The following is a 68934-nucleotide window of genomic DNA, read 5'->3' as shown; positions in this document are numbered from 1 at the left end:
ACATTGGTGAGGCGTCATCTGGAGTACTGTGTCCAGCTTTGGGCCCCACACTACAAGGAGGATGTGGAAAAATTCAAAAGAGTCCAGCAGAGGGCAACAAAAATGATTAGGGGGCTGGAGAACATGACTTATGAGGAGAGGCTGAGAGAACTGGGATTGTTTAGCCTGCAGAAGAAAAGAATGAGGGGGGATTTAATAGCTACTTTCAACTACCTGAAAAGGGGTTCCAAAGAGGATGGATCTAGACTGTTCTCAGTGGTAGCAGATGACAGAACAAGGAGTCTCAAGTTGCAGTGGGGGAGGTTTAGGTTGGATTTTAGGAAAAACTTTTTCAATAGGAGGGTGGTGAAGCACTGGAATGGGTTACCTAGGGAGGTGGTGGAATCTCCTTCCTTAGAGGTTTTTAAGGTCAGGTTTGACAAAGCCCTGGCTGGGATGATTTAATTGGGAATTGGTCCTGCTTTGAGCAGGGGGTTGGACTAGATGACCTCCTGAGGTCCTTTCCAACCCCGATATTCTATGATTCTGTGCATGGCTGAGGCTCCCTAACAATTCCCCCCTCCCCCCCAAAAAGTCCATTCCATATTTCTCCCACCCAATAACCCTCCAGGTTCATTCCTAGGCTCCTTCCCTCTCCCTCAGCTCCTCCATTATCCCTGACTCCCCAAGCCTTTGCACTGCTTCTGAGGCAGGTGTGAAATACAACTCTGTATTGTAGTTTAAATGAATTGCTCAAAGTTCTGTATTTATATATCTAGTAAGGAATCAATTTGTCTGAAAACATCTCCTGAATCTTTTTCATTGTCATTATTACAATTGTTGCTGATGGGTACTTGGAAATAAATTACCAAAATAATTGAAACTGGTGTGATTATATTGTGATACTTTGACAAATAAAAATTTGCAGAATTCTAAAATATTTTGTGCAGAATTTTTAATTTTTGGTGCAGAATTCCCCAAGGAGTACAGAAATGCATCCATAAACTGAATTTGGCAAGGCTGAAGGGGAAGTAAATCAGGCTTAAGACAAACCTTGAAGATGCTGGGCTATGCCAGCTGTGGGTAAGACTCACCTTCTACTAGGTCGCAGAGCATGTTTTGAGAAGAACCCTTGGTTCTTCTGAGGGCAATCCAAAGCCCAAAGGCACCCATTAAGCATAGTGTCAACATGAGGCAGGTCAGACACTGTATAAAGAGTCACACTTAGAAAAAAATTTGCATGGAAAGTATAATTAAGTGGGTGCAGTAACTCAAAAGATGCCCACGCATACAGCGTTGAGTATCACAGTGAATGTATATAATGCATTGGGTCGAAAGGTAAAAGCAACAGAAACAAATACTGATTTTATTACTCCGACTTGTGAGACTCATAAATCATCTAGTAGAGACTCTAATGGATGGGAAAGTGATGGCCATGGCCAATGCAGAAGTAGAGAGAAATATGTGCTTTGAATGAGGCTGCAGCAGAACAAATGCAGCAGGAAAGGTTTTTAAAGCACTTATTGAATCCATACTACAAACATAGTTTTTAGCAATCCTAGCCACAGAAATGAATCAGTGCACTTCCTTAAAAGCAGCACAAGATCTGGCTCTACCAAATGCAGAAGAAAGGGCTGACAGCAACAGTAACATGAAGATACTGTTTGCAGCTGCTAAATGTTTGTTTGTGTTTTTTTTTTAAACAGAAAAGCATTTTGCCCTGAAGTACATGGGAGTTTTAGGGCTGAGCCCAAACCTGAAAAAATAATGCCATGTGACCTGTACTTTTTCTTACAGGGTGCAGATTTCAGAGTGGTAGCTGTGTTAGTCTGTATCAGAAAAACAACAAGGAGTCCTTGTGGACCCTAGAGACTAACAAATTTATCTGGGCAGTGATTGCCCTGACTTCAGCACCAGCAAGTAGGCCAGTAAGCAAGCGGAGTACAAGGCTGCTGCTTTATCTCACAGCTGGTGTAGGAGTGCTTGAGTGAAAGGCTGGGTCAAAACCAGGCCCCCCCTAAGGGTGCTTCAGAGGGTGACGTCACTGAATTTATGATTCTGTAGGTTTTACCTTCCTTCTGTTTCCATTACTCACGTGACCGGGAATGAGATTTTACTGTCTTCCGCTCCCACAGTCCCCTCTCCTAGTCCCTGCTCCGGGATCCCCGCTGAGTGCCGCGCGCCTCCCGAAGGGGGCAGGGAGAACAGGTCTCTCCCTCCACCTTTACCCTCCCTGCACAGACACCGGCTCAGCCCCGAGGCAGCAGTGGGCAGCTACAAGGGGGGAGCTCAGGGGTGGGATAAAGCAGCCCCCCCTCCCTTGACTGACAGCGATCGCGGCCAGTCCCTGTCACGCAGAGGTGGGATGAGCCCTGCGCTGGATGGAGGCTGCAGTTTGCAAGCAGGAAGCACGTGTGCGCTGATTAGTAGGTGTGTTGTGGGAAACCGCTGCTGTGCTGCCGGGTACTGCAGGCGAACCCGTCTCAATATCTTTGGGACATGTGGGTGAGTGAGTTGGGGTGGCTGGGGTTACAGGTGGAGGTGGGGAAATGTGCCAGGGAGAGGCCTGTCTATTGGGGAGTTTATGGGGACGGGATTACAGGTTGGGGGTGCAGGGAGGGATCTGTCGGGAGGGGGGGTTAGGGATGTGGTGGATGTGCAGGGAGGGAGCTGTCTGTGGGGGGGGGCTTAGGGAGGTGGGGTTACAGCTGGGGGATGTGCAGGGAGGGATATTTCTGTTGGGGGGGCTTAGGGAGATGGGGGGATGTGCAGGGAGCGGCCTGTCTATTGGGGTATTTAGGGGGCTACACAGGTCGGTCGGGGGGATGTGCCCATGATCTCCCAGCAAACTCCCACATTTTCTCACAGGGCCATGTCCTCAGCTCACTGAAAATAATGAGAGAGGACACAAGATGGCCTCCCTCAAGCTGGCCATTTCCCTATAGCTTTTGCACATGGAAGTGAGGTTGCCCCTAGTGGACATGGAGACTGAAGCCAGACTGTTCTCAGGGAAGATGGCTGCCTCTGTTCGGAGGCTGAACTGGAAGCCATTAGGTGACAGGGGAATACAGGGAACAGAAGGGAGGCTGAAGATGTGCAAGTAGATATGAGGGACAGGAGGGATGAATGGGGGTACAGGGAGAGAGACAGGGATGTAGGGTATATGGGGTGCAGAAGGAGATGGAGGAAGGTGGGGCAGGAGAATGAGGTGCAGGAGGAAACTGAAGAGAGGCAAGGGAGGGCTTGGGAACATCTTTCAAGTGCAAGGGAAAATGTGAGGGGTAAGATGCTATAAAGTGATAGGGAGGGAAACTGGGGACAGGAGTGTTGGAGGCAGAGGGGGATAATGTGAGTGGGAAGAGGAGACTTGGTGGGGTTGATAAGGAGGTGTTGACGGGAGATAAATAGGTCAGGGATAAGGGAGGAGAGTGGAGAGGCATTGGCCAGCGGCTCCACCATTCTAGGGGTTAAGGGGTTAGGTGGAGTCCCCCTTGGAGCCCTCAGTGGTGAGGCTGCATTCTGATTGTGTGCTTCACTTTCAATTTTGACCCTGAAATGATCTCACACACAGTGGGGCCAGGCAGCTCCCGCTAAAGAATGCAAAACCAGAATGCAGTTCAGAACCTCACACGGGCTTACAGATCATTAGAGGTTTTTCTTTTTTTTTTTTTTAAACTTATGATTTTTGGGGGGGAGGTCAGACTCATGACCAAAGTGGGGATTTCCAGAAGAATTAATGTGCTGACCAAATGTACTGGTGGCAGGTGAGCGAAGTAGGGAACAAGTGGGGAGAGTGCACACGTGTGCCAGAAATGAGGGAGAGGGAGAGAGGTGAGGGGATTTCTGCATGAGAGAAGAGACAAAGGGACATGAGCCAAGAAAAGAAGGGAACTGGGAGGAAAGGAAGAGATTTCCGGCCTGACACAGTTGAGAGCCGAGCGGGAGCTGAACCCCTCACAGTTGTGAGAAAATTATGAAGACGGGAAGAAGGTGATCAGATTTTGGGGCTATGGATTGTGCCTCTCTGTAGCTCCTCTTGGTCTCCATTTTTTTCCTGGGTGAGTGTGGGGCTCTTTCTGGACGTATCTCCAGTTATCATGGATGTGAGCCTGCCAGGGCACATCCTCTGCTGGAAATGTGAGAGATTAAATCATCCCTGGATTCTCTTTCCACTCAGCAGGTGCCAGGATCCTGAGCAAAGCCGAGATACAGCTTCATGAGGAAGGGCCTGAAAACCTGGAGCCTCCTGACATGTTACAAGGGGGATCAGGAGAGACTGCTTGCCAGAGTCCTGAGCAGGAAGAAGCCTGCGAGAAGCAGAAGAGGAACCAAGTCAGGAATGGGTCAGACCCCTTAGGGGAGTGTGAGAACAGATTCAGACTTCCGCAACCACTTTCACAGGGCAGACCTGGGACCATGGGAGATCTTAATAGCCAAGAGAAACCCCATAAATGTATAGACTGTAAGGAAAGCTTCCATGAAAAGCAGGAACTCTTGGCCCATGGGAGAGTCCACAGGAGGGAAAGATCCCATCCCTGCGCTGAATGTGGGGAGAGGTTCAAGCATCGGTCAGAGCTTTCTAAACACCAAAGATCCCACACCGGGGAAAGCCCCCATTCCTGTGGGGAATGCGGGAAGAGCTTCCGGCATCTGGCCACACTTGCTGCGCATCGCCAAATCCACATGGGGGAGAGACACCATCCCTGTGGTGAGTGTGGGAAGAGGTTCAGCTGCCCCTCAGATCTCAGCGATCACCAGAGGTTGCATGCTGCCGAGAGGCGCTATTCCTGCCCTGAATGCAGGAAAGGATTCAATCACCCCTGCGAACTGAGCAGGCACCTGCGAATGCACACGGGTGAGCGCCCCTTCACCTGCCCTGAGTGTGGGAAGGGGTTCAGCCAGAGCTCAGATCTCAACAAACACCTGCGGGTACACACGGGCGAGCGGCCCTTTCCCTGTGCTGAGTGCGGGAAAAGGTTCAGCAATAGGTCGGATCTGAACAAGCACCTGCGGGTGCACACGGGCGAGCGGCCCTATCCCTGCACTGAGTGTGGGAGGAGCTTTAGCCAGGTCTCCGCACTCACCCTACACCAGAGAACCCACACTGGAGAAAGACCCTACGTCTGCGACGTGTGTGAAAAAGGGTACACGCACCCATCAAACCTCATTAAACACAAGAAAATCCACATGGGGGAGTGACCCTGGGGAAGGCTTTGGGGAGAGAGCGCCTCTGATGTGCTGCCAGAGAATCAGCAGCATCACGATGGCAGATCCCAAGGGACAGAGCCTCCTTGCAGATCAAGTGCCACCCAGACTGATTTCTAGCTAGAGCCTACCAGAGAATTCAGCTAGACAAGTGAGACCTTGCCAGATATGGACTTTGCTCCAGATGTATGTGTATAATAATGTGGAACTGAGGAACAGGAACCACTACTACAGAGTTTGAGAGACATCGACCCTTGCCCCTGACTCCCACCATCCCCTCCCAGAACCAGGGGTTTAAACCACCACTGGGAAATGAGGAAGGGCTTTCTCTGAAGAGTTGTCCAGTGCCAGAAATCCCCCAGCAGCAATTAGTCCCTTACTTGTGTTTTACCAGTCAGGGGTAGCTTGTCTCTTCTCTGCATCTGTGTGAACTCATTTTGTTCCCTGCTCTGGCTTCCTCTGTGGCTGGGATGGAGCCTACTTAGGGCTCTCTGCCTTTGGGTAAGGGAGGTTTCTTTAGGTGTTTGGGATTCCCCTGGGACTTGCTAGGGCTGTGAGCAGGAGGAGGTAGAGAAAGGGTTTGTCCCATGGGTTGAGGAGGCCCCAGCATCCACCTGAGAGATGGCTACAGAACCTTGCACAACAGAGTCAGTTAAAAATCTTTAGATTCCAGACCTGATTGTCCTCTTACAGCAGTTTTACACTGTCACTCTCTTGACTTCAGTGGACTTACTCCTGACTTACACCAGTGGGAGTCAGAGGAGGACCAGGACCAGCCTCCCCTGGAAGCTGAGAATAGATTTTATTCCTGTCGGGATTCTCAGAATCCCCTGCCTAAGTGATTTGAGGTATAGATGTGGCCTTTGGGTAGGATCAGACTGTTGGTGTCTGAGGACTGTTTGGAACTTCCCAGCAGATTTAGGATCTCTCCTTGGTGGAGTCGCTCCTCCCATAGACTCTTCTCATGGCAGCTATTTAGTAGTTCTGCGTGGTATTTTAATCCTACACTTCTAGGATTGTGGACCATATTTCTGCAAAGGAAGCAATGCTGTAACTTGCATGGGAGGTGCTTTCAGGATTCCTGCAGCTCATTGGCCCAGACAGAAAAGCTACCTCATTCCTTTGGCCTTTATTTTATTTTCAGAGCATATTTTTTGGCAATTCATGTTGTGCTGAACATGACCACAATCCCTTCTCTTACTGCACCCTCTCCCCAAATGCTTGATCCTGAACCAGTTACAGCCTGTGTTTTAATGTGGGTTTGATTATTTGGTATTAGGCCCAGTGCTTCCTTCCCGGATTCATTTAAAACTTTTACAAATTTTTCAGTTAACAGAAAAATTAATTACAATCTAAGATTAGGAGAGACCCTGAATTTTCCCACTTTCAGTGACTTGAAATGTTTGCAAACTCTGGCTTTATTGGAACCAGCCTAGGAAAAAGTTGTTCAGGATTCAAAATAAATGATGTTTCCTCAGCTCCAATCCTCTCCTTGTATGTTTTCATCTACTGATTTCTTGTGGTGTTGGCACTCAAATGCAGATCCCGTGGAAAAGGGTCTGTCTACACAGCGTCAGGAGCACTAAGTAACAAGATGATGGGTTACATGCCTCACAGTAGCTTTGGGCTATGTCTACACTACACACCTTTTGGTGATACAGCTGTGCTGCTCCAGCCATACTGTTAAAAGGTGCACAGTGTAGTCGCTCTCCCGCCAACAAAGCACTATTCATTTTCACTGGTAAAACTTTGGGGGGGGGGGGGGTGTTCCACTTCCCGAACAACAAAAGTTTTACTGATGAAAGTCCAGTCTAGACAAAGCCTTGGAGAAGAAGTTAGGAAAATAAGCAGCATCTATAGGGGCTTTGGTGGTTGCTTTTACTCCATAATGACCATTGAGAAGCAGAGGTCAAGCACGCCCTGCAGGTTAATGACTTACCCAGTCTCATAAATATTCCTGTATTCATCCATATAGCATGGGAATAGTGCAAGTCACAACACCCAGGCAAAGGAAGCTGCAACAGAGTGTGAATGACACAGTTCTTTAAGACCAGAAAGGACTTTTATGATCACCTAGTCTGACCTCTTCCATAACACAGGCTATAGCATTCACCCAGTGAATTCCTCCATCAAGCCTGGTTAAAATGTGTCTTTCAGAAAGACATCCAATCTTGATTTATCAGAGGGTAGCCATGTTAGTCTGTATCCTCAAAAACAACAAGGAGTCTGGTGGCACCTTAAAGACTAACAGATTTATTTGGGCATAAGCTTTTGGGGGTAAAACACCACTTCTTCAGATGCATGGAGTGAAAATTACAAATGCAGGCATTATATAATGACACATGAAGGGAAGGGAGTTACCTCACAAGTAGAGAACCAGTGCTGACAGGGCCAATTCGATCGGGGTGATCATAATGGTCCCTTCTGACCTTGAAGTCTATGATTAAGGGACAGTTCTGTAGGTAAGACAAGTGACTAGGGAAGGAGTTAAGTACACAGTGCTAATGACTGAACTGACACGGAGTGCTGTTAAATTCATAATCAGGTGAATAGGAAATCATAAATAAATCAGAACAGCAGCAAACGAGGTATGTCAGTGAGTTAAATACTGAGGGTCCATTCCGGCACTGAACTCCAAAGGAGCCTGTTCACATGGAGCTCTTTCTCAGGATCAGGGTGTATGTAGTGTGATCAAAACCTCCCATAAGTACAACTGAATTGGTAGTTGTGATCAAAGGCAGCTGAGCAACAAGACAGCTTCTGAAATGGGAGTAAATAGAAGTGATATCAGAGTAGTGATCAGGGCAGGAGCAGAAGACAAAGGTGGGAGATGAATAAATAGCTGGCTATTCAAGGAAGGTGCCCAATTAATTAAATAGTAAGCAGTAAATGCATCATCAGTGGTGTTAGTTGAGCCAAGGGAGCAGGAAGTCAGCCAGGTGAAGGGGATTTAATGCACCATGGCAGACGTTGGACATATTTACTGGGTGCAGCTGGAGAGGGACAAAAGGACTGGGATGCAGCTAGGGCCAGTGAGGCACAGCAGGGAAGACAGCAGTGACACAGCTGGTCAGTGGTGGGCGCAGAGGGGCTAGATTGCCTGTCACAGAGGCATGGTCCCTGGTGCCTCCTACTGAGGATATGTCTACACTACGGGATTATTCTGATTTTACATAAACCAGTTTTGTAAAACAGATTGTATAAAGTCGAGTGCACGCGGCCACACTAAGCACATTAATTTGGCGGTGTGCATCCATGTACCGAGGCTAACGTCGATTTCCGGAGTGTTGCACTGTGGGTAGCTTTCCCATAGTTCCCGCAGTCTCCCCTGCCCATTGGAATTCTGGGTTGAGATCCCAATGGAAAAACAGTGTCGCGGGTGATTCTGGGTAAATGTCATCACTCAATCCTTCCTCTGGGAAAGCAATAGCAGACAATCATTTCGTGGATTGCCTTTTTACCTGGATTGCCCTGGCAGACGCCATAGCATGGCAATCATGGAGCCCGTTTTGCCTTTTGTCACTGTATGTGTACTGGATGCTGCTGACAGACGCGGTACTGCACTGCTACACAGCAGCATTCATTTGCCTTTGCAAGGTAGCAGAGACAGTTACCAGTCATATTGCACCGTCTGCCGTGCCATTGTAAATTGGTGATGAGATGACGGTTATCAGTTGTTCTGTACCGTCTGCTGCTATCATGGGTGCTCCTGGCTGGCCTCGCTGAGATCGGCCGGGGGGCGCATAGGCAAAAATGGGAATGACTCCCCGGGTCATTCCCTTCCTATGTTTTGTCTAAAAACAGTCAGTCCTGCCTAGAATATGGGGCAAGTGTACTAGAGAACCAGAGAGCACAGCTGCTCCATGTCAGAGCCCCAGAGATCCCGCAGATATGATGAGCTGCATGCCATTCTAGGGGGTGCACCTGCAACAACCCCACCTGTTGCTTCCCTCCTCCCCCAACCGTCCTGGGCTACCGTGGCAGTGTCCCCCTATTTGTGTAATGAAGTAATAAAGAATGCAGGAATAAGAAACACTGAGTTTTTAGTGAGATAAAATGAGGGGGAGGCAGCCTCCAGCTGCTATGATAGTCCAGGCAGGACATTAAAGGTGGGGGTGGGGAGAGGAGCCCAGCCCCAGCTGCTATGATAGTCCAGGCAGTACAGAATCTTTTCTTTAGACATGAAAGGGGGGGCTGATGGAGCTCAGTTACCAGCCGTTCTATACCATCTGCTGGGAATGACCAGGAGTCATTCCTATTTTTACCCAGGCGCCCCCGGCCAACCTCACCGAGGCCAGCCAGGAGCACTCACAGGATGATGACGAGGACGGCTATCAGTCCTTCTGTACTGTACCATCTGCCACCAGGGAGGGGAGGGGAGAGGATGCTGCATTTTAGCGCTGCAGCACCCCGTCTACCAGCAGCATGCAATAGACATAGGGTGACATTGAAAAAAGGCGAGAAATGATTTTTTTCCCTTTTCGGGGGGCGGGGGGGAAGGGTGTAAATTGATGACATACACCCTGAAACACCCAGGAAAATGTTTTTGACACTTCAGGCATTTGGAGCCCAGCCAAGAATGCAAATGCTTTCCGGAGATTGCAGGGACTGTGGGATAGCTGGAGTCCTCAGTACCCCCTCCCTCCCTCCCTGAGCATCCATTTGATTCTTTGGCTTTCCATTACGCTTCTCACGCAGCACTGTGCTGAATCCCTGCTGTGGCCTCTGTCTATCATAGCCTGGAGATTTTTTCAAATGCTGTGTCATTTTGTCTTCTGTAACGGAGCTCTGATAGAACAGATTTGTCTCCCCATTCAGCGATCAGCTCCAGTATCTCCCGTACGGTCCATGCTGGAGCTCTTTTTGGATTTGGGACTGCATTGCCACCCGTGCTGATCAGAGCTCCACGCTGAGCAAACAGGAAATGAAATTCAAAACTTCGCGGGGCTTTTCCTGTCTACCTGGCCAGTGCATCCGAGTTTAGATTGCTTTCCAGAGCGGTTATAGTGGTGCACTGTGGGATACCGCCTGGAGGCCAATACTGTCGATTTGCAGCCACACTAACCCTAATCTGACATGGCAATACTGATTTCAACGCTACTCCCCTCGTCAGGGAGGAGTACCGAAATCGGTTTAAAGAGCCCTTTATATCGATATAAAGGGCCTCATTGTGTGGATGGGTGCAGGGTTAAATCAGTTTAACGCTGCTAAATTCGGTTTAAACGCATAGTGTAGACCAGGCCTGAGTTACAAATCAGGCATTGCAGGGGCCAGGCAGTGAGAGGTGCTGCTAGCAGAGTGCTGTTGGGAAGCAGGACCATTTCTCCTGTGGAGTTGATAGATCTCAGATGTTGGGTCCTTGGAAAACAAAAATCCTTTCTCCTCTGGCTGGCCTGCTTTGCTTATGGATACTACAAATACACACCTGCCCCAGAGCAGCAGAAAGGAAACCAGGGCTCTCCTATCACCTTACCGCCTTTCTGCAGCACTTCAACATATGGAGAGAGATATACAAGAGCTAGGTGCTATTAGTAAAAGCAGGTAAGAACAGAATATCTTCTGGAGGTTTCAGGCACTGGGACTCCACTTAAGCCTCCCTCATTCTCCTGTAGGATGTGAGGGGGTGATGGCATAAGGGAGGGTGGAGGGCTGACTTCCCTCAGGCTGTGTAGTAGTGGCTCATGTTCTGCTCCAATCACATATACAGGCTAACGGGAGGGGAGCTCTTGCTTAGTCTATAGTCTAAACATGGTCTCACTTGTTTCTGGCTGCGGCTCTGGCGTGGATTCTCTGGTGACGGGCCAGAGAGGATTTGTTACTGAAGCTCTTCCCGCACTCAGGGCATGGGAAGGGCCGCTCGCCCGTGTGGGAGCGCTCGTGCACAGTGAGATCAGCGAGGTATTTGAAGCTCTTCCCACACTCAGTGCATGGGTAAGGCCGCTCCTCGGTGTGGCTTCTTTGGTGTTTAGTCAGGTTGGAGAGCTGGCTGAAGCGCTTCCCGCACTCGGCGCAGGGGTAGGGCCGCTCACCTGTGTGGGAGCGCTGGTGCTTATTCAAGTCTGAGGGGTGAGTGAAGGTTTTCCCGCACTCAGCACAGGAGTAAGGTCTCTCCCCTGTGTGCAGTCTCTGGTGAGTGGTCAGTGTGGAGAGGTGGCCAAAGCGTTTCCCACACTCTGCACAGAAATAGGGTTTCTCTCCTGTGTGGGTTCTCTGGTGTGTTTTGAGATGAGCTAGGCGGTTGAAGCTCTTCCCACATTCAGCACAAGGATGGGGCCTCTCACTCCTGTGGACTTTTCCATGCTCTGTAAGCTTCTGCTTGTCCCCGAACCTTTCCCCACAGTCTCTACCTCTGTGGGGTTTCTCTGTCCTGAGAAAATTGCTTTGACAGTGATAGTCTCCTATGGTCCGTGGTCTCCCCGGTGCAGGGAGCTGGGTTAGTCTCCTAAATCTGCTCTCACGTTCCCCTGAGGGATCTGTCTCATGTGCTGGGCTCCTCTTCTGCCTCTTGCAGGCTTCTCCCTGCTCACATTTGTGGGTAACACTCTCCCCTGATCCCCTTTCTGGTACGCTGGGCAGCAGCAGGTTTTCAGGGCCTTCGTCACAAGGCTGCTCCTCAGTTCTGCTCAGGATCCCAGCACCTGGATGGAAAGAAGAATCCATTTCATGTGCTGCTGTTGTAAAGGAAAGTCACTCATCTCATGGCCATGACCGTGGCAACCTCACATCCTCCCCACTGGAGATACCCCAAGAGAATCCCAAGTCAGCCACACAGAAATAGGGCTGAAGGGAGCTGTGGAGGGGGAAAAGTCAGAAAGGCCCACATCCCATTCTTCATTCCCTTCCTTTTTCCCCTCAGACCCCACCAGAAGGTTTTTATAGCCTCCTCCTCCCCCCATTCAGCCCCCATCACCTTGCTAAGACCCATACCAGCCACTCAATACAGGCTTCTTTGCCAGCAGCCTCCCTTCTCTCACTCCTGCCCTCTCGGCTCACCTCCTTTACCTTCACTCTGTGCCTCTCCTGTGCTTGTCTCTTTACCTCTTCTCCTACCTGAATATCCCCTTAAATCTTTCTGTCCCCTTCCCTTTTAGCCGGCTCTCTGCTCCTGGCTTCTCTCACTCTCTTCAGCTCGCCTCAAGTAGTCTGTTTCTCTGCAGATCAGTCCCCACAGAAGCAGGACTAGCTAATCTATTTGGTACACCCCTCCATTCCAGGCAACTGCTTTTCCTGCTCTTCCTAAGGTGATCAGAGGGTGACAATCATGCTCGGCGTTTTACAGAAATCCACTTAAAGGATTAGCTATCCTGTGTACGTGCCCTTTTGCTAAACCGTGTCAGAATCCACTGCCAAACCTGCTGCTGCCCAGGACAGTTTCTTCCTCTCAGGATTTCTCAGCCTATTTGCACCATAATGCCCCGTGCTGGGGCTCATTCTCCAAGCTTTATTTTTACTATAGCATACACTACACCAGCACATGCAGATATTCTTGTCCCTGAGTTTGGCAGTGAATTCAGAGGGCTCCTGCATTCCCACTGCTACAGCTCCCAGAATGCCAGGAAGGACACAGAGGACAGTTCAACATCGTGGGAGCGGGTGGCAAGGACTAGGGTCTGCACAGGTGTTCCTTTCATGGCCAACCCCACCTCACTCACTGCTAAGGCACTGGAGCTTTCCTGGCCCAGGGATGATGAACTGTGACCCACAATACCTACCCCAAATTCCCTTAATGAGCACCTACTGCCACTATGCAGCCCCCTCTCTTTTTCAGGCATCACTCTTGCTTACCTGTAGATGGAAGGCTCTGTACATCATTACAGTTCTCCAAAGCCACTGAGTTACCCTCCACGGACCCTCTGACTTAGAGGTTCCCTTGTTACTATCATCTGTGCCCCCTTCCCTTGCCCCCCACCCCCCTTGGTGAGAAGAACACCCCTTATTCCCTGTACGTGGCTCATTACCAGTTTCCTGTAGTGCTTGATTCTTCTCGGCACAGGGCAACTTGGACTTGTCTTGTCCAACCTCCTCTGGGGAGACGCACTTGTGACTGGGCTGCAGTTGCTCCAGCTGGGAGTTCTGAGATTCCCATAATGCTTCAGGGGTCTCCATTTCCTCAACCTTTACGTGCACTGTGACCTAGGAATGAACCCCATACAGGCACATCACTTTGAAGCCAGGGCCTGAGAATCACGGGGAAGAGCTGTACTGTATCTAAAAGGCCATGCTGGCAAAGCAATGCCCAGAGGCTCCTAGCCCCTAACAGGGTCAAGGGGACTTGGAGGACCTGCCTCACTAAAGTACAGACTTATCCCTCTGATGAGCTGAAGGGGAAGCCACAGAGGTTAATTTATTGGAGCTATGTCCTGTCCCAGCCAGTCATGGCCAGCATTGCAACTGCAGCCTTGTAAAGGACTGAGCAGGACATTATAGGCATCAGGCACTCCACTGTCAATGTGCCTGGAGGGCTTCCAAAGCATTCAAATTGGCAGGGTCCCACCTTGCCCCCTTGACTGCTGTCTGAATCACCCATCCTGTGGATCTGGCCACCCTGCAGTAGGGGCTTGTAGATCCGCAAAAAGAACAGGAGTACTTGTGGCACCTTAGAGACTAACAAATTTATTTGAGCATAATTTGTTAGTCTCTAAGGTGCCACAAGTACTCCTGTTCTTTTTGAGGATACAGACTAACACGGCTGCTACTCTGAATCTTGTAGATCACATCTTGTTAGTCTTTAAGGTGCCAGTACTCCTGTTTTTTTTAATCTACATTTCAGGCTTTGTTACCAACTAGAACACCACAAGCTTTTCTTCTCAGCCTTGCATACCCACACATGTTTCCTGGGCATTCAGGCAGAGTCCTACCCTCACTTTGAAAATCCCAGGGCATCCAGCTCTCACTAGAGCTCCCAGGTGCACGTGGATGCATATTTATACCCACTCAGGCTTTTAATAATGTTGCTCTTATTGAGTAAAAATGGCTTCTTCCTTGCCCCCTTTCCACAGCTGCAACATCCAAAATAACCCACTGACCAGCATGTTCAAATACAGTAACCAATTCTCCCTCTCACCTTCCCCAATCTGACTGGGGCTTCACTACTGATCCAAGCCTTGGTGAGGCACTGAGTGCACTGTAACAGCAGCCACAGTTGCTCACAATGGGCCTGCTGAGAGGTACTGAGTGAAGGGGACAGGTGGGAGATGGCAACATTTACAAAGAGAGAACACCAGGATCTGCAGAGCAGAGCGTCACAGAGCAGGGAGCTCTGGAAATCTCTGCAACTGGGGACCCAGCTGAGTCCTGCGTCCTGGACAGCCCAGACCCCAGTGCTGAGAGCAGGATTACACAGAACAAGCCCAACTCACGTCCCGCCTTGAGAATTCCCTGTGTTCATTCAGCACCCAAACCTGCCCCGTCAAATTCCTTGCAGAGCCCAAAGGAGGCAGCCCCCTGGACATTCCCCTGAACCTGCTCTCACCTGCTGCTCCCACACTCCAGCCTCTCGCTGTCCCAGCTGGAAATCCTCTGCCAGGGAAACAGCCTGGGCGCAAGTTTCCGGGTGACGTACCCAGATCCAGCTCTGGATTTCCTCAGGCAGGATGGTCAGGAACTGCTCCAGGATCAGCAGCTCCATGATCTGCTCCTTGGTGCGGATCTCCGGCTTCAGCCATCGATGGGAGAGTTCCCGCAGGCGGCTGCAGACCTCCTGGGGCCCTTTGGCCTCCTGGTAGCGGAACTGCCTGAAGTGAAGGCGCTGCATCTCCGTGCTGATGTTGCAGCCTCGCAGGATGGCTGTCTTCACCTTCCTGTAGTCTTGGGCGTCTCTGGCATTCAGGCTGCTAATGGCCTGTTGGGCTTTTCCAGTGAGAGATGGCAGGAGTCGGGTCACCCACTCTCTTCTGGGCCAGTGGCAGGCTTCAGCCACTCGCTCGAAGGAAGCTAGATAGACCTCAATGTCATCCTCTGGTGTGAGCTCAGGCAGTTCTGGGTTTCCCCAGGCCCAGGCTGATGCCGGTACAGCCTCAGGAGAGGTCCAGGGGGCTCGCAGCATGTCCTGATTTTGATTTTCCCAATGCTGGGGGATCTTCTCCTGTTGCTCAGAGCTGGATTTTTGTCGTCCTGTCTGGGACAATGGGGGACATGCTGAGATGGGTGGCATCACAGCAGCGTCTTTCCCTTCTCTCTCCGATTCCTTCCCTGGTTTGGGCCCTGCTGGATTTTCTGTTTCCACTTTGACATGCGTTAGCAACACTTGTTGTAGTGGACCCTGGATCTGCAGCCCCAGGGGCTTCCGACCATGGTGCTTTGCAGCCATTTTGTGTCTTGTGAAAACAGCCTTATCCCAGCTGAGGTAAGTGCTTTAGTTTTCAAACCTGCATCTCTCCCTTGTTCCTGCTGGAATGGTCCAGGCTCCTGCAGCAAAACACTGACTAGGGATTTCACTGTGTAACAAGGACCCCAGTAAACAGAAGGGAAAAGAGACACCCAGGCCTGATTCACCCAAACAGCCTGGTCCCCTTCAGCACAGACTAGTCCCCTGCTGACCCCTAATCCGGTACTGATAACTAAGCACTCAAAATTCACAAGTTTAGCTTTATCACCATAAGATTTACAATGATAAATGTTGGGTTCTGTTTTGCACCCTGTAGGATTCAGGTTTCCAAGCTTTTCTCTGCAGCCTTGAGAGCTAGGAACTTACTACTTCATTTTAACCAATGCAGGGACTGAGCTGAAGCTCTAAGAACATCATCACATATCCAGGGTCTTGTGACAAGCTCCTGAGAACTGGCAATAATGGTCATTTCAGCTCCCTGCCCCGCTCCCAGCACAGGAAGGCCCCTCCCTGAGTCCCTAACCCCCATCCAGCCTGACCCATATCCCCAGCTCCCTGCCCCCCAGCACAGCCACACCCTCCCCCCCCGCCCATATCCCCAGGTCCCTGCCCCCCCCCAGCACAGCCAGACCCCTCCCCCAGTCCCTGCCCCTCAGCACAGCCAGATCCCATATCCCCAGGTCCCTGCCCCCTGCAGCTCCCTGCCCCCAGCACAGCCAGACACCTCCCCGCCCATATCCCCAGCTCCCTGCCCCCAGCGCAGACGGGCCCCTCCTCACCCCACTGCCCAGCCCCCACCCAGGAACCCCCGGTCCCGGCCGTCCCCCGCCTCACCTCGCCGCCCCGCCCGGACGCAGGGGGAGGCCGGGCCGGTTCCCCAGACAAAGAGCTTCCGCCCCGGCCAGCGCAGGGTTAATCCCCAGCGCGAGGATTGGCCGCGATCGCTGTCAGTCACTCACAGCCCGGCCCCGGCCCCTGCTCGGCGACTCGGGGGCTCAGTCCCTAGAGCCGGGCAGGGGGCAACGGGCCAGAGCTGCCCCCCCCATCCGGGGCTGCCCCTCTGCAGCGGGCTGGGGCTGGGGCTCCCGGGCAGGGGCTGCCCGCAGAGAGCGGAGACCCCCGCCCAGGGCCAGCTCCCTTCCAGGATCACCAGTCAAGGGATCCAGAGGGGCCACTTCCCCCCAGCATCTTCCTCGGGCTGCCCTCCCCCTGCCAGACACCCTGCCCCGCACACCCCTTAGTTCTCAGGAACCTGCCGGTGTGAACCCATCTCAGGCCCTCTAGCCTCTCGAGCCCCTTCCTCAGCTCCCCTGAGTCCTCACACGCTCCTCACTGGGATGAGACACACTGAACAAAAGCAACAGGGTAAAAATCCACCCCCATCGGGGAGGGTATGTGGGGCAGGGGGGGCAGAACAGGGCCTTGGTCTTCTGAGTAGCTGAAGTTATAGGCCAGGTGGGTGGGATGTATAGGAGGCTCATACAGGGCCTGGGGGTGGGGTTCTGTACTGTATGGGGCAGTAGAGGGGGTTACTGGTCTGGGAAATATGTAGGTGATTTGGGAGCTGAGTGTATCTTACGTTTATTGCAGTTCTTCCTTTCCCATTACCCAGCCTCCATCAAGCCAGGGCCTTTTCTTCTGCCTCCTTTCACAGAGTTGTTCCATTGTGTGTAGACCTGGCATAGCTAGGCTGAAATTCATCCTTTCTCTTTGCCGTTTAGATGTTGTTCTCCTCTGGTAGTTCTCAAGACCTGGGTCTGTGGCCATATTTGTTCCCAGTGTGGTTGAAGGGCAAGGAATTGACCTTAGAGGAGATAGCACCTCCTGGAGCATTATGGCAGTCTCAGAGCTCCCAGCCTCAGTGATTGCAGCCCAGTCCTGAGTATATGTCCCAAACTCCTGGGACCACATAGGGTGACCAGACAGGAAATGTGAAAAATCAGGACAGGGGGTGGGAGGTAATAGGAGCCTATATAAGAAAAAGACCCAAAAATAGGAAATATCCCTATAAAACTGGGACATCTGGTCACCCTAGAACCATAGTACTAACTGCCCAGTGTCCTTAAAAGGAGCTGTGAGCGCTCCAGGAAACTGATAATTCGTATCTATAGGGATCAGGGGCTGCTCCTCCAGTGTGTAAGGTATGGGGGGCACTGAGGGGATAGTGGGGAGGGAAGTCCCTCAGTGCCCCCCATACCTTACACACTGGAGGGGCAGCCCCTGATCCCTATAGATGCGAATTATCAGTTTCCTGGCTGAGAATATGGAGGGACAGGTTGGCTTAGGGAATTAAATTGAGGCATGGAATCCTTTATTGCTAAAGCATTGTGCACTTGATTGGATAACAGAGATTGCACAGTGGTAGTGGGGGCCTCACCAAGAAGATTGGGAGATAATAGAGGTCTCAGCTGACAGGTGTTTCAAGAGGGGAGCAGATGCTTGGGGCTCGAATGTAGAGAAAGCTCATGCTGGGTGTTGCATCTCATTGGAGACTTCTCAGGAAGAATCAGGTGTCTCACAGGGATGAGCCTTTGGGGCATATGGGGCAGGACCTGTGGGTCTGGGGTTGTGGTAGCTTGGCATCCCACAGTGAAACAGCCACCTCTTTTTGCCATCCCCAAGTGCCCTGTTCATATTCTATCCAGCAGGTGCTGTGTTTTCACAGCCCTGCAGGAGGGGCAGGCAGAGTTGCCAGGCAGTATTTGGTGGGGGATTTTTTGAGTTTCTCACCATCATGTAGTTCTTGGCATCAAGTCTGTGACTATTCCCCTATTCAAAATAGCCATCGTCTCCCATTATTTCCAGCTGATCTAAAGCCAAGTTGGCCTCAGTCAAGATAGCCCCCATTTTCCTGCAGCCTTTGTGTGCGGCAGTGAGGCTGCCCCTGGTATAGGTGACTGCCCGTGCCAACTCCCATTGTTTTCAAGGAGACTGAAGCCAAACTTCTCAGGAAAGATGGCTGTGGCTCAGTGGTCAGAGGGCTGAGCGGGAAACGAAGAAAAGGGAGGAAGAAGCGCTAAGGTGGTGGTTCGCAAACTTTTGCATTAGTGACCTCTTTCACACAGCAAGCCTGTGTGCAACTGCCCTTTATAAATTAAAAACACCTTTAAAATATTTAACACTATTATAAATGCTGGAGGCAAAGCAGGGTTTGGGAGTGGAGGCTGACAGCTGCGACCACCCACGTAATAACCTTGCAACCCCCTGAGGGGTCACAACCCCCCGTTTGAGAACCCCTAAACTAGGGGCAGAGCCTCTCTGAGCAGCCAGCAGGCAGGCTGCCACAGCGGTTTGGAAGGGGGATTTCTAGAGCTGAGGCTGAGGCCTGGGATCTCTGCTGTTCCCTGGACCCTCCTACTTCCTTCTGATATCTTCCCCAGTAGTGTAAGGCTCCAGGGCCTTTCCAGGGAGCGGTGAGCTCCCCGTGGCCAGCCCCATGTGCCCGTCCTTGCCACCTGCTTGCACTTTATGTCCATCTACGTTTTGAGCAGAGGGTGTAATTTCCCAGTCAAGGAGCCCTAGCCACATTAGCTCTGATTGAGCTGGTGTGCTAAAATAGAGTGTAGCCATGGCGGTGTGGGGGCTAGCTGTCCTGAAAACGTGCCAGGCATCTTGTTGGACCGGTATATGTGGGCAGCTAATCCCTCCTGCCACTCCAACTACACTCTATTTTTAGTATGCTGGCTCAGAGCATCTCCTCGAGCTGCGAGTTACATCCCAGGTGAAGTGTAGATATACCCTATGTCAGACAGGCCTCGGTGTCAGCTGTTCCCTGGGCAGTGGGAGTGTAGGACTTGGGATCCAGCCCATCTTGGCTCAGAGCCACACTGGGATTAGGAATATTTATGAGTTATTGGAGATGGCAAAAACTGACCTAGACCTGGCTCCTCTTCCTCCACTTTCACTGGAGTCTCTCTCACTCCTCCTATGAAGTCTACAAAGCAGGTCTTGTCCCCCTCCAGTCCTTATTCATGGCCCTTTTGCTCTTCTTTTGGCAACTCACAAAGTCCTTGGAAAAGGACAGTCTGCCATTCCATTTTGACATCTCAGGGCTGCTTTCCTGCAACATGCATGTTTCCAACACCGACTCCTCAGCAGCAGCTGTCAGAGTCCTTTCTGAGGATTTGGCCACTGGCTAGCCTGTTAGTCAGGGGTCGATGGCAGTGGCAATTCCTGAGTCTTGTCTCCATTACAGCTACCCCTGTTCCTTCCCAGAGAGCAGGTGCACCAGGAGTGAGTTATGACCTAACTTGCCAAGTCACACATTCATCCACACTGAGAACAGCTGGGCTGCAGGAAGCCAGGCATCCAGTCACAATGCACAAGACTCACTAACTACCTTGAAGTTCCAAGTCTGGTTTTACTTTGCTGGTTCAGGGAGCCCAACACTCCAGGACATGTGATGTCTGCATGGGAACAGCAAGATGCCTGCTCCAAAGGGTAACTATCTCTTCCAGGCACTCCGTGCAGATGCAAAGATGCTGGGCTAGCATCCATTCTGGCTACCCTGGTTCTTACACCGGTAACATTTTAAGGCAAGCAACACCAATTGCCTCCTTCTTACTGTAAATTCTCAAATACTGTAATGTCTTTTCTGGAGTGTTAGGTCCCTTTTCCCCACCGTGTAGTTCCACCTGGACTGCAGACAAAACGGTAGGAGATAGATGGCTGGGGGTGGAGAAGCTGTCCCTTTATCCCATGATATGGAAATCGTAGGAATATAGGACTTGCCAGACTGGATCAGACCCAAGGTCCATCTAGTCCTGTATCCTGTCTAACTGTGGCTAGCATCAAATGCTTCAGAGAACCCCCTGCAGTAAGAACCCCCTGCAGTAGCAAATATAGGACAATCCACTCCCACATAAAGTCTTATCCTGATTGCCTACAAATAGAGACTGGTTTAAACCCAGAAGCATGAGGTGTAATATCATCACCATAATTTTGTATGTAATAATTATTGTAACTGGATATAAGAATATCCACATACGTATCCAATCCTTTTTTAATCTTGCAAAGTTTTTGACCTCATGGACTTCCTGTGGCAATGAGTTCCTCCATCTAAATTACATGCTGTGTGAAAAAGTATTTCCTTTTATTATTTTTCAGTGTGAGAGTGTGCTAATAACAGTTGCAGATGACACAAAGTTGGGAGGTATTGCCGGTATGGAGGAAGAATATCATACATGAAGATCTGAATGACCTTGAACACTGGAGTAATAGAAATGGGATGAAATTTAATAGTGCAGTCATGCACTTAGATACTAATAAGAATTTTTGCTATGAAGTGGGCACCTTATCCATTGGAAGTGACAGAAGAAGAGAAAGACCTGAGTGTGTTGGTTGATCACAGAATGCCTATGAGCCATCAATGTGATAAAACTGTGAAAAAGGCTAATGCAATCCTAGGATGCATCAGATGAGGTATTTCCAATAGAGCTATGGAAGTGTTATTACTATTATACAAGGCACTGGTGAGACCTCAGCTGGAATACTGTGTGCAGTTCTGGTCTCCCACGTTTAAGATGAATTCAAACTGGAACAGGCTATTAGGATGATCAGAAGAAAGAAGAACCAACCTTAGGAGAGGAAACTTAATGATCTTAAGTATCAGGGCGTAGCTGTGTTAGCCTGTATCCACAAAAACAACAAGGCATCCAGTGGCACCTTAAAGACTAACAGATTTATTTGGGCAGAAGCTTTCATGGGTAAAAAACCTCATTTTTTCAGATGCATGAGTGAAAGTTACAGATGCAGGCATTATCTGTAACTTTCACTCCATGCATCTGAAGAAGTGAGGTTTTTTTACCCACGAAAGCTTATGCCCAAATAAATTTTAATCTTTAAGGTGCCACTGGATACCTTGTTGTTTTAATGATCTTAGCTTGTTTAGCCTAACCAGACAAAGGCTGAGGGGACATATGATTGCTCTCTATAAATGCATCAGAGGGATAAACACCAGTGAGGGAGAGGAGATATTTAAGTTAAGGGCCAATGCTGACACAAGAACAAATGGATGTATTGGCCCTCAGCAAGTTTAGGCTTCAAATTAGATGAAGGTTTCTAACCATCAGAGGAGTGAAGTTCTGGAACAGCCTTCCAAAGGGAGGAGTGGGGGTAAAAAACCTAACTGGTTTCAAGACTGAGCTTGTTAAGTTTTTGGAGGAGATGGTATTATGAGGTTGCCCATCTGAGACTGCTAGCAGCAAATATATCAAATGGCCAGAGATGGGAAACTAGATGGGGAGGGTTCTTTATTAGTACAGAGAATTCTTTCTCAGGTGTCCGGCTGGTGGGTCTCACCTACATTCACAGGATCCAACTGATCTCCATATCTGGGGTAGGGAAGGAATATTATCAGAGTCCCTGGTGGTTTTTCATCTTCCTCTACAGCATGGGTCACTTGGGGGTATAAACTAGAGTAAACGGTGGCTTCCCTGTAACTTGAAGTCTTTGAGTCAAGCTCTGAGGACTTCAGTAACTCAGCCAGAGGTTAGGGGCCTATTACAGGAGTGGTTGGGTGAGGTTCTGTGGCCTGTGATGGGCAGTAGGACAGACTCGATGATAGTCCCTATTAGCCTTAAAGTCTATTAGGCTAATTTGCCCCCCTTTAGTTTCATTCAGGATCCCCAGGTTTATGTGTTATGAGACAAGGAGAACAGAGAATGTCCTGATCTATCTTCTTTATTCCTGTTATTTTATATGCTATTATCTTGCCTCCTCTTATTCATCTCCTTGCTAAGGGAAACAACCCCCGTCTTATCCATCTCTCTTCATAGGAGAGTTCTTCCAGGCCTTGATTATTCCCTTCATTGTTCTCTGAACCTCCTCTAGTTCTGCAATATCTTGTTTGCAATAGGGTGACCCAGTTCAGCACATAGGATCCAGATCAGGCTGCACGCCTGATCCCCATGGTGCCCAGTGTCCCAATGCACATCTCAGTCTCCCCTATAAGTGTCTGAGTTCTCCCCTCCCCAGTCCTCCCAATTTCTGCCTCTCTCCCTTACCATTCGACAAACTGAAACCCCCCAGGGGTCTGATAAACCCCTCATTATAGTGATTGGGAAGTCAGGACTGCAGATAACAAGAAATAAAAATGACAAAAGGGCAAATGACACAGGATAGCTAATTAAGGGACATAATGCAGTTAGACCATGTCAAGTGACTAATAAGAATTAAGTATGTAAGAGCAATAACCGCTAATGAACACTATTCACTTAATTACAATGACTGTTCACACAATTCAACTAAAAAATACCAGCAATTCAGAAAAGCAGCAGACGAGGTAGGTCAGTCAATAAAAATAAAGGCCCTGATCTTGCTTGTGGAGAGCTCATTGCAGGATCAAGGCTACATGCTCAAACTCTCAGAAGAAACAGTGAAAGCAACAGTTGTACTGATGGGCAGCTGAACAGTCACACAGTATGGACCAAAAAAAAAAACCCCCACATTGCAGCGACAGAGCAGTAAATAAAGAGTTAACATGGCAGCGAGCAAGGCAGGAGCAGCAAACTAATGAGGCAATGAATAAACACACACAATTAATTACATAGCAAACATAAATGCTTAGTTTGGGACAGGAAATAGCAGGAAGCTCCTCTCAGGAGATGGGATGATGCGGCAGACTTTGGGCATAGTTACAGAGGGACACTGAAGGGCTTGGAAAGTCTGGAGTGTGAAGAGGGTGGTTGTGCAGGCCACAGCGGCAAAGCTGGTTGACACAGATGTGGCCAAACACCTCCCCCTGGATCCACAGTTCCCAGCAGTGCTGGGTCTGATGTCACCTCGTGAGTTTGACATAAGCAGCAGCCCTTGAGGAATTCTTTGGTTCTTTTTCCTCATGAAGCTGAGAGATCGTGGGCCTCCCAACCCCTGGGAGAAATCCCTTCCCTATCTCGAGTGACCTGCTCACAGCCTGGGCAAATCCCTAGGTATTGCAAACACCCACCCCAAAACAGCAGAAATACAGAGCCTGTAACAGGCCCCAGCCCAGCCCTTAGAGAAGCTACAGGGAAACCAGAGCAGATTAACTGATGTTCATGTGGACATGAGAGACAGGCTGCTCAATTGCTAAGTAGAGTAGGTAAGGGAGCAGTTCCTGCTCATTTCAGGGGCTGGGACTCCTCAGAGCCTAAGGTGAAGCCACCCTCTGTTCTCATGGTTCTTAATCCACCTCATGGGGTCTGTGAGGGAGGGATGGAATTGGTACTGGGAGAAGGGGGCTGATTTCTCCAAGTTCCTTCACTAACTGTTTCCATTCCTCTACTTCACGTTATTATACACACACAGCTGGAGTGGTGCTCTTGGCCAGCAGGTCTCACTTGTTTCTGGCTGCGGCTCTAGCGTGGATTCTCTGGTGACGAGCCAGAGAGGATTTGTTACTGAAGCTTTTCCCGCACTCAGGGCAGGGGAAGGGCCTCTCGCCCGTGTGGGAGCGCTCATGCACAGTGAGATCAGCAAGGTACTTGAAGCTCTTCCCGCACTCAGTGCAGGGGTACGGTCTGTCCTCGGTGTGGCTTCTTTGGTGCATTGTCAGATTGGATTGCTGGCTGAAGCGCTTTCCGCACTCGGCGCAGGGGTAGGGCCGCTCGCCCGTGTGAGAGCGCTGGTGCTTGTTGAGGTCCGAGGGGTTGGTGAAGGTTTTCCCGCACTCAGCACAGGAGTAGGGTCTCTCCCCTGTGTGCAGTCTCTGGTGCGTGGTCAGTGTGGAGAGGTGGCCGAAGCTTTTCCCACACTCCCCACAGGAGTAAGGTTTCACTCCCGTGTGGGTTCTCTGGTGGGTTCGGAGATGGGTCAGTCTGTTGAAGCTCTTCCCACATTCAGGACAGGGATAGGGTCTGTCCTTCTCATGGACTCTCCCATGGGCCATGAGGTCCTGCTTCTCCCAGAACCTTTCCCCACAATCTCGACATCTGTGGGGTTTCTCCATCATGTGAACGCTGCTCTCCTGGCTTTTAAAGTCTCTTATGGCCCCAGGTGTCCCTTGAGTAGGGAGCTGTGGGAACACCCTTGGCGGAATTCGCTCATTCCCAGCTGAGTTTCTCTTCTGCCTCTTGCAGGCTTCTTCCTGCTCAAGTCTGCGGGCAACACTCTCTCCTGATCCGCCTTGCGATGTTCGGGCCAGATCCAAGTTTTCTTGCTCTCCCAAATTGGGCCGCTCCTCCGCTCTGCTCAGGATCCTGGCACCTGCTGGTTGGAGAAGAGAATTTATTTCAGATCCTGCTGTTGTCAGGAGGAATCACTTTTATCCTGGCAGCAAGTGCCCAGGATGCCCCATCCCATCAGTACAGTAATGCTCTGTGCCATCCTGGATCACATGCTCCAGACAGTACTTCACTATTGTGTCGCTTACATCAGTGTCTCAAGAGACATTTCCAATGTAGCACTAAGCCCAGAGAGGGGGTGAATTGTGGTTCCTACACTCCCTGTGCCAAAACATCCCAAAATTCCAGGGAGGAGAGGACACTGGGTGAATGGATGGCAAGGACTCAGCACTGGCCATGAGGAACAGCCATGCAGCCTGGACTCAGCCCTCTCTGCTAAGGCCCTGGAACCTAGCACTACCAGAGGTGATGGACTGATTGCCTCTGAGGACACTAGTACAGCAGCCATCAGTCCCAGGAAGCTGTGTCCAAAGGAAACTACGTGCAGGGGCATGGGTCCCTGTTGACAGTCTGTGTGAGACAGATAATAGACAGACGTGGCTGTAGAGATACTGAATGCAGCCAGGTGAATGACACAAGGGAAAGGCTGGGGAGGCATCTGACTAGAACGATGGCTGCACATGCTGAGACCAGCAAAGGGAATCAGCCTCCCAGTAGACAAGAAGCAGTGAGGCTGGCAGAGAAGCATCAGATTGTTCCCCCAGCCCCTACGGGCCAGCCAGGGTGGGAATGGAAAAGCCTGGCACAGCAGGAATCAGTGGGACCATCTTCTCTGTTAGCCACTTGGCTGTTACCAGCCTTGCTGGATATGGCACTGCCCAAGCCATGATTAGAACAGCTCTGCAGATCAACCCTTACAACAGTTAGTGCATCACAGGAGTTTACGCTGGGTGCATGAGAGTGAGCAGGACAGTCCTAGAGCTGCCCGAGAACTGTCAGGGATAGCTGGGGGTGGGACCCCTCCTACTAATAGGGATCTCTTGGGTGGGACTTAACACCTTTGCTAGATTGTGGAGGAACAGCTGAACACATCTGCTGAAGAAAACCCGGAAGGAGCCCAGAAAACTGCCCTGTCATCTTGCCCAGAAGGAGTAACTGCTCCTCAAAGGATGCCTTGAGTGGGAGAGACACAGGTGGAGGGGAAGGTGAACAGAGAAGATACCACCACCAGAGGAGGGAAACCTACCACCTGACTTGATGCACAGGAGGCAAGTCAGCAGAAGAGGCTATAAGAAAGGCTGGGAAAGGGTCCACAACTGTTATAAGCCAAGCCAGGGAGCACCCACCTGCTGGACAGAACTTTTCTGTAGAGGTGAACAGTCCCACCCAAAAGTATCTGCACAGAGCCCCTAGGTCAAGTTAGACAGTGAGAAACATGCCTGAGCCCTCTCTGTACTACAGCCCCACCCTTGCTACCCCCAGAGAGGCTGCTCCAGGGATGGACACCAGGCTCCCTCTGGGATAACATCCCATGAACTCACTATCTCAGGCCCTTTCTGCTGAGGATTCTCCTCATTCTCATTTATCTGCTGGAAGAGTAAGAAAATAACCACGGTGCCTCTGTTGAGGAGACCATCAGGGATATGAATCCCCTTTACATTCTGGGGAGCAATTTAGGAGGTGCCAATTCTGCCCTCACTCCCCATATTAGCACCTAGAGGATGGATGGGAGGAAGAGGCTCCTTTTAGGAATCAGTCAGGATGCACGGGAAGGCCTAGGGATGTAGGTCAGGAGGAGAAGGCACTTCCTTGGTAGGATCCTGAACAGGAGACAACAGATGGCAGAAGGAGGCAGCCACTTGATTAGGGAGCAGTCAGAGTGCAATCCACATTGTAGCCATAACGCCATGTTACACGAGACATCAGCCTCCACATAGACTCTTCCTCTGAAACTCTGATCCCACCTGTGAACACCTCGCATAGTTCCCCACCTTCCAAGGTCTCTAAGGTTCCTGTTAGCTATGAAGCCCACAATTGCCACCAAGATTGACCTACCACCATTATCTGGCCTGTTCCGCAGACGCCAATCTTGCTGCGCATTAACCTACAGATTGATGGGTCCACACCTCACTATAAATTCTCTGAGACACTCGGTTCCCCCAAATCTCCCCTCCACGTCGTCCCCTCCACACACCCTTTCCTCAGAAAGGCACACCTAACCAGCCTACATGGCTTATTACCAGTTTCCTGTAGAGCTTCCGTCTCCTCTTCAGGGGCACGTGGCAACTTGTACTTGCTCCGTCCTACCTCCTCCTGGGATCCCCACGTGGTATTGGGCTGTGGTGGCTCCAGCTGGGAACTCTGAGATTCCCATAATGCTTCAGGGGTCTCCACCTCCTCTGGGGTCACTTCCTCGACCTTCACACGCACTGTGACCTGAGAAGGAACCACATGGGTCACTGTGGAACCAGGGCCTGAGAATTACGGGGGAGGGGGAGGAGTCATATCTAAAAGGCCCCATTAGCAAAGAGGTCCACCCCCAGGGTGAAGGCTCCCCCAACCCCTACCAGGGTCAATAGGACTTGGAGGGTCTTCCACACCAAAGTACAGGCATACACATGGGAAGGCTCACCCCCAAAGTGATGAGCCAATGAGGCTGACCAAGAGGATCCCTGCCAGTCAGGGTAGGTACTGAACGCTGCCCAGTACTGTACATCCCTGCCACTGGGGACGCGACAGACACGTAACGTTCCACGGCCTGCGAGCCTAGGGGGCTTCCAGTTGGGTGTGATCTGCAGGGTGACAGACCCACAACTATCCTGAGGGACACCATGGTGTGCAGGAATTCTCAGCAGTGGAGAATTTCCCTCAGTGCTGGGCCCTGCGGACACCACCAATGGCTTGGGGGAGGGCCCCAGAGGGAGGTACCACACCCCTTCCTCCGGGGGGTACAATGAGGGCAGAAGTTCTGGGGTCTGGTCCAAGTGAGAGTCCTGCACCCTCGACCTCGCCATCAGGGTCTGATTACAGCATGCTTGTATGCTGATTGAAAATTGGCATTTAGCTGTCATTAGTACATGGCAAGTGCATATGGTGATGTATACTTAGTGGCCAAGTCCACTCAGTCCTGAGCCCCCCCATTCAACGTTCCTGGGCATTTGGTCAACTTGGGCTCAGTCAAGACCAACTTTGAAAATTCCCTGGGCACAAAACGTCCACTGAACCTTTGTCTGGGCAAAGCTGGGTACCTGCCCTTAGGCTTCAGATGGGGTCATTTAGTGTGATTTGAAACTGCCCCTTCCCTGGCTCACATGCCAAGTGTGCAGCATCTAGCCCCAAGCAACAAATGCTTCTCTAATAGCACATTTCAAACCAGTGACCAACTCTGCTTGCAGTGTGCTGCTGAGGCATCTCTACCAGGCCAAGTGCTGAGGAGGTCGTCATCCTGTCACCATCATCCCCAAGAAGGGCTGCTGAAGGGTAATGAGGGACCTTGCATACTAAAGAAGCAGTGCCATTTACAAACCAGAGGACACCAGGACCTGCAGAGCAGAGCATACACAGCAGGGAGCTCTGGAAATCCCTGCAGCTGGGGACCCAGCTGAGCCCTAAGCCCCAGACAGCCCAGACCCCAGTGCTGAGAGCAGGATTACGCAGAATAAGCCCCACTCATGTCCCGCCTTGAGAATTTCTATGTTCACCCAGTGCCCAAACCTGCCCCGTCAAATTCCCTGCAGAGCCCAATGGACATTCCCCTGCACCTGCTCTCACCTGTTGCTCCCACACTCCAGCCTCTCGCTGTCCCAGCTGGAAATCCTCTGCCAGGGAAACAGCCTGGGCGCAAGTTTCCGGGTGACGTACCCAGACCCAGCTCTGGATTTCCTCAGGCAGGATGGTCAGGAACTGCTCCAGGATCAGCAGCTCCATGATCTGCTCCTTGGTGCGGATCTCCGGCTTCAGCCATCGATGGGAGAGTTCCCGCAGGCGGCTGCAGACCTCTCGGGGCCCTTTGGCCTCCTGGTAGCGGAACTGCCTGAAGTGAAGGCGCTGCATCTCTGTGCTGATGTTGCAGCCTCGCAGGATGGCTGCCTTCACCTTCCCGTAGTCTCGGGCCTCTCGGGCATCCAGGCTGCTAATGGCCTGTTGGGCTTTTCCAGTGAGGGATGGCAGGAGTCGGGTCACCCACTCTCTTCTGGGCCAGTGGCAGGCTTCAGCCACTCGCTCGAAGGAAGCCAGATAGACCTCAATGTCATCCTCTGGCTCGAGCTCCGGCAGCTGAGGGTTTCCCAAGGCAGGGTCTGGAGCTGACACAATTTCAGGAGAGGTCTGTCGCGCCTGCAGCACCTGCCGTCGCTGGGACATCCCTTCTTGTGGCTCCGTCCTGACCTGGTGTAGTCTAATCCGGGACCACCTGGGAGTTACTGTTATGGGGGGTGCCACAATGGGATCTTTTGCAGCCCGCTCGGATTCCTTCCCCGGTCCCGGTTCCACGGGATCTCGCTTTTCCATTTTCGCTTTCGTGGGCCCCACCTGCTGCAGCCGAGCCTGGACCTGGAGGTGCAGGGGCTGTTGGGCCGCCTGCTCTGCAGCCGCTCTCTGCTTTGGGGTTCGGCCTTTTCCCAGCTAGGGTCTACGCCCCGCTTCTCAAACCTGCTTCCCTCCTTCGGGCCCCTCTTGGAAACACCGGGGAACCTGCAACACAACAGTTCATGGGGATTCTCCTCTGTGACGGGAGCGGGACCCACAACACAAAAGGGAAAAGAGCCCCTGCCTCGACTTCCCCAAACACCCACTGGCCCCTTCCCCCCCGCGCTCCCCCCAGCCCCCACTGCCCCACCTCCCCTCCACTGCCCCTCGCCTACCCCCGGTTTCCGCAGGGGCTGGGAGCGCGGGGCGCCCGACACAAAGAAACGCAGCGGCTCCTTCCCCAGCAGGAACAGGCAGACAGGAACTCCCCCCGGCGAACGCAGGGTTAATCCCCCCTCCGCACGGCGCGGACTGGCCACCATCGCTGTCACTCAGCTGGAGAGGCGGCTTAACCCTTCCCTGCGCCCCCTCCGCTGCTTCCCGGCGGCCCCACGGCCGGAGCTGGCGTCTGCACCGCGCTGCGAGCGGGGAGGGCGGAGCCCGGCTGCGCAGCTCAGCCTGGGGGAATCTGGCCGGGAGAGCGGGGCGGTGCTTGGCCGGGGTCCGGTCCTCGGCGCCAGGTGCTGCCGGCTGCTCCCGGATGGGATTTGCAATCCCCGGCCCGCTGGAGGGCTCGTGTGAACGCTGCTGAAAGAGGCTGCGGGCAGGAAACCAGGCGCTGGTCTGGGACCTGTCGCTGCTGCCATTTGCCCGTCCTGTGCCCCTTGCAGCGGGTGTAACGGGAAAGGGGGAGTCATCCCAGGCTGCACGGGACCTCGAGAGGCCCTTTAGTCCAGCTCCCCTTCCTCCGCGGCAGGACCCAGTGTCCCGCCATGACCCGCTACAGGGCTTTGTCTAATGGAGCTGCTGAGGGCAGAATGAATGAAGGACTATTCAGAGAAGAAAGGCTTTCATTGCCTAGCCACTAGTGCTAGGTGCCTGGGCAACAAACAGGAATTGGAATGGCTCATGTGTGAGCCTACCTTGTCTAGTTGGTGTTCCTGACACCTGGGGTGGGAATGCTGAATCCATGGGTACAGCCTATCTGGGAAGTATGGAGTGGGCAGAGGGGGAGGGTTACTCTATGTCCAGAATGGGATTGTCTGTTTCTGAATCATTGATAACATGGAAGAAAATGATCTTCAACGCTTATGGATCAACGTCCTAGCAGGTAACACCCCAGATGTGTGTTAGCTGGTGTCTGCTACAGCCCCTCTAATCACACTAGGGTACTGGATGACTAGCTCCTCATGCTCTATAAGAGGGCAGATTGCCCCTTTGAGAGCCTGGAGGTGGGGACAGGGAGCAATCAGTGCTGTTATGGAGGGAAGCTGATCAGGCAGGTGCTGGGAAACAACTAACCGGCTGACCAGCACCTAGCACTTGGGTCTGATTCCTAGCTTGAGGCTATAAATGAGGACCTAGATACCTGAGGGAGGCAGGGCCCAGGAGAGAGCTGAGAGTGCACCCGACGAAGTGGGTATACACCCACAAAAGCTCATGCTCCAAAAACATCTCTTAGTCTATAAGATGCCACAAGACTCTTTGCTGCTCTCTTGGGTCTGTATGCGAAGACTTTGAGAGGGTGAACCCCCTGAATTAAAGGAGCAGGACCTCCCTCAGCTACAGGAGGCTATTGCTATTGTTATTACTCCACACTGCCCTTCTGTTTGTATGTTGGAGAATAAACAGAGCCTTGAGGAAAGGGCTACAAATGGAACTGAGTGGGGCTGACCTGCCCAGGCTGCTACTCAGAGCCACCAGCTGCCATGCACCAATCTGTAATGTGTAGTAGAGAGAAAAACTGTGTGATCGTGGGGGACTTTAATGTGAGAAACATACAGCTGGAAGTCTCATGCTGCCAGTACTAAAACATTCCTGGAAATTCTGACCATTACAGCTGACAATTTCCTAAGTCAAAAAGTGTTGAATCCAACATGGTAGAATTATATATTAGACCTCATCTTGACAGATAAAGAGGAACTGATCACAGAACTATTAGTTAATGGTAGCTTAGGTACAAGTGGTCATGGTATGATCACTTCTATAATGTGCAAATAGAATACAGTCCAGACCAGTAAATATATATAATGCTTTAAAAGAGCCAGTTTCACAAAGCTGCAAACAGTTATGAGCCAAATCAGCTGGGAGGAAGAATTTAATCGGAAAAACTGAATGATAATTGGGACTTGTTTAAAAACACTTTACTGGATGCATGAAAAGCCACAATCGAGGAAGAAGGCCATATTGTTTAAAAAACCAACATGGTTTACAGGGGAAGTGAAGGCACCTATAAATAACAAAAAATGATAGATCCCACATGGAAGAAAGAAGAAGTTGATACTATAAATCAGAAGCTAGGAACTGTAGAAAATTGATAAGGGAGAAATCTGTCACTAGCAGAGTTAAGGAAAATAAGGAGGAGGTTTTTTAAAATATAGTAGGAACAAAAAGAATCCTGACAGTGGTATCAGTCCCTTCCCAGATGGAAATGGTAGAAATATCAGTAACAATATAGAAAAGGCAAAAGTATTTAATAAATATTTCTGTTCTGTATTTGGAAAAAAACAGATGATATAGTCTCATCATAAGGTGATAACACTCTTTGGATTTGTACAAGATGGAACACTACCAACAGTGCTGCTTAGTGAGCAGGCAGGGGTGTGGCAGGTCACCTTTCAGTTGCAAATATCATCCTGTCCTTCAAGGGTTTTCAGTCCTTCCCTTTAGTCTGGGGACTTTGGGGGTTCTGCGTCCTCGAACGGTCAGGGTCTTCCCCAGCTGGGTTCTTCCCCAAGGTGAAGACTCCTATTGTTCTCATGTCTTCTTGGAATGGGTAGGGAAGCACGGCCCTCTCCACCTCTCTGTGATCCAGGGCCCAATGGTGGGCAGTTACGCTCTGCACCTTGGGGTGCTAATCAGCCCCCTCCCCCAGCCACTTCCGACACAAGTCTCCTTTTCCCCACAGCGTAAATCAAAAAGTCTCAGGTAAAGTCTCTGACCTGCACAATCAGTCCTCTGCCTCTTTTTTTGTAGGTTTGCTCAAGTCTCTGGCAATGAGCTCCTGGGCCGTACTTCTCCCAAGAATTTTGAGCAGCTATCTGCTCCCTTCCATTGCCTGCCTCCTTCTGAGCTGCTCTGCTTCCCCTTTCAAGCCCCTCCTCCAGGTTGTTCAGGCTTTGCAGGTGTGGTTATGGGAGGGCTGCCTGGGCCCGGAGCTTTTCCTTAACACCTTGCTCTTCAGTTTAGGGTTTGTATGTGTCATCATACCATTCCACTAGTATCTGACAAGGATGTTAAACAGCAGCTACTAAAGTTAGACATTTTAACATCAGCAGGTCCAGACGACTTGCATCAAAGAGTTATAAAAGAGCTGGCCGAGGAGCTCACTGGACCATTAATATTGATTTTCAGTAAATCTTGGAACACTGGGGAAGTTCCAGAAGACACAAAGAAAGCCAATGTTGTGCCAATATCTAAAAAGGGTAAATGGGATGACTCAGATAATTATAAGCCTGTCAGTCTGACATCAATCCCAGGCAAGATAATAGAATGGTTGATATGAGACTTGAGTAATAAACAGTTAAAATGAGTTAACATAATTACAGAAATACCAATCAACATGGGTTTATGGAAAATAGATCCTGTCAAACTAATTTGATTTTTTTTATGAGATTACAAGTTTGGTTGATAAAGATAATAATGTTGATGTAATATATGTAGACTCCTGTAAAATATTTGACTTGGTACCACACAACATTTTGATTAAAATTCTAGAACAATATAAAATTTAGCCCACATTAAATTGATTAAAAGCTGTCTGATAGATCTCAAAATGTAATTATAGACATGGAATCATTATTGAATGGTTGTGTTTCTAGTGGGATCCTGCAGGCATTGGTGCTTGGCCCTACACTATTTAACATTTTTATTAATGACTTGGAAAAAACAAAATCATCACTGATGAAGTTTGCAGATGACATAAAAATTGAGGGAGTGGTAAATAATGAAGAGGACAGGTCACTGGTATAGCACAAGCTTCATCGCTTGGTAACTTGGGCACAATCAAACATGTATTTTAATATGGCTACATGTAAATGTATCCATCTTGGAACAAAGAAGGCAGGCCAGACTTACGGGCAAGGGGAGGGGAACGGACTCTGTCCTGGGAAGCAGTGGTACTAAAAATACCTGGGGGTTGTGGGAGATAGTCAGTTGAACATGAGCTCCCAGTGTGACACTGTGGCAAAAAAGGCTAATGTGATCCTTGGACGCATAAACAAGGGAATCTTGAGTAGGATAGAGAGGTTATTTCACCTCTGTGTTTTGCTCTGATGCAGCTGCTGCTGGAATACTATGTCCAGTTCTGGTGTGCACAATTCGAGAAGGATGTACATAAATTGTAGACAATTCAGAAAAGATCCACAGGAATGATTAAAGGATTAGAAAACCTGCCTTAGAGTGATAGACTCAAGGGGCTTAATCTATTTAGCTGAATCAAGAGAAGGTTATGGGGGGACTTGCTCACAGGCTATAAGTACCTACATGGGGAGCACAGATTTGACAAAGGGCTCTTCAAGCTAGCAGAGAAAGGTAGAACACGCTCCAATGGCTGGAAGTTGAAGCTAGACAAATTCACACTGGAAATAAGATACACGTTTCTAACAGTGAGGGGAATTAACCTTTAGAACAATTTAACAAGAGTTGTGGTGAATTCTGCATCCCTGACACTTTTTAAATCATGATTGGCTGTTTTACTGCAATATCTGCTCCAGGAATTATTTTGGGAAAACTTCTCTGGCCTGTGCTATACAGGAGGTCATGCAGTCATAGGCCTCAAGGCCAGAACTGACCACCAGATCATCTAGTCTGACTTCCTCTATACCACAGGCCACCAGCACCACCCAGCACCCACACACTAAACTCATTACCTGAAATTAGGCCAAAGTGTGACAGCCCTTAGGAGACTCAACTATTACATTGCACAGGGAGATACTAGGAAGGACCAAGGTGCACCAGGGCCTGAGGCCCCCACAATGGCAGAGAAATGATTACATGAGATACATCCAAATAATCCTGGCATGTGACTCACTCAGAGGAAGCCAAAGGCCAAGGCAAAGGAAAAAAACAAAAGCCATTGGTCACTGCCAATCTGACCTGGAGAAAAATTCCTTCCTGATAGGGGGAGGGATAGCTCAGTGGTTTGAGCATTGGCCTGCTAAACCCAGGGTTGTGAGTTCAATCCTTGAGGGGGCCACTTAGGGATCTGGGGCAAAAATTGGTCCTGCTAGTGAAGGCAGGGGGCTGGACTCAATGACCTTTCAAGGTCCCTTCCAGTTCTAGGAGATTGGTATATCTCCAATTATTATTACATATGGCAAACAGTTAGACTCTGAGCATGTGGGCAAGAACCAGCCAGTCAAGCACCTGAGAGACAGAATACCCTAGTGTCCCATCTCCAGCCATGATGGAGGATGCTTCAGAGGAAGGGGATAGCAAAACCCTCCCATAATACATCGGGGGGATCCCTTCTCTACACCTACAAGTGAATTGCTTTATGAGCTGGATGCACAAATCAATATGTTTTTTAATATAGCCAGCTGTACATCTAGGAGCAAAGAATGCAGGCCACACATACAGAATAGGGGACTCTACCCTGGGGAGCAGTGACTCTGAAAAAGATTTGGGGCTCATGATGGATAAGCAGCTGAACATGAGCTTCCAGGGCAATGCTGTGGCCAAAAGGGCTTGATCCTTGGCTATCAAGTAGGTGTACAGTTTGTGTTACCTTTGTATTTGGCACTGGTATGACCACTGCTGGAATACTGTGTCCAGACCTCAATTCAAGAAAGATGCTGATAAACTGGAGAGGGTTCAGAGAAGAGCCATGAGAATGATTGAAGGGTTAGAAAACCTGCCTTACAGTCAAAGACTTCAGGAGCTCAATTTATTTAGCTTAACAAAGAGAAGGTTAAGGGGTGACTTGATCACAGTTAATAGACTGCTACATAGGGACAGTGCCTAAATCCTGTGGGCTGGCCTCTGTAGCTCCTGCACCAGCCATCACAAGGGCGTTAGCTGGCTTTGGAGTGAGCTGTAACTCTCTGCCTTGGGCCTCAGTGAAGAAGAGCTTCTGAGTCTCCTAGATTCTATTAGGGCAGTAATGGAGCCTTCTCCTCTGAGCCTCGGCCTTCTTCCTCCTTGCACTGATTTGTCCAAGTACCCCGCTGTGATAAGAGATGTTAGATAGAGTTTGCTCCTCTGCCTGCGGGTAGGTGGACTGCTTTGCCAGTGGTGCCTTGTAGATACACCTCTCCTCTGTAATTCTCAGGCTCTGGCTCCACAGTGACATAACTGGCTTATGCCCAGGTCACTTGGTGTGTGTGGTCGTGTAAGTGACTGTGCTGTATGGAGGGTGCTCACACTGAGATTGAGAAGAGGTGGGGGTGTATCTATCTGGGGAGCTCCCAGATTGAATCAGATGTCTCATGGGAGGCCAGTGTCCCACATGGAGGACTGGGGCTGAGCATAGGAGGTGAATGATGGCTTGGCCACCTGCAGTAAGGCCGCCTCCTGTGTCTGCTGTTCACCCAGCATGTATCATATCCTCATGGCCCATATCAGGGTAACAAGCCTTGTGGATAGGTGGGAAGTGGCAGATGTGGTATATCTTGTCTTTAGTGAGGCTTTTGAAACTGCCTCACATGACCTTCTCATTAACAAACAGGAAATACAACCTAGGTGGAGCTACTATAAGGTAGGTGCATAACTGGTTGGAACATTGTTCCCAGAGAGTAATTATCAGTGGTTCACAGTCATGCTGGAAGGGCATAATGAGTGGGGTCATGCAGGGATCGGTTCTGGGTCTGGTTCTGTTCAATATCTTCATCGATGATTTAGATAATGGCATAGAGAGTCCACGTATAAAGTTTGTGGACAATACCAAGCTGGGAGGGGTTGTAAGTGCTTCCCCCCCACCATAGGAAATGAAAGGATAGGATTAAAATTCAAAATGATCTGGACAAACTGAAGTAAATAGAATGAAATTCAATAAGGACAAATGCAAAGTACTCCACTTAGGAAGGAACATTTAGTTGCACACATACAAAACTGGGAACAACTGTCTAGGAAGGAGTACTGCGGAAAGGGATCTGGGGGTCAGAGTGGATCACAAGCTAAATATGAGTCAACAGTGTAACGCTGTTGCAAAAAAAAAACCAAATATCATTCTGGGATGTATTAGCAGGAGTATTGTAAACAAAACACGAGAAGTAATTCTATCACTCTACTCTGTGCGGATTAGGCCTCAACTGGAGTATTTTGTCCAGTTCTTGGGCACCACATTTCAGGAAAGATGTGGACAAATTGGAGAAAGTCCAGAGAAGAGCAACAAAAATGATTAAAGGTCTAGAAAACATGACCTATGATGGAAAATTGAAAAAACTGGGTTTGTTCAGTCTGGAGAAAAGACGACTGAGAGGGGACATGTTAACAGTTTTCAAGTACATAAAAGGTTGTTACAAGGAGGAGGGAGAAAAATTGTTCTTCTTAACAGCTGAGGATAGGACAAGAAGCAATGGGCTTAAATTGCAGCAAGGGTAGTTTTGGTTGGACGTTAGGAAAAACTTCCTGTCAGTGTGATTAAGCACTGGAATAAATTGCCTCGGGAGGCTGTGGAATCTCCATCATTGGGTATTTTTAAGAGCAGGTTGGACAAACACCTGTCACGGATGGTCAAGATAATACTTAGTCCTGCCTTGAGTGCAGGGGACTGGACTAGATGACCTCTCGAGGTCCCTTTCAGTTCTGATTCTGTCACTCAGAGCTTCCCACCCACCCTGACCAAGGCCTGGTAGGAGCCCCTTTCCTCCCTCATCCTTTTCTTCATGATCAGCCAGGAGGGTGAGACTGTTTCAGAGTTACCTTGCCCATTTTATCCCGAGTCTGATGTTATTTGGTGTTTCCTCACACTCTTGTGATTCGTGGCAGCTGCTGTGTGAGATTAACACTATGCAGAATGGCCACTACCTCCCTCTACTTTCAACAGGGATGAAGACAAACTGCCCTCAGTCAATCTGGCCACACTTTTCCTACAGCCTTTGCATGCAGCAGTGGGACTGCCCATAAGTCAAAATGGCCACTATCTCCCAGTGTTTTCAATGGGACTGAAGCCAGAGGTTAGGAGGGGGCCTGGGGAGACCCCCTTGGAGATGCTGACCCGGAGGTTCACAGAGTCTTTGATTATAAGGCCCGAAGCCACTGTGATCCTCTCGTCTGACCTCTTGCATAACACAGGGCATAGGACTTCCCTGAACTAATTCCTGTTTGAACTAGAGCAGGGGTCAGCAACCTTTCAGAAGTGGTATGCTGAGTTTTCATTTATTCACTCTGATTTAAGGTTTTGTGTGCCAGTAATACATTTTAACATTTTTAGAAAGTCTTTCTATAAGTCTATAATATATAACTAAACTATTGTTCTATGTAAAGAAACCAGAAGAAAAATTCTGATTTTAAAAAAAATCTCATGATCATTAAGCCACTTTCATGATTGTTGAATGTTTGGGATTGGCCCTACAGGTGATCACCTCTCTTCTGTCCAGTAGAGAAAGGCGTTAGGGCACTTGCGGCCTGATAATCTCACCAGCAGAGAGGTTGTGGTAGCTGTAATTACTATTAATAGTCTGTTGCAAACAGATGCTCTAACGAATTATTCTGGGGGTACAGCCAGCCTTTTCCCGTGAATCTTCCAGGCAGAGGGTGTTGTCTCCAGAATATACTGGTCATCTCACAGCAGTGTCCCCTCCACCTTTTCTCCAGCTGCTGCCACTGCTGGTTGGATGGGGGATTTTGGGGCTGAGGCCTGGGGTCCCTGCTGTCCCCTGGAACCTCCCATTTGCCCAATAGCCCATCTCTGGTTCTAACACAGGAACCTGCACATAATTTTTCTCCCTTTTCCTGATGGTGGTGGTTACAGGGTTTCCCTCCCATCCCATGTAACCTACATCCAGGACCAGCAAAACTTTAAGCCTTTATCAGTCTGAGTCAAGTCCCTTCTGATGTATAAGTCCAGGGTCTACCTAGCCCCATCTAAAGTTTGGGCACTACAAGAGCCAAGGCCCATAGCAACAATAATGCACCTGGTGCCTCTAGCCCTTGGTGTTCCAAGGTTTTCCTGACAGTTTTACCATCTTCCCAGAGCCCCCTTGCTAGCTTTTGGTGTTACATTCCCACCCCTGCCAGGACCTGGGGGGCTAGGCGAGCACCCATGTGCTGCTCTGCCGAGCTTGCTGTTTCAACCTCTGGTCTGTTTGCAAAGCTATTGTCCCAGTGAGATGACTTCACACCCTCTTCCTTGCTCCTCAGATATGGCAGAAACCAGCATCTGACAGTCACTTCAGTTTATAGTTGGTCTCATGGAGGACAGGTCCATCAATGGCTATTAGCCAAGACAGACAGGGATGCAATCCCATGATCTGGGTGTCCCTAGCCTTTGACTGCCAGAAGCTGGGAGTGGACAACAGGGGATGGATCACTCAAGGATTGCTTGTTCCGCTCATTCCCTCTGAAGCACCTGGAATTGGCTACTATGGGAAAACAGGTGGACCATTGGTCTGATCCAGTGTGGCCAGTCTTAGGTTCACATAGAGTCTCTCCAGGGAGTATCTGAGCACCTGCCTAGAGCTGTGCCAGGATGGCTTCTTAAGAGTCACTCATTTTTCTATGCAGTGTGAACTTTATGTGCCTTTCAGGGGAGGATGAGATCTATCTGCATGCCTCTTCCTATCATGGCTAATCCCAAGGCATTGCCTTGTGCTTACAATGTATTTTACAGTGGTGCCCATTTTTTAAACAGCAAGATAACAATTGGGGATAATTATTGTGTTGTAAAATCCTAAGTGGAGACAAGCTGCTTATAGTGTTCAAAAGGCAGATGGGTGAGGTCAGAATGAAGCCCCCTGCCCATGGTTGACTTTGCCTGGTTTACCTCACAGTAACTCCACTGTGTGTGTACAGCATGAGAGCTAATACACCTCAATTATCCTACTGTTAACCCCCCCCACCTTTTTTGTCAGTGAAGACATAGCCTCAGTGTCCTCCCCTTATGGGGGTTCAGGAGCTCCAGTGATGGGAGTGCAGGAGCTGGACCATGCAACTTTCCCATGTTTGATGCCAAACTTTGATGTATTGCACTTGGATCATCCTCTCCTCCCTCCATATTCAATGGAGTTGTGGAGAAGGGACTATGTTAACGTGAAATTGTGAGATATGAGATGGTGTTATAACTGTTAAGTGAAACTCTGTGATGAGGTATGTTGTGGTACCAAGAACATGGACTACTGGGTGCCCAGAGACATAGAAGCTGGGACTCATGGAGGGCCACTCTAGACAGTTTGTTTGGAGCTTTTGGGGGCTTAATGTGAAGATTGTTGGGTGGCTCTGAAAGAGACAGGGAGCAGGCGTGCAGAGGGGGTAGATTGCAATCAGGAAGAGAAGCATGGCTGGGCTGTTATCGGATTAGGCTTTCCCTCCTGCAGAGATGTAGCAGGGTTACTGAACACTATTATGTATATTGTATTTATTGGGGTTAGTAGCTTTTCAAACCCAGGAGACCGAGGTGTAGTCAATCAGGTTTTGAAGAGATCTGCAAGGCCCTTTAAATAGTTAAAAAAGCCAGGATCACCCACTATTGACAGGGAAGTGTCCAGAGAGGAAGCATGGAGGTAGCAACCCAGAGAGAGCGGTGTTGAAGGTGTGCATCCAGGAATGGGCAGATCATAGTAGGAGCTGAAATTTCTCAGCAGAAGCTTGCATATCTTCTCTGATGCTCTCAGAGCCCCTTCTTCCATCAGAGCTTTTTGGTATTTGGAAAGAGAGATAAGTCACTTGCTGGTTAGGGGTTGATGACACAGTGGTAACAATGCCAAAGTCCTGTCTACACTACAGTTTCCACTTTTGCTTCTGCCAATGGAGCTACACTGATGAAGTACAGGTCCTCATTTTCCACCTGTACATGAGGCCTATGTGCTGTGTGCTCCTTAGCCTCTCTGGAGCTGCAGGGAAGCAGACATCCAGTCACAACACACAGGACTCACCATCCACAGTGGAAGTTGAAGTCTAAACTCCAATTTTGCTTTGCTGGCTCATGGAGCCCAAAACTACAGGGTATCACAACATCTACATAGGAACAGCAGGACAGCTACTCCCAAGTGAGAGTAACTCTCTCAGGCACTCAGTGTGGATGAAAAGATGCGGGGCCTGCATCAGTTCTAGCTACCCTGGTTCTTCCCCCTGCAACATCTTGGACTGGGTTCCTCCAAATGTTGCCTCCCCAACAAGGAAATTGTGTGGGGATGGCAAGTGTTCTTCACTTACCAATGTAAACGCTGTAATAGTAAAACTGCCCCTGTGAATCGCTGGGCCACTTATTCCCATGGTGTACTGCTGGCTAGGCCGCAGGGAGAAAAGCAGAGCGGCACCGGGTTGCAGCTGGAGATGTAAGGGCTGTCCTTGGATCACATGTGTTACCAAGTGTCCTGACGCACCCCTTAGCTTTTCCTAGGAGTGCTAGATACCTGCCACCACCACGCAGGTCCCACTTTCCACCCCTTCTCCCTGTTCTCAGCCAGAAACTAAATCCAGCCAGGGAGACTGATAAAACATCATCGCAGTGAGTTGGGACTCGACAGGGCGAGAAGCCAGGGGGACAACAGTGAGAATGGCAATGGGCAGCTACACAAGGGCCAAAGCAAGAGAGTGGGTTTAACTGAGTCAAAGGAACAGGGAGAGAGAGGTAATTAAGTGTGCAGAGCCGTGACTGATTGACAAGGAGTGCTCTTCAGTACATTACAATCAAATCAGCAGGAAATAAATAAAAAATACCAGCAATTCAGAAGGGCAACCAATGAGGTAGGGAAGATCAGAAGATTTAAAACTAAGGCCCCAATCTTGCACTGAGCTACGCTTGGGGACCCCAGTAGCCAGGCAGCACGCCGGAGGAATCTGCCCATGTGGAGCTCAGTGCAGGATTGGGGTCGTCTGATCAAAATCTCACACCAATAGAACTGAATCAGCGGTTGTGCTGATGGGCAGCTGAGCCAGGGAGCAATGGTGTGGTCTGGACAACGCAACGCACTAGAGACAGGGCAGCAAACAGAAAGAGAGTTAGCAGGACAGGAGCAGAAAACAGGGGGGTGATGACTAAATACAGAAGAGTACACGGAGAACGTAAATGCTTAGGCTGAGATAAGAGTCAGCTGGAAGAGCCAGTCAGGTGAGCGGGAGGCAGGGAGTCAATGCAGCAGGCTTGGGCCCCGGTTACACGCGGCTGCTGGGGAGAGATGATAGAGGGCTCTGAAGCGCTGGTGAGGCTGGGTGCCTCCGAGTAGGGCAGAGTGTGGAAGAAGGTGGCCGTGCGGGGCCATCGAGGCAGAACTGGTTGGCAGTGGGGCAGGAGGTAGAGCTGGCCCAATGCCTTCCCCTGGAGGTGCTGTTCCTGGTACCGCTGGGACTGAGGCCTGCCAGTCTCGCCGGGTCTGCCTTCACTACAGAGTTATCTTGAGTTATCTGTGCTCCAGTGACTCCTCTCGAGTGAGCCGAGCTCAGCTGAGAACAGCCACACTGCTGTGCTCACACAGACTCTGCGCTCCCTCAAGTACAGCGCTATGGCTTCTGCGCACACGCATATCCCAGCGAGTAGTGGGAGAACTTCTGTCCTTTCTGGGCACGCTAGGGGACTCGTGGGCTAGGCACTGGAGAACTAGCGATATGCAAGTGACACAAGCCTGGAGCCACACTACAGAGGTGCCGTGTTAGCAGCTGATGCGTTGTGCTCCAGTTTTAGCCTATGTCCCCTCCTTGGGCTGGCCAACTTGGGGTCACAGCACCCACTTAAAGGTACTGTATGTGGATGGGACTTGAGTGAGGGACAACACTTGAGTTACAAGAAGTTAATTTACAGCACAGACAAGCCCCTAGAGTGACCCTCTCCTCACTAGTTCAAGCAGGAAGGAGCAAATCACTGCTGGGGCAGTTCTGGAATTGAGACACCTCAGAGGACTAAGGTGAAGCCCCAATTCACACCCCCTGGTGTCCGTGACAGGGATGGTTTGGTTAGTGGGCATGGGGCTAGCTTCTCTCAGGCCCTGCTTCACGTTCTTATACACACACGACCAGAGCGGAGGCCTCTGGTGGGAGGGTCTCACTTGTCCATGGCTGCGGCTCTGGAGTGGATTCTCAGGTGGCGGGCCAAAGAGGATTTGTTACTGAAGCTCTTCCCACACTCAGTGCAGGGGAAGGGCCGTTCCCCGGTGTGGGAGCGCTCGTGAATGGCGAGGTAAGCCAGATACTTGAAGCTCTTCCCACACTCAGCGCAGGGGTAGGGCTTCTCCTGTGTGTGAGTCCTCTGGTGCATCGTCAGGTTGGAGAGCTGGCTGAAGCGCTTCCCGCACTCAGCGCAGGGGTAGGGCCGCTCGCCCGTGTGGGAGCGCTGGTGCTTGTTGAGGTCCGAGGGGTTCGTGAAAGTTTTCCCGCACTCATCACAGGAGTAGGGTCTCTCCCCTGTGTGCAGCCTCTGGTGTGTAATGAGCGTGGAGAGGTGGCCGAAGTTCTTCCCACATTCGGCACAGAAATAGGGTTTCTCTCCCGTATGGGTTCTCTGGTGGGTTTTGAGATGGGTCAGTCTGTTGAAACTCTTTCCACATTCAGGACAGGGATATGGTCTGTCCTTCTCATGGACTCTCCCATGGGCCGTGAGCGCCTGCTTCTCCCAGAACCTTTCCCCACAATCTCGACATTTATGGGGCTTCTCTGTCCTGTGAATGCTGTTCTGATGGTGCAGGTCCCCTGCGGTCCGAGGTCTCCCCGATGCAGGAGGTTGGATTAGTCTCCTGAATCCACTCTCACGTTCCCCTAGGGGATCTGGCTCATTCCCCACTGGGCTCCTCTTCTGCCTCTTGCAGGCTCCTTCCTGCTCAGGTCTGTGGTTAATGCTCTCTCTTGAATCCTGCTGTGATATGCTGGGGGGCTGCAGGTTTTCAGGCCCTTCGTCGTGAGGCTGCTTCTCAGTCCTGCTCAGGATCCTCGCACCTGCTGGATGGAAGAGAGAATCCAGAGATTATTTCATCTCTCATATTTCCAAGTGGAAGTGGCTGAGGCTCCTCACATCCTTCCACCGGCGAGACCCCCAAGAAGAGCCAAACAGTCAGCCATGCAGAAATAGGGGGCTGTGGAGGCGCACAAGCAGGAAGCCCCACATCCCTTTCTCCTTCCTCTTTTCCCAGGGCCCACGATAACTTTTCCTCAACTCCCAACATTTCCCTTTCCCTGTGCTCCAGCCCCTCAATTCCCCTCCAGGCTCCACCTCTCTCTTCTTCCCTCTTCTCCTGACCATAGACCAGGGGTGGGCAAACTACAGCCTGTGGGCCGGATCCGTGGTGCTGCAAGCCCCTGGCCACTCCTGGAAGTGGTCGGCACCATGTTCCTGTGGCCCTGGGGTGGGGGGGGGCAGAGGGCTCCTTGCGCTGCCCTCGTCTGCAGGCACCGCTCGTCCTGCCCTGAGTTCCCAGTTCCCTGCCCTGAGCCCCCTCCTGAACCTCACACCCCAACCCCCTGCCTTGAGCCCCCCCTTGCACTCCACATCCCCTCCTGCACCCCAACTCCCTGCCCTGAGCCCCCTCGTACACCCTACACCCCAACCTGCCCTGAGCCCCTTCCTGCACACTGCACCCCCTCCTACCCCCCGCACTCCCTCCGCACACCAACCCCCTGCCCCAGCCCTACATTCATGACTCTGCATGCCATTTCCCCACCCAGACGTGGCCCTCGGGCCAAAAAGTTCGCCCACCCCACAACAGACCTTTCTCTCCCTCACTGCAGTATCCCTTTCTCATTCAGGACCCAACTCATTTGTTCTTTTGCTAATGGATCGCTCTGTCTCTTTGGTTCCTTTGCCCTACTCAACGGCCCTGCTGTTTAGGTGACAATGATGTTCCCTACAGAAATCCACTTACAGGTTAGAGCCAGATAAAAAACAAACGGACACAATGAGGTTTCAAAGTGGTGTTTGGAAATGGACCCGTTGTCTACTTTCACAATTTTTTTTTTCATTTATCAAAATGGTTGGCTTTATGTGAACAAAACATTTAGATGCAATATTTTATTTAAAAACCGGGATGAATAATTTTGTGAAAAATGTCATTAGTGTCAGCAATTATTTGCAAAAAGAGTTTGCTTTAGAAAAATGTCCACTTGTACACCAAAAATTAAAAAAAGTTTGTTAAAGAAACGTTGAGTAGCTCCACTGAAGATAGTAGGGGGTGCTACTTGCATCTCCTGCTTAACCCGTCCAGGAGACACGAAATGCGACTGTGTTACATTGCAGTAAGCTGGGGTTGGGTGAGTGGCTTGCTAAGATGAGGGTTCCCAGGCTGCCCTCTGCAGTGGTGGGTTCCATCTCCAGGCAGTCTCTCACTACACCATCGACTATGCCAATGCTCTCAGAGTTATTCCTGAGATGAGAGGAGACAGGCCCCAGTTCCTGCCACTGCCAGAGATCCCAAAATCCCAGAGAGAAAGGACACAGAGTGATCTGAGCCAGAGTAGAGGGCACAGGAGGAATGGCCATGCCAACCAGCTCACCCATCACCGCTAAGGCACTAGAGCCTTACGCTGCTAGGCATGACAGACTGATTGGCTCTGATCAGGCTAGTGAAGAAGCCATCCTGGCCCTGTATGCTGGGTGTGAGGCCCCAACCCACCCCCTGGAGAAAGTCTGTGTGAGACTGACAATAGACTGAAGTGACTGTGCAGGCGCTGTATGCAGCCAGGTAAACGACACAAGGAAGCAGCTGGAGAACCACCACCTGCGCATGCTGAGACCGTAGGGTCCAGTGTCAGGAAAGGAGCATCTACCACCAGAGCAGCAGCAAAGCTGGCAGAGCAGCACCCCTGGGCTGGCAGAGGTGGGGATGTAAAGCCAAAGGCTGATGGGGGATGGGCTGTGACTGGGGAGAATGTAAAACACCTGGGGAAAAGCTGCCAACCCCAGGGTCCAGAGCCATCACCTACTTTGCTGGCAGCACCTTGGCCACTCAGGTTCTGGCTGGCACCGCACATACCCCGAGCATAATTAGTGCTGGGTCCATCCTACCTTGTAAGTGATGGTAAAGCTGTGATTGGCAGAGGGGCACGTGTTGACCATGACAATCCCAGAGCAGAGGGACCTGCCAGAGAAGGGTCAGGGATGGTGGTCACAGGTGAGGGGCTATTTAACACCAGCTAAGAGCTCTCAGGCTGGCAAGGGCTACCCAACCTGGAGGAGGAGTTAGGCAAGGGGGCGGGGGGGGGGGGTGAGGGCACTCCTTAAAAGCCACCATCAAAACAAGGAAACAAATCATGAGAGGTTCCTGTGTTAGAGCCAGTGAGGCAGGATATTCAGCCTGGACACCAGGGGATTCAACCCACTGTGCTCTTCCTGAAAACGCATTGCAGCTGCAGGCACTGCAACAGGGGCTGGGCAGGGTACAAGCCTAGGACTGGCCAAGCCAGGGAGAACCCACCTGTTGGTTGTAACATCCCTGGCAAGAATATTCTACTTAGACAGCTTCTGCACAGAGCCCCACAGCTGGGTCACATGGTGGGAAACACATGTGAGCCCTCCCTGTGCTACAGCTCCCACCATTGCTACTCGGGGCGGAGGAGGGAGGTGCCCCACTGACAGATTACAGCTGTGGGGGATTTCCAGGCTGGGGTCATGTTCCTTTTAGGCCGCCACAATAACATCCCTGGAGCTTCCTGCAGGCCCTTCCTGCTGAGATACTCCTCATTCTCACTCAGCCGGCCAGAACCGGGAGAAAATAAGACACCCCCAATCCCCCTAACTCACTACCCAGAGGAGAGGAAGGGTCCATCCTGCCTCAGTCTCCCAACTGAGCGCTCAGTCCATCGATGGGTGAGGGAAGGGGCTTCCACCTGAGCTGGCCAGGCTGCATGGGAAGCCCTGAATGACATGGGCCTTGAGGAGTCAGCTCCCGCTAGGTAACACCACAGAACAGGACACACACAAGGAGGGTTCACATCTGCGCTGGCTACAGGGCCACCCAGCTCCCACAGTCCCATTCCCACTGCCTGGGCCACTTGTCATCTAGGGGACACCCACAGGCCACCCTAACCCCACACACTGCCTCCCACATTCTCCAATCCTGCTGGGGAGCCCCCCACGGCCTGAGCCAGCCACTTCCCTGTTGTCCCCAAACACACACAGCCCGAGGGACTTCCTTCCCCATTGTCTCCTCAGTGCCTCTGGGAAGACTCGACCCAGGCCCCTTCACAAGCTCGTTACCCATTTCTCGTCCAACTCGGGGCTCCTTTCCAGGGGCGCCTGGCAGCTCGCACTTCCTCAGGGCCGCCTCCTTCAGGGATCCCCATGCGGGATGGGGCTGTGGTGGCTCCAGCTGGGTGCTCTGAGATTCCCATAATGCTTCAGGGGCATCCATCTCCTCTGGGGTCACATCCTCAACCTTCACACGCACTGTGACCTGGGAACCAACCACATGGGTCACCAGGCAGCCAGGGGCTGGGAGTCAGGGGGGAATCATACCTGAATAATGCCTGTGGCAAAGGGCACCCTCTCCTCAGACAGACGCTGCTTTGGCCAGCAGGTCCTGTACCTAATGGGAGAGGTAACAGGAATGGGAGGCTGAGGCTGTGCAGTGTGAGCCTGGGAGGAGCTTGGACCTCAGGGAGACGCAGGCTCCCCAGGACGCCATCTCTGGGAGGAGCTGAAGGAAAGAAGCCATGCCTGTCACACAGGACCCTTCCGCAATTTCACTAGTACCTGCAGCTACTACGCCACTCACGTCCTGTGAGGTGAGGCAGCTCAGGAGACACTCCTACCCCATGGACATGACGGTTGCATGTGACACACAGGGGATGCTCAGGGATGGGTCTCTAGGATCAGGCCATGCTGCACTGCCTCCTAACGGCACACGCTAGATTCACACGGAGCCCCAGTCAGTTAAAGAGGCTCCCTATCAATTCAGATGTTGAGAGACGTCACGTCACTGCACTCTCCCAGCAGCTGCAGGTACTAGTGAAATTATTGCCCAAGGGTTCTGCATGACTCTGCATAAGGGAGGCAGTGACATTTATACTCCGAGAGAATGGCAAGGTGTGCAGGGCAGGGAGCTGTGAAAATCCCTGTGGCTGGTGACCCAGCTGAACCCTGAGCCCCAAACAGCCCCAACCCCAGTGCCGAGCCCAGTGGAGCCCCCTGGACATTCCCCTGCACCTGCTCATAACCTGCTGCTCTCATATCCCCACCTGTTGCAGTCCTACCTGGAAATCCTCAGCCAGGGACACTGCCTGGGCACATGTCTCTGGGCAATGCTCAGAAACCCAGCTTTGGATTTCTTCCGGCAGGATGGTCAGGAACTGCTCCAGGATCAGCAACTCCATGATCTGCTCCTTGGTGCGGATCTCCGGCTTCAGCCATCGATGGGAGAGTTCCCAGAGCCGGCAGAAAACTGCCCGGGGCCCCTCGGCCTCCTGGTAGCGGAACTGCCTGAAGCGCTGGCGCTGTGTCTCCATGCCAATGTCACACCCTCGCAGGACAGCTGCCTTCACCTTCCCATAATCTCCAGCATCTCTGGCATCCAGGCTGCTAATGGCCTGCCGAGCTTTTCCGCTGAGGGCTGGCACAAGGCGGGTCACCCACTCTCCTCTGGGCCACTGGCAGGCTTCAGCCACTTGCTCGAAGGAAGCCAGATAGGCCTCAATATCCTCCTCTGGGTTCAAATCCAGCAGCGGAGGGTTTTTTGATGCAGGGACTGATGTCGGCACAACCTCAGCAGGTGTCCGTAAGCGCTGTAGCTCCTCCTGAAGTTGATCTTTCCAATACTGGGACATCCTGTCACACTGCTCAGTCCTCAGCTGTCGCCATCCTGTGTGGGACCATCGAGGACTTACTGAGATGGGTGGTCCCAGGACTGGCTCCTTCCCGTCTCTCTCCAGCTCATTCCCTGCTTTTGGGCCCGTTGGCTCTGCTGTTTCCATATTCTCTCGCGGAGCCTGGATATGGAGACCCAGGAGCTGCTCATCTGTCTTCAGGGACCAGCTTATCCCTGCTGGGGCCTGCGCTCTAGTTCTCCAACTTGCATCTCTCCCTCCCCACTGGACACGTCCAGGCTCCTATGGGGGCTGCAGCAAAACAATTGATCAGGATGTTACTGTGTGATGGGAGAGTCAGAACCACAACAAACAGAGGGGAAAAGAGAGACTTAGTCATGATTCACCAAAACACCCACCGAGCCATAACCTCTGCTCCCTGCCCTCCAGCACAGACAGGCCCTGCCCCACCCCACTGCCCAGCCCCATAACCCAGCTCCCCATCCCCCAGCACAGACAGGCCCTGCCCCCACCCCCGTCCTCCAGCACAGACAGGCCCTGCCCCACCCCATTGCCCAGCCCCATAACCCAGCTCCCCATCCCCCAGCACAGACAGGCCCTGCCCCCACCCCGTCCTCCAGCACAGACAGGCCCTGCCCCACCCCATTGCCCAGCCCCATAACCCAGCTCCCCATCCCCAGCACAGACAGGCCTTGCCCCCACCCCGTCCTCCAGCACAGACAGGCCCTGCCCCACCCCACTGCCCAGCCCCATAACCCAGCTCCCCATCCCCAGCACAGACAGGCCCTGCCCCACCCCTGTCCTCCAGCACAGACAGGCCCTGCCCCACCCCATTGCCCCGCCCCATAACCCCGCTCCCCCTCCCCCAGCACCGACAGGCCCAGCTCCACCCCACTGCCCAGCCCCATAACCCAGCTCCCCATCCCCCAGCACAGACATGCGCTGCCCCCACCCCCCATAACCCAGCTCCCTGCCCCCCAGCACAGACAGGCCCTGTCCCCACCCATCACCCCAGCTCCCGGCCGCCGCCCCTCACCTCGCCACCCCGCCCGGACGCAGGGGGAGGCCGGTTCCCCAGACAAAGAGCTTCCGCCCCGGGCAGCGCAGGGTTAATCCCTCCGCGCGGGGATTGGCGGCGATCGCTGTCAGTCAGGTCTTGCCCCGCCCTGCCCAGCTGGGCCCGTCTCCGGAAGCCGGGGCAGCGGGAGCCTGGCGACCCCACTCCACGGGGATGGGCGCAGCCCGAGGCGGGCAATTCCCCGCAGACCCTAGCGGGGTGCAAGGGGGGGGGAAGCTCTGTGCTGGAGTTACTGGGCTGTGCAGGGGGCCGGGCGTTACAAGGTGCTGTGCTGGGGCAGGGAGCTGGGGTCCCAGCTGGAGGGGCTCAGGCAGGGACCTGTATGGGCTGGGGGCGATGTGCAGGGGGTTACAGCCCTGCACAAACACGTGTATTAACGCCTGTACCCAGTGATGAGCTCCCAAAAGCCAAAGAATCGGTTCCCTACCAGGTCCCCGGTAGCACTTCGGTGGCGGGGGGTGTGTGTGTCTCTTCACTCACTCCGGGTTTTTGGTGGCATTTCAGCAGCAGGTTCTTCACCTGGAGCGAGTGAAGACACCCCCACCCCTGCCGCTGAAGTGCTGCCGGAGACCCGGTAGGGAACCATGCGGTGAGTACAGTACAAGCCCCACATGCCTGTTTCCCTCCCACCCATCCAACCCCAACCCACATCCTGCCCCGCTCAGAACCTGCAGGTTTCTCCTCCCTCCCTCCCCCACCGGGGTAGCAGCAGCAGCCTGTGGCTCCGGGGGCTATTTAAAGGGCCTGGGGCTCCCCTGCTTCTACTGCCCTGGCCCTTCAGGGGGAGCCCCGGGCCTTTTTAAATAGCCCCCCAGCCCTACCCCAGGGCTCCAGCAGTGGGGCTCTGGTGGCAATTTAAAGGGCCTGAGGCTCCAGACCCTGCTGGGAGCCCCAGGCCCTTTAAATTGCTCCCTGGGGAAGCCAGGCCATCCCTTTAGCAACTGGTTCTACACCAGCTTCTAAATTTAACAACCGGTTCTTGCGAACTGGTGTGAATTGGCTTCAGCTCACCACTGCCTGTACCTTAACTGGGGAGGGAGTTCATTAAGAGTCCAGCCCATCCCCACCTGGGTCCTTAGCATGGGGTGCCCTTTGCCACATCATATTGAAGCAGGAGTCGACTCCGCATGTTAAGAGCCTGTGTTTCAAAACTGTTCTGAAGTCCACACACAAGCACACATTGCCATGAAAAGTCATCAGGGCCCCGGGTAGGATTTTTGGTGAAAATGGGGTCACTCACTCAGGGGTCCAGAGATACAGCGCCTGGAGTAAAGGGTCCATACACTTTGCTTGTTCTCATAATGTTCTTGGCACACAGCTGTGGCTGAATCCATGCCCCTGTGCCACACCCCACCAACTAGAGTTTACCCAATGGGGTTTGACCCCAGGTAGTGACCAATGCTCTGTGCCAGGCCAGGGAAGCAATATTTCAGCAGTTACTAGAGGTTCTGTGTGACTCTACAAATGGGCTCATGTGCCAGTGAAAGTGATTTGTGCAGGCAGTGTGAGACAGGTGCACCGGGAGCCTGGGCACTGACTCCGGTCATTAGCTTTGTGGACAAGCTCAACTCCTGTTATGGTTGGTGGGTGGCTTAGGAAGCCGGACCACAGCCTATGAACTAAGGCAATGCCGAGGAGCGTGAGTTCAAGTCTTCTGCTCAGCTGGTTTAGAGAATGGCTGATGGGCACATTGCCACCCTCTGCCTTTGTCCTTCTCCAGGGGGCTACTCTGGGAAGTAGTTCCCTGGGTGAAGGCTGTATTATAGAGGAGCACTAGGGCCCATTATCCAGAGTGCTCCAAAATCCATGTATGTAGGAAGACTGTCTAGAAATCCCCTCTGAGCAAGGCCCCAGCCTGTCCTCATCAGAAATAACAGGCCTGTATCCTTTCTGAGTGTTGGAGGACAGCAGGGAAAATGTCCAAGGGCAGTGTGGGGGAAACTCCAAGGCCTTGTCTTCACTAGGAAAAAGGGTGAGTTGAAGCCAGACTTAGCGAACACGAGATAGCTCAGTGCAACCTGAACTTGAGAATTTTCCTAGTCAAAACACCCCCCTGAGGACTCAGTAGTTGCTTACATCCATCCATCCTTGTGGTAAGGGATCCTTCAGGAACATCACCTCTGTGAACCTGGACTGAGCCTTATACCAGACTGCTAGTACTGGCCAGAACTAGCATGCAGCAGCGTGGTGTGTGTAACCCAAGGGAGGGTGGGGCTCTGTTAGGCACTGAGAACATGCAGAGGATGAAATGCTCCTCTATTTCCCTGTCACCCCTGAGGAGAGAGGGGCAGCTGTTCTAGTGGCCCTAAAACACTACAACCCATTACAAAAATTATCATAGATTGTGAGATTTCGAGTCGAGGGACCACTGGGATAATTTACATGACTCTCTGCATGACCCAGCCAGGAAACGGGGGCTCTCCTGCTCTCTAGCTGCAGCTGCACCCTCCTCAGCTGGCAGGGCGAACGCTGACAACCAGCTGCAAATGCATCCTGGATTGGCCACTGATCCTACTAGCCCTGCAAGGGGATGAGAGGAATGATGATACAGGATTGTTAGACACAGCCTAGGAAACAGCAACCACTGTTTGGGATAGGGCAGGTTTGGTGCGGTCCTCATACCAATTGGGAGCCCCGGGGGGGGGGCAGAGGAAAGATTGTGTGGGGCTGCAGTTTGGGAGATGTTTCCTTAACTCTGTAGTTGCTGATTTTCAGAGCTGTAGGTTTGGTGACACTCAACATGCTGGGAGGGCACTAGGCAACCCGACCTGGGTTTCTGGCAGTGAATTTGGCTCTCTTTCTGTCTCTCCATCTGACACCTGCCAGAAGCCCCTCCCACCACAAAGGGACCAAACAGTTGCTTTGTCTAAAAACTTGCCCCCTCTGCACTTTTAACTACCTGGTCTCATACTGCCCAACCCAGCCTAGATGGTGGGTTGTGACCTGTTGTGGAAAGTGAGATTTAAACACTAGACACTCAAGTGCGAGACTAGAGACTGGTTATTTCCAGCAGGAACAGGAGTGAAATATGGAAGTTTGAGACCGAGAGCTTGGATAAGGCTGGGGCCCGCAGATAGAGAACAGCTGCAAAGCAGGGGAGCCGTCAACTCCTCGGTCTCCAGGTGCAGACACCAGGAGAGAAGGTAACTAAAGTGAAAATTGATGCATGGAAGGAACCAAAGGGAGCAGAGAAAATCCACATAGCCACCTTTGGGCAGCTGCTGAGATGGCACAAGTGGTCAGGAGTGAGGACAGGAGGGGTTGCTCCAGTGTTGGAGTCCAATTTTAGGAGGCGCTGCAGGCCCTATACAGACCCTGCATGAAGTTGTGTCAGCTTTAGCCCTAATGGGGAAACACAAAGCAGTCAGACATAATGCTGGATGAGGCCTTGGCTTCCTTTGAGTGAATGGCTGAAGCCTGCCAGTGACTGGGTGACCCAAATTGGGGAATCCCAACAGGCCTACAGGAACCTGGATGCACGAGGTGCTGGAGCCTATGGGAAGGTGAAAAGGGCCATCTTGCAAGGGTGCGACATCAGCATGGACATGCAGCACCTGTGCTTCATGCAATTCCACTGCCTGGGAGCCTGGAGAGTTTTACAGCCTTTTGATGGCTGAAGCCAGAGATCTGCACCTGCAGAGGATCTGTAGCCAGGACAGCAAGACACTGGGACATAGGAGCAGCAGGCGAGAGCAAATTCACAGGCCTCTTTTCGGATATGCAGATCATTTGGTCTGCCAACTCTGGCATCGGTACAAGCAGGGGAATTCTCCAATCATAAAGGGGGTGAGGCTTGTTCCACATAACCAGCTCTCTGCCCTCTCTGGGCCTGAGGCCAGACTCCCAGATTAGGAATGTTTCAGAGGTGTTGGAGTTTGTAGTGGCTGATTTACATCCTCTTCCCCTTCCTCTACTTTCACTGGAGTTCCCTCCTCTTCCTCTGCTTTCACTGGAGTTCCCTCCCCCCCACAGCCCATTCCTCATCTGAAGTTTCTAATTCCCTTGTATTCCTTACGCAAAGCATCTTCCCTCTTCTTGAGGCAACTCACCGAGCGTTTGCAAAGGGACACCCAGCCATCCTGCCCTGACATCTCAGAGCTGTTTTTCTGGGGCACCTTGGTTTTCAGCACCAACCCTTTGACCAAAGCTATGAGATCTTCTTGGGACAATCTGCCAAACATCTCACCCTAACTGGCAGAGATGACACGTGGTAACAGCACTACAATCCTGCATCTTCATCACAGCTTGCACTGCCACTACCGCTAGCGGAGGATCTGGACTAAAGGTGAACTACAGGTCCTTGTTTTCCTGCTGTACCCAAGGCCTGGGTGCAAAGGGGTCCTTAGCCCCCCAAGACTGCAGGAAAAACAGCATCCAGTCACAGCGCACACGACTTGCTAACCGCGGTGGCAGCTGAAGTTGCAAGTCTGGCTTTGCTTTGCTGGCTCTGGGAGCCCAGTGCTACAGGATGCGTGATGTCTGCATGGGAGCAGCAGGTCACCTGCTCCAGAGCGTGAACTGCTCTTCTGGGCACTCAGTGAGGATGCAAACACACGGGCCCAATGGCTTGGGCCTGCACCAATTCTGGCTACCCTGGTTCTCTTGTAACATCTTGGGGTGAGTTCCTCGAAGTGTTGCCTCCCCAAACAGTCAAATGAATAGCTGTGCACAGGGGCAGGCGCTCTTCCATTATCCATGGAAATTCTGCAATAGCGTTACTGCCTCCGGACCACCAGGCCCCTTTCTCCTGCCGGGTTCTGCTAACTGGGCTGCACAGAAGGAGCCAGAGTATTATTGTGGTGTAATCTGTTTATTCAGAAGCTGTACACAAGTCCTGTTTCCCTGGAGAGGGGTAGCTGCCTGTACTGCTTTGTTCCTTCCTTACATGGAAACTTCAGGTAAGGTACCCCAGCCCTGTTCCACAAAGCAGCTATTCTGCACCTCTGCTGCTGTCTAGAGTTCACAGCCAGCTCTCTGCAAAGTGCTCAGCACAGCACCTTGTCCCACCCAGCTCCTGTGGGCTTCTCCTGGGAAAGCCCTTTAGCACCACAGCCCCCAGGAACAGAGGGTTTGTCAGACGGCCCTGAAAGTCAGCCCTCCACCCCATCCCCACCCTTTGTGCATCCAGGTGCTTTGCATCACAAGTCTCAGCCTCCCCTCCTGTTAGACTGAAGGGGGGTGCTGTAGCCCGTCCATTCACTCTAACTCAGTCTGCCATCATCTCTGCATCCAGGACCCCCTCAGCTCCTTTCAAGAGGGGATGGTAGTTCTACACTGCTGGCTTAGCCTATGTTCTTACATGGGTTTTAGCCTAGCATCCCCACACAACCCTTAAAAAACATGCTTGCTTGCCTAATGGGGTTATTATTTATATTATGGTAGTGTCCAGAAGCCCCAGTGGTGGACCAGGCCCCCATCGTGCTAGGTGCTGTACAAAAGATGGTTGCTTCCCCAGAGAGTTTACGCTGGGTTAAAGTTGTGCTTTAATCCCCTTAGCAACACATATGTAGCTGAGCTGCTGTTTAGATAATCCCTGCTGGTTTATGTACGCCCTTCATTCCATGCAGCCTGCTCCATATTCTGGGCAGCTCAGAGCAGCTCTGCCGAGCAGTCAGAGAAGTTGCCCACCAGCAAGATGCTAGCTGGGTTAATCTCTGGTGTGCGTATAGCAGGGAACCTGATTTTGGGAGAAGCACCCAAAACATTCCCTTGCATGAGAAGACCTTGCAGAGGCAGGTGGGGTGGGGATCCAGCAGATGGCTGAGCAGAGCAAAGATGCACATTACAAACCTAATGTCAGGTGCCAGCCTTTGCCTTGTGGTAGATGGTTAACTACCTGCCCTTACTACAGAGCTGTTGACGGAGCACCCGTCCCCACCTCGAGCACAGAGTCCACAGTCCTGCATCACAGGCTTTTGAGTGGGGACCAAATGGGTTTTAGCCTGGGGGAACTGGAGATCCCAGTGGAAGGGGGGGATTGAGTCACAGACACAGACTGGCCTCACACAGCTCCAGGAAGGTCTGCTTCCTCATGCAGGAGTTCTGGAGCCACTGCTGGTCACCCCAGGTCTGCAAGATGATGTGACCCCACCACTCTGTGCTAGCCATCCTGCATCAGAAGCCCTGGTCTACATATAGGCAATCCACAGCAACTACAGCATGCAAAAGGTGTCATCAGTCTGCCAAGAATTAACTCCCCTCCAAGATCCACTGCTGCCATCTGTGGGTCAGCATCATTCATCATCATCATTCATCATTCATGCCCGTCACCCCAACCGGGGTATGGGCCGCCAACCACAGATCTCCATAGCAACTGGTGCTAAAATGCTGTCTGCTGTCATTAGCCCCTCCACCCGTACTCTGCAATAACAGTGAAGCCACAAGCAGGAACAGCAATTCCAACCGTGCTGGATCCATGGTGTGGCACCAGCTGGAGTGGGTAGAAGCAAGAAGTGTGCCGGGCCTGAAGTGCCTTAGCTACAGGTGTTGCTGGGTTAAGAACACTTCTAAGACAAAGGAGTTTGGGAAAGACAGACAAGCTCTCCCACAATACACCATAAACCAATTCCTAGAATGGCTCCAGCACCCTGGCATACACCCCCAGAAATCCTAGCGCCAAACCTCTGTCATTGCCATGTGACTGTGAACACGGCTACATGAGGCTGGGTTGTGTGGGGCTCTGCAGGGTGGACACTCACAGACAGGCCTGGCAAGCATGAGTTCACAGGCACAGGAATCCAGACATGCCTACATTCTGCCATGTGGACACACCCAAAGTGATCAGGCACTGCTGGGGGATTCAGGCCCTGAGACCCCTCAGGAGAACAAAGCAAAGGCTAGCCCTCCTCATCGCCATTGGGGTAAGTTTTAATACAGTTAATTCAGGTGATTGGCACTTGGATCTGGGCACCCTGGTTAGCCTAACCCAGGTGCGAATGTCCCTACTGCAAGCCCTACCTGCATTACTGTGTCTACACTTCCCCGTGTGTGTCCGGTCTGGGGACAGACCTGTGGTTCTTTGTTTTGAGATGCTGTACGATTCCTTCCCAGGATGTGGGTAGCAGTAGGTTGGGCTAAAACCCAGATAAGAGCTGGGGTTAACTGTGCAGCGAAGACAAGACCCACACTGTGTGTGAAGGGATAATAGGAGTTGGGTTTTGACTCCTGATTTCCCTTGGGTTCTGTAGAACCATTTTCTGTTCCTCCAATTCAAATATTCCTGGTGAATGCCTGGAGCGGAGCTCTCAGCCGGGATGGCCTCACTTGTCCCCACCTGCAGCTCTGGCGTGGATTCTCTGGTGCCGGGTGAGAGCTGACTTGTTGCTGAAGCTCTTCCCACACTTGTCACAAGGGAAGGGCCGTTCCCCGGTGTGGGAGCGCTCGTGAATGGCGAGGTAAGCCAGGTACTTGAAGCTCTTCCCACACTCAGCGCAGGGGTAGGGCTTCTCCTGTGTGTGAGTCCTCTGGTGCATCGTCAGGTTGGAGAGCTGGCTGAAGCGCTTCCCGCACTCAGTGCAGGGGTAGGGCCGCTCGCCCGTGTGGGAGCGCTGGTGCTTGGTCAGGTCCGCGGGGCTGGTGAAGGTTTTCCCACACTCAGCACAGGAGAAGGGTCTCTCCCCCGTGTGCAGCCGCTGGTGTGTGGTCAGAGCGCAGAGGTAGCCAAAGCGTTTTCCACACTCGCCACAGGGGTAGGGCCGCTCGCCTGTGTGGATTCTCTGGTGCTTGCTCAGCCCTGTCCTGCTAGTGAAGGTCTTGCCACACACAGCACAGGGGAAGGGTCTCTGCCCTGTGTGGGCTCTCCGGTGCCTCACGAGTGTGGAGAGGTGGCCAAAGCGCCTCCCGCACTCAGCGCAGGGGTAGGGCCTCTCCTGCGTGTGAGTCCTGTGGTGCATTTTCAGGTTGGAGAGCCGGTTGAAGCGCTTCCCGCACTCGGTGCAGGGGTAGGGCCGCTCACCCGTGTGGGAGCGCTGGTGCTTGTTGAGGTCCGAGGGGCTGGTGAAGGTTTTCCCACACTTGTCGCAGGGGAATAAGCCCTCCCCCGTGTGAGTTCTCTGGTGGGTAGTCAGCGTGTAGAGATAGCCAAAGAGTTTGCCACACTCTCCACACGAGTAGGGCTTCTCGCGCGTGTGGCTTCTCTGGTGGGTTTTGAGATGTGCTGGACAGCTGAATCTCTTTCCACATTCAGCGCAGGGATAGCGTCTCTCTCTCTCATGGACCTTGCGGTGAGCCGTGAGCTCCTGCTTTTCCCTGAAGCCTTCCCCACAGTCTCGACATCTATGGTGTTGCTCGTGGTGAAGATCCCCTGTGGTCTGAGGTCTCCCCTGTGCAAAGAGCTGGGTTAGTTTCCTGAATCTGCTGTCATGTTCCTTTGGGGGGCCTGGCTCCTTCCCCGCTGGGATCTTCTTCTGCCTCTTGCAGGCTCCTCCCTGCTCAGGTCTGTGGGTAATGCTCTCTCCTGAGCCACTCTGTGATACACTCGGGGGCAGCACTTTGTTGCAAGGCTGCTCTTCAGCCCGGCTCAGGATTCCAGCACCTGCTGGATGGAAGAGAATCCAGAGATTATTTCACCTCTTGTATGTCCAACAGTGGGAGTGACTGCACATCCTCCACTGGTGACACCCCCAGCAGGAGCCCTCTGTCAGCTGTGCAGAAATAGGGAGCTATGGAGGGGCACAACCAGAAAACCCTGCATCCCCGTCTCCTTCCTCTTTCCCCAGTGCCCACAATAGCTTTTCTCCTCCAGTCCCATCACTTCCCCTCCAAACTCCCTCTGTCCCCTCTCTGTCCCACATCTTTAGCTCTTCTTCCACCCACAGACTCCTTATCCCTGGCCCTCTCCTTTTCTTGGCTCCTGGTTACATGAGGGATCACCTCTCCGGGTGCTACGCTGCCAAAGCCGAGATCAACAGAGGCGCTTGAGTTGGATCCTCCGCAGGAGGAAGCTGCTGGCAGGAGGTTCTCTGGGAGGAATCCTAATGTTGGATCTCGCTCCTCCACTTGGTTCATCAGAACCCAGACGTGTTAGCGTGCCAGCATGCTGCAAAGCCCATCTTTCTCTCTTCTCACTAAGGCTGTGAGGAGGGGGCGGGCTGAGATGGATGTATTTACTGCTGGTGTTTTTATGGTGTAGGATACACACCCAGAGCACTGGAAGAGCACTCTGAGTTGGGTTTTAAGATTTGAAACTACTACTAATAAATCCTGCTCTCCGTTCAAGACACAATTCATTCATTCTTCTGCAGATCAATCTCCTTGTAATTTGCACTAACCAATCTCTTTGGAGCCCCTGCCCCACTAGACAGAGCTGCTGTCCAGGCTATTTTTAGGCAGTGATCATGCTCCGCACCCATAGCCGCTTCCACGTTAGAGATGACTGAAAAACAGAAAGGTATCTTCACAAACAACTTTGAAGTGTCAAATTTGTTTTGTCCCCTGGGGTGAAAATGGATCACTTGGGGGGTTACATAAGAACGGCCATACTAGGTCAGACCAATGGTCCATCTAGTTCAGTATCCTGTCTTCCGACAGTGGCCAATGCCAGGTGTCCCAGAGGGAATGAACAGAACAGGAAATCATCGAGTGGTCCATCCCATGTCATCTACTCCCAGCTTCTGGCAAACAGAGGTTTAGGGATACCCAGAGCATGGGGTTGCATCCCTGACCATCTTGGCTAATAGTCATTAGTGGACCTATCCTCCAGGAACTTATCTAATCCTTTTTTGAACCTTGTTATAGTTTTGGCTAAAACCCTGTTATAATTTTGACTTGAGTTGGGTTTCTGACTTTAAATAAAAATATTTTAGGAAAATCATAACTGAAATATTTAATTTATGTAGAAGTAGGTTTTACGTGATGGAAATTTAGCTAGAGTGTCTGATTTTAAATAGGCACAAAAATGGCAAATGTCAAGTGTCAGCAACATTCACAAAAAGTTTCAATTCAGAAAAAGTTATTTTTCATCAAAAAAAAAAAAAGAACTTGTGTTAGAGCAGCCTCTTTAGAGATACCGGCTGCTCTGTGTGTGCCATTCTGCAGACCTACCCCTCAGCAAGAGCCTAGGGAATGGACGACAGGACTCCAATTGTTACGCCACAGGGAGCTGGAGCTGGGGTGAGAATCTGGAGATGTGTCGCTGCTCAGAGTCAGTTTGCTGAGCTGAGGATGTCACAACTGGGCAGCACAGCACTGCCCTCCGACATTCCCCAAGCTCAGAGAATGGCCCTGAGCCCGAGGGGATGGATTCCATTTCCTGCACTCCCCCACCAGAGATCCCAAGGCCCCGGGATGAGAAGACACAGAGGACGTGAGTGGATGGCAAGGCCTAGGCGCTGGACAGGTAAGGAGTGGCCATTCAGACCAGACACCCCCCTTGCTGCTAAGGCACCAGAGCCAGGAATGACGGACTGTGACTCTGATAAAGCTAGTAAAGAAGCTGTCCTGGGCCACTTTGCTGTGTGTGGGAAGCTACAGGCAAAGGCTCAAGCCCCTAGAGACTCCCCCTCGCTGGAGATTGACAATAGACTGAAGGTGACTGTGCAGATGCTTGATGAAGTCAGGTGAACAGCACAAAGAAGCAGCTGGAGAACCACCACCTGCGCATGCTGAGACCACAGGATCCAGTGTCAGGAAAGGAGAATCTACCACCCAGGTAGGCGAGCAGCAGTAAAGCTGGCAGAGCAGAACCTCTGGACTGGCAGAAGCGGGGATGTAAAGCCACAGACTGTTGGGCGATTTGCTGCGCCTCAGGACAACGTAAAACATCTGGGGAAAAGCTGCCAACCCCAGGGCCCAGAGAGGTCACATGCTTTGCTGGCAGCACCTTGGCCACTCAGGCCCTGGCTGGCACCAGATGTAAACAAGACATCATTAGAGCTGGGTCCATCCCACCTTGTAAGTGATGGTAAAAGTGTGATTGGCAGAGGGGCAAGAGTTGAACACAATTGGAGAAGGGTCAGGGATGCTGGTCACAGGCGGGTTGATATCTGACACTGTCTAAGAGATCATTCTTGGTGTGGACTCCCCAACTTTCCTGCCTTGGTTCAGCCAGGGGGGAGCTGTAAGGTGACTAACAGGTCTCGGGTTACAACAGAATGGGATCTGGGGCTGAGAGGGGCCACTGGGAGTGACACAAGCAGGGTAGAAAATCCTATCAGAGCTGCCAGCAATGGGGAGGAACATGAGGGGGTTTCTGTGTTAGACCCAGCAAGCCAGATATTGGGTCTGTAGGAAGTGGGAGGGTTCCAGGAAGACCCCAGGCCCCAGCTCCAGAATCTCCCTTCCAAACAGCAGTGGCAGCAGCTCGAGCGAAGGTGGAGGGAACATCTCAGTATGGTGGTGACCGGTGTATCCTGGGAACAACACCCTCTCCCTGGAGGATTCACAGGGAAAATGGTGGCCATGCCCAAGAGCTGCAGGGATGATGGCCTCTGACCTCGGGCACTAGCTCATGGGCCTGGTATCCGAGGCAATAGAAAACTTATGTCTGCGTTGGGCAGAGATCTCCATGGCCCAGCACGGCCCAGGCTATGTAGAGCCATTGCCAGATGAGCATGGGCAGATCATTACCAGCTCTGCTCACAAGGGCCAACTCTTTTGCAGTCCCTTCTGATTGTTTCCGTTCCTCCCCAGCGGAGAGCAGTGGATGCAGCGAAACCATTACACTGGAGTCTGGACACTGCTCTAGCCTTGGGATCAGGGACTTTGTTACCACGTCCCTCAAAGCCATACCCAGAGAGGGATACGTATCTAGGACGAGCAGCGCAATATCTGAAATGGGCTGGGTGGGTATCCAGGCCAAGCCAGGGAGAACCCACTCATTGGACATGACATAGCTCTGGAAAGGTGAAAATTCCTGTCTGACAGCATCTGCACAAAGCCCTGAGCCAGGTTAGGCAGCGGGAACACGGAGCCCTCTGCATTACAGCTCTCATCATTGCTACCCTGGAAGGGCTGCCCTGGGGATGGATCACAGCTCCAGGGATTTCCTCTCAAGTCCCAGACTGGGGGCACCCCAGTAATGTCCCATAAGCGTCTACTGCCTCAGGCTTTCCTGCTGAGGCTTCTAAGGCCCTTCTGCAGTGAAGACTGTCATGGTCTGAATAGTCTGCATCCCTCCCCAGCCAAGAGGGTCCTGCCCCCCAGACCTCAGGGAGTGGATGGGGGTGGGGAAGAGCACCTGTTGGGTAATGCCACTGAAAATACCACCACAAGGGCGGTTCACTGCTGCTGGCTACGGGGCCACCCAGCTCCCACAGTCCCATTCCCACTGCCCGGGCCACTCTGTCATCTCGGAGACACCCACTGGCCACCTCAACCCCCACACAGCCTCCCACATTCCCCAGGCAGCAATCCTGCTGGGGAGACCCCCACAGCCTGAGCCTGCCACTCCCCTGTTTTCCCACACACACTCAGCCCGAGGGACTCCCTTCCCCATTGTCCCCTCAGTGCCCCCGAGAAGACCTGCCCCAGGCCCCTTCACAAGCTTGTTACCCATTTCTCTTCCAACTCCGGGCTCCTTTCCAGGGGCGCCTGGCAGCTCACACTTCCTCAGGGCCGCCTCCTCCAGGGATCCCCATGCGGGATGGGGCTGCTGGGTGCGCTGAGATTCCCATAATGCTTCAGGGGCATCCATCTCCTCTGGGGTCACATCTTCACCCTTCACACGCACTGTGACCTGGGAACCAACCACACGGGTCACCGGGCAGCCAGGGGCTGGGGGGACATCGGGACGGGGGACAGAGTTAGCTCCGACCATTCCAGAGCCAAATGCAGGGAGAAGAGCAGGAGACAGAGGCCACAAGGGAGCACAGGCAGGCCCCTCCCTGGCCCCTGCTCATCCCCCCACCTGTAACCCCAGCTCCCTGCCCCCAGCACAGCCAGGCCCCTCCCTGCCCCTCCGCTCATCCCCCCCACCTGTAACCCCAGCTCCCTGCCCCCCAGCACACCCAGGCCCTCCCTGCCCCTCTGCTCATCCCCCACCTGTAACCCCAGCTCCTGCCCCCAGCACAACCAGGCCCCTCCCTGCCCCTCTGCTCATCCCCCTACCTATAACCCTAGCTCCCTGCCCTCAGCACAGCCAGGCCCCTCCCTTCCCCCCAGCTCATCCCACCTGTAAGCCCAGCTCCCTGCCCCACAGCATAGCCAAACTCCTCCCGCCCCAGCTCCTCCCCCAACCTGTAAGCCCAGCCCCCAGCACAGCCAGGCCCCTCCCTGCCCCTCTGCTCATCCCCCAACCTGTAAGCCCAGCTCCCAGCCCCCCAGCACAGCCAGGCCCCTCCCTGCCCCCCTGCTCATCCCCACCTGTAACCCCAGCTCCCTGCCCCCAGCACAGCTAGGCCCCTCCTGCTCATCCCCACCTGTAACCCCAGCTCCCTGCCCCCAGCACAGCCAGGCCCCTCCTGTCCCCAGCTCATCCCCACCTGTAACCTCAGCTCACTGCCCCCAGCACAGCCAGGCCCCTCCCTACCCCCAGCTCATCCCCACCTGTAACCCCAGCTCCTGCCCCAGCACAGCCAGGCCCCTCCTGCCCCCAGCTCACCCCACCTGTAACCCCAGCTCCTGCCCCCAGCACAGCCAGGCCCCTCCTGCCCCTCTGCTCATCCCCACCTGTAACCCCAGCTCCCAGCCCCCAGCACAGCCAGGCCCCTCCTGCCCCTCTGCTCATCCCCACCTGTAACCCCAGCTCCCTGCCCCCAGCACAGCCAGGCCCCTCCCTTCCCCTCTGCTCATCCCCACCTGTAATCCCAGCTCCCTGCCCCCAGTTCATCCCCAGCACAGCCAGGCCCTCCCTGCCCCCAGTTCATCCCCCAGCACAGCCAGGCCCCTCCCCAGCACAGCCAGGCCCTTCCCTGCCCCCCAGTGCATCCCCCCAGCACAGCCAGGCCCCTCCCTACCCCCCAGCTCCCAGACGCCCCTCACCTCGCCGCCCCGCCCGGCCGCAGGGGTACTCGGGAGGCCGGGTCCCCAGACAAAGCTTCCGCCCCGGCCAGCACAGGGTTAATCTCTCCGCGCGGGGATTGGCGGCGATCGCTGTCAGTCAGGTCCTGCCCCGCCCTCTGCCCAACTCACCAGTCTCCTGGGCGGGGGGAGCTCAGCGGCTCCGCCGCACCACGGGGGTGGGCGTGGTGCTCGCGAGAGACTCAGTCCGGCCCTGGGCTGAGCTGCCCCCCTGGCACCCTTCACACCCGCCCCCTCCCCCGGGATCGCGTGTCCGTGGGGCTGCCATTCAGTCTCTAGGGGTGGGGACAGGGGGTGCCCGGCGCTGCAGCCTTGGGTTGGGGGCTGTGTGCGGAGAGCCGGGCGCGGAGGTGGGAGGAGCCGGGCTGTGGGGGGTCAGTGCAGGGAGTTGGGGTTGGGGGGCCTGTCTGGGCTGGGTGGGGCAGGGAAGCTCGGGAGCGCCTGGGAATCCCCCCCCCCCCCAACCTCACAGTGTGAGAAGCTGTTTGGGTTGTTGCTGGAGGGGACCCAGCTCCTAGGGGTGGGGGGTGATTGTTCTGTTTTCTCGATAGGGACATTAGCTGTGTGGACTCTTGTAGGAGCCAGGAGCCCAGGCAGTGCTGCTGGAACAATTTGTCTAGTGGGGGTGCTGAGAGCCATTGAACCAAACTGTAAATCTTGTATATGATGGAAATTGCTTCAAGCTGGGGGGGCAGCAGTACTTCTAGTTCCAGCACCTCTGTGCCCTGCACCCCAAGATCTGCTCTGCACCAAGATGTGTAGTCCCTTCGCAGCTAGTCAGGGAAGGGATCCATGTTACAATAAACTCCTGTCCTGTTGAAAGGGACTGATCTGGCTACTACTCTCCATGTGCTCTGTAATCACAGGACTCCAGGACCTGGGGCTTTGAGAAAAAAACACCAAGCAACCCAAGACTCCCAAGAAAGTTGTCAGAGTTGGAAACATTGAGAAGTGTCCCAGGACAGGCTGGGGATGTATAATTATCCTCAGCATTTCTACAGCACAGGGCATTTACTAATTGAGAGCCTGGGGTGTCCCCAACTGAGTCATTATTGTCTTGACTTTAATTTCTGACCCTCCTGAATCTTGCCAAGTAATCAACAGTTGCCACCTGCTCAATGTCCTGTGCGGTCAGGTTAATACTTTACTACTGTAGTCTGGAGGCTCTTTGGGCAATGGCCATGGAGTGCATTTCATCCCAGTTAATAACCTGCCCACCACTCGCTGCTGTTGCCTGAGCAGGTTGGTGAATCACTGCAGCTGATGTTGGACAAAGAGAGCCAGCAAGACCATGTCATTGGTGTAGTCAAGTTCTCAAAACAGCGTGGAGTTCAGCTCCACACCATGGACAGCTGCCTCCTAAAGCAGCTCGGGGTTGGACTAGATACCTCCTGAGGTCCCTTCCAACCCTGATATTCTATGATTCTAAGGGCTTGGCTACACTTACAATTTGCAGCGCTGGGAGTTACAGCGCTGGTCATGCAGCTGTGTAAGGGCCAGCGCTGGAGTGTGGCCACACTGACAGCTACCAGCGCTGCAGTGTGGCCACACTTGCAGCATTTGCAGCGCTGTATTGAGAGGTGCATTGTGGGCAGCTATCCCACAGAGCACCTCGTCCCATTTTGGCGCTGAGTATTGTGGGAAGGGGAAGGAAGTGTGCGGGTCATTCCGCTTCCTGTTTGCCAGCGCCCCGTGGTGCATCGCTTCACATCCCAGCATTCACTCTTTCCGGCAGCGTTTGGCGCCATTGTGAGTGTCTTTCTGTTACTCTCTGTGTGAATCGCGATTTCTGTGGCAAATGGAGCCCGATCTGCTGAGGACTTTGCTGATGAGTGTCACCAACACAACACGTTTGGCAGTCGAGCTATTCCTTCAGCTCCAAAGTGACAGTGAGGAGTCCGACGATGATATCAATATGGATTTGCCTGCCGCGTGTGACACTACAGTGCTTGCGGCATTCACGGAAATGCTCAGCACCGTTGAACGCCGCTTTTGGGCTCGGGAAACAAGCACTGAGTGGTGGGATCACATCGTCATGGAAGTCTGGGATGACGAGCAGTGGCTGCAGAACTTCCGTATGAGAAAAGCCACTTTCATGGGACTGTGTGCTGAGCTCGCCCCCACTCTGCGGCGCAAGGACACAAGATTGAGAGCTGCCCTGACGGTGGAAAAGCGGGTGGCTATTGCAATCTGGAAGATGGCAAATCCAGACAGCTACCGGTCGGTCGGGAACCAGTTTGGTGTGGGAAAGTCGACCGTGGGAATCGTTTTGATGCAAGTTTGCAAGGCAATTAATCGCATCCTGCTAAGAAAGACCGTGACTCTGGGGAGCGTGCAGGACATTGTGGATGGCTTTGCACAAATGGGTTTCCCTAACTGTGGAGGGGCGATAGATGAGACGCATATTCCTATTCTGCCCCCCCCCCCACCTGGCATCAGAGTACGTTAATCGTAAGGGGTATTTCTCTATGGTTCTCCAGGCGCTTGTGGATCACCGCGGGCGTTTCATTGACATTTACACAGGCTGGCCTGGAAAGGTGCATGATGCACGCATCTTTCGGAACAGTGGCCTGTTCAGGAAGATGCAGGCAGGGACTATTTCCCAGACAGGAAGATCACAGTAGGGGATGTCGAAATGCCCACTGTGATCCTTGAGACCCAGCGTACTGTTACTGCCTTGGCTCATGAAACCCTATACAGGGAAGCTTGACAGGAGCAAGGACCGGTTCAACTACAGGCTGAGCCGGTGCAGAATGACTGTGGAGTGTGCTTTTGGGCGTTTAAAAGCCCGCTGGAGATGTTTGTATGGGAAGCTAGACTTGGGGGAAAGCAGCATCCCCGCGGTTATAAGCGCTTGCTGTACCCTTTGTGAAGGGAAGGGTGAAACATTCAGTGAGGCATGGACCACCGAGGTTCAAGTCCTGGAGGCTGAATATGCACAGCCAGAGAGCAGGGCTAATAGAGAGGCCCAGCACAGGGCTACAAGGATTAGGGATGCCTTGAGGGAAGAATTTGAGGCTGAAAGCCAACAGTAATGTTTGCTGCCTTGCATGGGAGTGAATTGCACTGCTTACACTGTTATTCTATTATCCATAATAATAATATGATTTGCAGTGCCTCTTTCTTTACTGGGCTAAGGTATCTTTCACTATCTGCTATAATAAAGACTGTTCTCAAATCCAAGAATTGTTTTATTGAAAAGAAAAAAACTTCCTTGACAGACAGACACACAACATTTCATGAACACAAGAGGGCAGGGGTGTGGGTTGGTGAACTGTACAGTTACAAGTTTGCATATGTCCTGTCTGGATTGCTGTTTAATGAATCCTGCACTTCAGGGTGCATATACTGCATGGTGATGGGGGTTGAATGCAGAGGGTAAGGGTGGTGGTAGGTATCAGGGCTGGTTGGGGAACGTACAGGTGTTGGAGGCAGCTGGTGGTGGTAAGAAGGTTTGAGCTGACATTGGGGCACAAGGCACAAAGGACGGGGCGGGTGGGGGAGTAGCACGGTGGTGCTCTGCTTGCATGGCAACGAGTGACTCTATAGACTCCGCTTGGCGCTCCAGGATGCTTAGCAGCCGCTCCATGCTTTTCCTCTTGGCCACTGCATTTCTCTTGCGGGTCCTGCTTTCTTTCTCTCGCCACTCCTTCAGGTCCTTACTCTCTCGAGCAGAATGATTAAGAACAGTTTTCAGCATGTCCTCTTTGCTCTTTCGGGGATTTTTTCTCAAATTTTGAAGCCTCTGTGATGTTGAACATCTGGGCAGTCCAGTAGTCAAGGTCACTGTAGAAACAGAAATGACAACATTTAACACGGGCAGCATTGTATCCACTATCTCCAGACATGAATTGTTACACTGAGGGAGTTCTCACTTGCAAGTTCTCACTTGCATTCTTTATCCCAAAAGGAAAACACAACAGAAGCCACGAAATGGTGAGTGAGGAGTGTTTACTTATATAGGGAGAAGAGGGGCTTGAGTGATAGAGGGGAGCTGGTTGCTTCGGGTAATCTGGAGTGCTAGAGGGGTTGAGTGAAGATGCAGATGCAGGGGTGATCTTATCTCCCTATCTCTTCACTAAAGAGTCTCCCAACATTTTTCACAGGACTTAATCCTGGAAGATGTTTCCCTACTGCGAGTCACTAGGGAACAGCGGGGGGGCTCTTTTAGAGCAATGTGGATTCCGCCTGGGACCCTATGCGGCGTGCCTGTGTTCAGAAATGGTCCCCCGACCACTGGCAGAAGAGTGGCGCGGACGCGTCACCGTCACTGGGACAAGGGACACAGTGGCTCTGCCTATAAACCTGCGCAGGCATATTGCCCACGCTCTGGATGAAGCTTTTGCTGAGATAACTGAAGCAGATTACCGCGACGTGATAGACCACATCAACGGGCTATTCCACATCTAGACGCTGGCATGCATGCATCCATAACCCCCCTTCCTCTCCAGAAACATTTCACCCAGAAAATAAAAGCCGCTTACCGGTAAACCGCTCCTCTGCTTGTCCTTCTGCAACTGCTGGCTGCTGGGTACTTTCCTCCTGGCTTGAGAAGAGCTCCTGGCTGCATGCCTCCAGGGAATCTGCGGTTTCTTCCCCCATCCCAGGAGCTTCACTCGCGGTTTCCTCTCCCCCCCCCCGCCGCCTCCTCCGCCTCCTCCTCCTGTCCCCCAGCCTGCTCAGAAGTGTCCATCGTTATCCTGGGATTGGCAGTGGGGTCACCCCCAAGTATCTCGTCCATCTCCCTGTAAAAACGGCAGGTCGTGGGAGCAGCTCCGGATCGTCGATTGCCCTCTCGGGCTTTGTAATAGGCACTCCGCAGCTCTTTAACTTTCACCCTGCACTGTAGTGCGTCCCGATCATGGCCCCGATCCAGCATGGCCCTTGATATCTGCTCAAAGATATCGTAATTCCTACGGCCGGAGCGCAGCTGTGCCTGAACAGATGCCTCACCCCAAACACTGATGAGGTCCTGCAATTCACCAGTGCTCCATGCTGGGGCTCGTTTGCCGCGTGGAGGCATGGTTACCTGTAACCTGTAACTGATTAACTGATTGCACTCCACACCTGGCTGCAGCAAACAGGAAGGAGATTTTTAAATTTCCCGGGGCATTTAAAGGGCGGGTCACCTGAGGCAAGAGCAGTAGAGTGCAAACTGATGTGCAGAGTGGCTGAACAGGAATTCTGGGATAGCTCCTTATTCCCTGGAGGACAGGTAAAGCGCTGGTGAGTGTCCACACCTGCTGAGCAGCGCTGGATCACCAGCGCTGCACTCCTTACACCCCTGCCGGGATGGGTTTTCAGCCAGCGCTGCAACCAGGGAGTTGCAGCGCTGGTTGTGACCTGCAAGTGTGGACGGGGTGTTGTTGCAGCACTGGAAAGCCTCCACCAGCGCTGCAACTTGTAAGTGTAGCCAAGCCCTAAGTGTATCCTCAGCCAGTCAATGCTGATACGCCTGTGGCAAGTGTTGTGTCTGTGTGGTTGGGGGCTAGCAGTGGTTATTACTATGAGGCGTGGGGGTGGAGGCAGTGACTCTGTTATCCCCCCCATTCCTCTGTCCTACTCCTTCCCCTTCTATGAATTTACCCTCCCCAGGGGTAAATCATGGCCCTGTGCTCCCTGCACCCCCTCTCTGCAATGCCCTAGAGGAGGCACCAAGTATAGAGAACCTAGGGCCCATCGGATGGAAGGTGGGACACTGACCCCAAAGCAGAGGCACATCAAGGCAATTTCTGCCCCTGTGCACTTAATGTCATCCA

At 52.3% G+C, this 68934-nt stretch overlaps 4 protein-coding genes across 12 annotated transcripts; 1 reads left to right on the top strand and 3 right to left on the bottom strand.

Moving 5' to 3' along the window:
- Positions 1 to 1979: 1979 nt before the first annotated feature.
- Positions 1980 to 7032, top strand: LOC120394571 (oocyte zinc finger protein XlCOF19-like). 6 transcript variants are annotated; one of them, XM_039518795.1, is made up of 2 exons: positions 1980 to 2409; positions 4160 to 7032. In XM_039518795.1, the coding sequence occupies exon 2, from the start codon at positions 4231 to 4233 to the stop codon at positions 5176 to 5178; it is 948 nt and encodes a 315-aa protein (XP_039374729.1). In that variant the 5' UTR covers positions 1980 to 2409; positions 4160 to 4230; the 3' UTR covers positions 5179 to 7032. The 6 variants fall into 6 exon arrangements, with proteins under 6 accessions (XP_039374729.1, XP_039374726.1, XP_039374725.1 ...); XM_039518792.1 differs by having other exon boundaries at positions 4157 to 7032; XM_039518791.1 differs by having other exon boundaries at positions 1980 to 2484; positions 4157 to 7032.
- A 484-nt stretch (positions 7033 to 7516) lies between these two features.
- Positions 7517 to 16390, bottom strand: LOC120394569 (zinc finger and SCAN domain-containing protein 21-like). Of its 4 annotated transcripts, none has more exons than XR_005592343.1 (4): positions 14657 to 15993; positions 13143 to 13317; positions 10610 to 11822; positions 7517 to 7944 (listed from the first exon to the last, which is right to left on the bottom strand). XR_005592343.1 is itself a non-coding variant. In XM_039518789.1 (4 exons), the coding sequence occupies exons 2-4, from the start codon at positions 15491 to 15493 to the stop codon at positions 10939 to 10941; spliced, it is 1896 nt and encodes a 631-aa protein (XP_039374723.1). In that variant the 5' UTR covers positions 15494 to 15604; positions 16346 to 16390; the 3' UTR covers positions 10363 to 10938. The 4 variants fall into 4 exon arrangements, 3 of the variants coding, with proteins under 3 accessions (XP_039374723.1, XP_039374722.1, XP_039374721.1); XM_039518789.1 differs by lacking the exon at positions 7517 to 7944 and adding an exon at positions 16346 to 16390 and having other exon boundaries at positions 10363 to 11822; positions 14657 to 15604; XM_039518788.1 differs by lacking the exon at positions 7517 to 7944 and adding an exon at positions 16346 to 16384 and having other exon boundaries at positions 10363 to 11822; positions 14657 to 15620.
- Positions 16391 to 22733: 6343 nt separating this feature from the next.
- LOC120394578 lies at positions 22734 to 49333 on the bottom strand. Its single transcript, XM_039518806.1, has 8 exons — positions 49178 to 49333; positions 47572 to 48432; positions 46577 to 46772; positions 42441 to 43326; positions 29653 to 29896; positions 28384 to 29235; positions 26853 to 27048; positions 22734 to 24697 (listed from the first exon to the last, which is right to left on the bottom strand). The coding sequence occupies exons 2-8, from the start codon at positions 48286 to 48288 to the stop codon at positions 23826 to 23828; spliced, it is 3963 nt and encodes a 1320-aa protein (XP_039374740.1). The 5' UTR covers positions 48289 to 48432; positions 49178 to 49333; the 3' UTR covers positions 22734 to 23825.
- A 5687-nt stretch (positions 49334 to 55020) lies between these two features.
- Positions 55021 to 63214, bottom strand: LOC120394570 (zinc finger protein OZF-like). Its single transcript, XM_039518790.1, has 3 exons — positions 63137 to 63214; positions 61709 to 61930; positions 55021 to 57755 (listed from the first exon to the last, which is right to left on the bottom strand). The coding sequence occupies exons 2-3, from the start codon at positions 61848 to 61850 to the stop codon at positions 56479 to 56481; spliced, it is 1419 nt and encodes a 472-aa protein (XP_039374724.1). The 5' UTR covers positions 61851 to 61930; positions 63137 to 63214; the 3' UTR covers positions 55021 to 56478.
- Positions 63215 to 68934: the final 5720 nt, after the last annotated feature.

This window comes from Mauremys reevesii, unplaced genomic scaffold, assembly GCF_016161935.1.
Source record: "Mauremys reevesii isolate NIE-2019 unplaced genomic scaffold, ASM1616193v1 Contig67, whole genome shotgun sequence".
NCBI classification, from domain to species: Eukaryota; Metazoa; Chordata; order Testudines; family Geoemydidae; genus Mauremys; species Mauremys reevesii.
This window is presented reverse-complemented; position numbering and strand designations above follow the sequence as displayed.

Coding starts and splice junctions, on each gene's coding strand:
- LOC120394569 (XM_039518789.1), bottom strand. CDS start 15,493: ATGGCTGCAAAGCACCATGGTCGGAAGCCCCTGGGGCTGCAGATCCAG. Junction 13,318..14,656: donor CTGGAGTGTGGGAGCAGCAG/GTGAGAGCAGGT, acceptor GTTCATTCCTAG/GTCACAGTGCACGTAAAGGT. Junction 11,823..13,142: donor TCAAGCACTACAGGAAACTG/GTAATGAGCCAC, acceptor CTTTCCATCCAG/GTGCTGGGATCCTGAGCAGA.
- LOC120394578 (XM_039518806.1), bottom strand. CDS start 48,288: ATGGAAACAGCAGAGCCAACGGGCCCAAAAGCAGGGAATGAGCTGGAG. Junction 29,236..29,652: donor CGGAGGGGGCGCAGGGAAGG/GTTAAGCCGCCT, acceptor CGTAGACCCTAG/CTGGGAAAAGGCCGAACCCC. Junction 24,698..26,852: donor GGAAGCTCTACAGGAAACTG/GTAATAAGCCAT, acceptor TTCTCCAACCAG/CAGGTGCCAGGATCCTGAGC.
- LOC120394571 (XM_039518795.1), top strand. CDS start 4,231: ATGTTACAAGGGGGATCAGGAGAGACTGCTTGCCAGAGTCCTGAGCAG.
- LOC120394570 (XM_039518790.1), bottom strand. CDS start 61,850: ATGGATGCCCCTGAAGCATTATGGGAATCTCAGCGCACCCAGCAGCCC. Junction 57,756..61,708: donor CGGAGTTGGAAGAGAAATGG/GTAACAAGCTTG, acceptor TCTTCCATCCAG/CAGGTGCTGGAATCCTGAGC.